General features: G+C 38.8%; 2 protein-coding genes across 2 annotated transcripts; both read right to left on the bottom strand.

Annotated features, from left to right (window-relative positions):
- Window positions 1-26057: 26057 nt before the first annotated feature.
- On the bottom strand, window positions 26058-40959 carry CA2 (carbonic anhydrase 2). The gene is made up of 7 exons (XM_059994845.1): window positions 40563-40959; window positions 39256-39453; window positions 32505-32623; window positions 31984-32076; window positions 30919-30981; window positions 28193-28348; window positions 26058-26835 (listed from the first exon to the last, which is right to left on the bottom strand). The coding sequence occupies exons 1-7, from the start codon at window positions 40594-40596 to the stop codon at window positions 26716-26718; spliced, it is 783 nt and encodes a 260-aa protein (XP_059850828.1). The 5' UTR covers window positions 40597-40959; the 3' UTR covers window positions 26058-26715.
- A 14760-nt stretch (window positions 40960-55719) lies between these two features.
- Window positions 55720-64800, bottom strand: CA3 (carbonic anhydrase 3). Its single transcript, XM_060035198.1, has 7 exons — window positions 64512-64800; window positions 63577-63774; window positions 61265-61383; window positions 59468-59560; window positions 58327-58389; window positions 57312-57467; window positions 55720-56357 (listed from the first exon to the last, which is right to left on the bottom strand). Exons 1-7 carry the CDS (start codon window positions 64543-64545, stop codon window positions 56238-56240), a joined length of 783 nt encoding a protein of 260 aa, XP_059891181.1. The 5' UTR covers window positions 64546-64800; the 3' UTR covers window positions 55720-56237.
- Window positions 64801-72089: the final 7289 nt, after the last annotated feature.

Below are 72089 nucleotides of genomic sequence, written 5' to 3'. Positions count from 1 at the left end.
AGTTATGGTCTCAATTACTACATACAGTAGTTCTGTAGTTTATTGAATTCCCTCCCTCATGCACTGAGGCTCTACTATTGTGATTAGTCTAGGTGATGGGAGGCACTGACGAGCAAGGTCTCTCTTACGGAGCTTACATATTAGCAGGGCACATACGTAATGTACAAAGAAGTTAACAAGAAGGTATAAGGTGGTAGATTTTTTTTTTGAGCTATGCAAAGGATTAAAACAGGATAACATAATAGAATAATTAGGTGGCTACTTTGCACTGTGTGTCAGAGAAGATCTAATAGTTAAGTTGAGTCTACTAGGCAGCTGTACCCAGGGCCATTTTTCTGAATGGCTGAAGGACAAGAAGGAGCCAGCCTTGCTAAAATCAGAGAGGATAGCATCGAAGTGAGAAAACAGGTAGTGCCAATGTCCTAAGATGACAACAAATCTGACTTTTTCAAGAATCTCAAGGAAGACCAGTGTGACTGGAGCACAGAGGGTGAGGGGAAAGTGGTGTGAAATGGGGTTTGAGAGGGAGCAGCACGAAAGGCATTGTGGGAAACTCCTAGGCTTTGAGGAAGTCATTGAGTTAGAGAACTCTGGCATTATCAATAGTATCAGCTGCCAACCTTATCAGTACATATTGCAAATCTATTACATTTTAAAGAAATTTGTGGACTTTTCTGGGGTCGGTCCAAATCATGATAAGAAAGATTATTTCCATGAGAAAATGCTTTCTGAATTCCAGACAAGACACTCACACAGTCTCTTCAGACTTGATTCATTTGCAACCTGGGTGGGGAATCTTCCTCTAAAATGGCTTGGATATTGTCCCAATATTGCATCACTGTTTACCTTTCTCTTGAGGTCAGATTTGGAAAATGGATAACTGCAGATTATCTGAATGTTGTAGGCTTCGAGGAGAACCTGGCTTAACATTTCTCTCTTTACCAATGTATATGGAGCCTTACCACTAGAGAGTCATCTGTCTGGGGCCGGGTCTATAATTCTTGTTTTGTTTAATTTGTTTGAAAATGTCTTCTGACAAAAAAGGAAACAATTAATTCACACCATCTTCTCCTTCTCAGTTTTAAGTAAGACAACTTTCGCTTTGAATTTTTTCATAAACCTTTTTGACCTTAAAAAGCAATAGTAATAAATCATCACCACTTTGAAAATTGCATTAGTAAACAAAACATGAAATACGATTATATATTAAGTTATTTGTGAAAATTATTCTCTGAGGTTCAATGATTTTATTTTGAGAAATATATCCCATTTTCTAGGATCAGAGATCACTCTAGTATATGCATAGGCCACATCAAGTAATTTGAAACATGTTGGGACATAAATAAATGTAAAAATGTGTTCTTCAAAAAATTAATGGCTATCTGATGCACAAAAGATTTATTTTTCATTCGGTTAAGTTACTCAGATATAAAATGATAATATTTTTATCACTATCTTTAAATGGCTGAATCCTTATTGTAAATTATCTTCTAGGGGAAGGTATTTGGGGCACTATTTTCTCAAGACATTAGAGCAATGTAATGTAAACTTACCATGAGTTCAACAGACCCACAAATTCAGAGGCTAAATAAATTGATAAAGTAATTTAATAAAATTGTTATATGATTTTCCAGTTTGGGATATTCGTCACACATAATATTGCCATAACACTTACAAAAAACTTTATATTATGGAAAACTTCAGACATACCCAAAAGTAGAGAAAATAGTATATTGAATTCTCATATACACACCACCCAGATTCAATAATTTTCAGTATTTTGTCCATTTTGTTTTATTATTCCACTCAATTTCTGATAAGAAATTTAAGAACTGAAAAAATATATGCAATAAACTCATAGTTATTTTGAAATTAACTGCAAGGTCACTATCTTTCCTAACACTATATATCTTTTTATAATTTTCTAACTTTTAATCACAAGTATTTAGATCTATGTTTCCTAAGTAAAAATGTAAGATATAGTGACTCCTTATCATATTTTTTTCACAGCATCACACCTCTCAGTAACTTGTGGGAATTCAAAAAGAGGTAAGTACTAATTGTTTTGATGTTTCCAGCTTTTCTGTTTCAGAACCATAGTTGTAAGAGGGGAGGTTGGCAAGAGAGCAAAGGAGTGAGATAATAGCTGAAAAGGACAAAATGGGAACCATCTTATTGCTTGATGATACTCGATGAGTTTAGATGGAATGATGTTAATGATAGGAGAGCAATCTCAGGGTGTGGGAATCTCTGTGAAAGATCATAAACTTCTTTGTGTGCTTGTGCCTAATGAATAATCTTAGACTTGTTTCCCTGCTCGTAGAAGCCAGTCTTAAAACCTCCATCCCTATAGCCATTATATTACTAAGGTTTCTGTTACCTCTCCCATGTATTTCTGTGATGGCCTCCTCCTGACTCTCCCAACCCCAGTACATTTTCCACACTATCTACCTTCAGTCAGGACAATGTCTCTAAAACTCAATGATGAACAGGTTTGACATTCTCCAGTGGTTCCTCATTGACTTCAGGGTGAGGCTGTCTCTTTAGTGTGACTTGGGTGAAAACTTTAAACCTGACTCCAGCTTAACTCTTTGCCACGACAGTATGTTGAATTTGTTGCATGAACTGGGAAGACTGTCCAAGGTGTCCCTTCTGGGTGAAAACTAACGTCACACCATCTATTTATTCTTCAGATTATCCTCTCACTCAGCGTCCTGACGCCTCATTGCTGTGAAGTGCTCTTCCACTGCTCCCATAGCACCAATGAGGCTATGGTGTAAAGCCTGTTGACATTCTCATTCCCCAGTAAGACAAGAACTCTCTGAGGCAGGGGCCATGCTGTACTCATCACTGCATCCTCAGCCCATGTCCATTGCTCAGCACATATTAAGTGTTCAATAAAGGTTTGTTGTAGAAATGGCTGAGTGAGTGAATGAAAAATACGATTCTGCTTTTTTCAGTAAAATAATTCCCACCAAAATGGAAATAAATAAATTTTAAACATTAAAAATTTTTAAAAAGGAAAGAATCATCATTAGGAGTATCATTTACTATAATAGAAGTTATGGTAGAAAGTTCCTTCTAGTCAAGTATAAAGTTCTAGAGCTATTTTCTTAATATATACTAATATTTTTAATATTATGTCTTCTTATCTACTTTTTAAAATAGATATATTCCAGATCTATAATCTTAACATATTATTATTCATTGTATCAAGTCCATAGCAACAATATACCTCAGTGGGGTTTCACTAGCACATTATTGTTGTAAGCTGAATAGAAGTCTTCCACCTTCCCAGCCCACATGACTTAGTGTATAAGAGCAACCAGAATAGCTCTAGCTTCCCTAAGAGACTCCTAAGAGAATGGATAAGAGGAAGTCGAGTCTATTTTTTTCCTCAAGAAACCAAGCACACTTTCCCCAGAAACTGGAAAGCACAGGTTATTTAGGTTTTTGATGGAATTTATTGATTTGTTAGTGTTATGTTTCAGTGTCTCTTGAAACTTTAAACCATTTGTATTCTATACACTCACTTACATTCTTTCAGAAATAGATGGGACATAACTTTAAAATAAATAAAGGTACAGTTTAATCTATATAAACTACAGCGTTGTCAACACTTAATCACATAATATGTTGGTGTATTTGTTTCATGGTTATGAGATTCAGTTGATCAATTTTTTTCTTACAGGATGAATCCATTGCTTTACTTTGTTTATATGATATTTATACTTTCTTACCCTAAGTAGAGAATGTGACTGACTGCTTCATTTAAGTAGCCCTGATCTTAAAGAAATGCATAATAGAGAAAAGATATGAAAAAATATGCCACTTCTTTAAGTTCCTGGGGGAATATACAGCCCTTTCAAATACATTTAAGAATAATTTGTCTACAATGTTATAATTCAGCCTATAATTTATTTTTATTTTCAGACCTTTGTTATCATTTTCTTTATTATATTTGCTCTTCTGCCAAAAATAAAGCTTGCATATATCTGACAATATGTATTTTTAATAAAGTTATGGAAGAGCTTTCAGCTTTGAAGCACATAGGATTTGATAAAGTTCTTCCAGTCTTATTTTAAGAATAATAGTGAAGATTCTATGATTCAGACTGAACAAACATTTATTGAAAAGCTACATGTTCCGAGTGCTTTCTCGTGATATCTCATGTGATCTTTATAACAATGTGGTGAGGAAGGTATTATTAGCATCTCTGTTTTACAGATGGGCAATGAGACTCATGGGAACTAAGTTGCTTACTGTTACACAACAGAATGGAAAATACCTATGAAGCAGCCTGACACATGGTAGGCATTCAGTAAATACTTGCCAAGCTGGAAAATACACTGCATTTTGAGACAAATACTGTTTCTTTTCATCATTCTCAAATCCCACCACACTAAATGAGCAAACATGAGGCTTAGCAAGCATTCTGACTCATTTATGTATGTAATTTTGTAAGTAATCTGTTATTTTATCTGAACAGGATATTAAACTGTCTGCCATTTTAAAAAAAACTCTTTAAGCATGTTTGAGGCCAATCTTCTCAAATTATATTGTATTTTTAGCCCAACATATCTCTTTCCTTTATTGTTTTATTGAGGTATCTAAGAGAAATTGTTTCAGCCAGAGTAGTTTGAGATTCTTTTAGTCAATCTAGAAAACCATCTCCTATGTTTAATCAATGCTTACCTGTCCTAACAGTGAAGTTTGGGATTTGCAAATGGCAAATTGCTTTAAGGTCAGTCTTCATGTTTTACTAATTTTTCCCCCCAAGCTCCTAACACGGTGCCTAGCATATCATAGATATTCAATAAATATCAGATAAATGAAATGATGGATGAACAGTTTCCATATTGAATGTCACACACATATTGAACAAGTAATTCCGCCCTGAAATGTTTCTTTGGGTTGGATTCAATAAGGCTAGTCAGGACAATGTTCAAACTCTACTACTTGCTTACTGTGGGAATTTGATGTATTCGTATAACAGCTGTAAGCCTCAGTTTTCTCCTTTTTAAAATGGTAACAATGAATTCTATTCACTGTAGTGACAAATGTTTCGTAAATGTCTGGGAATGCTATGGGGGAAAACAGATATTGGAAGCAACTTAGAATAAATAAACTGGTTGTCAAAAAGTACAGATTTCAATCTCTTAATAAACAAGCTCTTCTATGATTTGGATTTTGCCTGCTCTTTGGCTTCAATTTCAACCTCCAACCCCCTATTCCTTCCCCACCACTCCCACTACCCACATATTACACATACACACACTCACACACACACTCACAGGCTATGCTTGAATCACACCCACTTGCATTTTCCACAGACTCCTATATTCTCCTTTATTTGATGACTTTACATATGCCATTCTCTCTGCGTGAAAGTCTCCTACTCCCCTTTATTTACCTAGTAGGCTCCCAGGTTTTCCTGGAATCTAAACTCAAGCATTATCTTCACATTTTAAAGCCTTTCCTGACCACAGTTGAAGTTAGAAGTGCCTCCTCTGCTCCCACAGAACCAGATAGTCATTACCACACTGGATTGTGATTGGCTGTGGACTTGCTTGAGAGCAGAGACTCTGTCTTTCATCTCTCTCCCTCATGCTGAGCACAGTTCTTAGAATACAGTAGATGGACAATACATGTTTCTCAGGTCAAGTGCATAATTAATTAACATAGAGAAATGTCATATGCGAAGATATTCAGCAACCCATACACACATGGCAAAATGGCCCCGGGGCTGATTTTTGGTATCACATGCATCTGTTGCCTGGACATGTGTCACTCTGTCCTCCAGGACAATGGCTTCCACCTCCACCCTTCACATCCTCATCCACCATGAAGGTATCACCCTCTACCAGCCAGCTTAACATCAGATGCTAAGTATGTCTCCACCCTTCTCCACTCAGTAGGAAAGTCTTTGGAATGTTGGCTTTATCTTTTGAAAAGTTGTCAAGAACAATCCTAAAGCTGTGTAGTATTTTTCACCTGCATATCTTTTATTTTAACCATGTCTTAAAATGTGTTACATGGAAGCCCTGAGTCCCTCAACAGTGATAAATCAGTCTGTTTGGAAATAAATATGTAAAAATAAAAGGAAAATTAAAGTAGTTGAAAAGTTTCGATTTTTATGAACCCATATATCTCCAATGAATAAATATAGATGAACAAGTACTACTTAAAACAGTCTTATAAGAATTAATAATCATAAATCCCAATTTTTACTCTGTCTTTGAATTGGTTGTGACTTGGTTTTAGTCTCTCATACATGTACATTTCTCCTGTTTATAAAATGGAAATGATTTAGGTGTATCTATTATAAGGCATGTTCACTTTCTGCAAAATCGCACACTAAAAATAAGAGAGTTTATGGGAAGAGTAGGATCAGGGAAGATAGTTCAAAAGCTATGGAACTTTTGCAAACAAAGCACTAATAAGGGCAGTTAACAATCCTAATAGACATATGAACACAGTTACATGTCCATTGGTACTTATGCCCTATCAATTGATCTTTGCAGCCTTAACCCCTGGTGCTTATGCTTCCCTTGTGAGGTAGAGATCCTGGAGGTAGACCATTCTGTCAGACCTTGTAATGAAAATTAAAAATCTAATTCAGAGTGTAACCTTTTACATTTTTCCATTGTTTTAATGCAAGGGAAATGTCTTTGCATCTTCTTCATCTAAACTCAGTTTCTCCAGGAAGCTTAATGTAGAAGAAAGCTTAGGAGTTCTTGAAGCCACTAAACCAACCTCTACTTGCAGTTCTGTAGATTTCCAGTTCTTCCTAAGGTCTCCACAGATAGCTCCAGCTTTCTCTTTAATTGAGAGAAAAACTGCTCCTGATGGCTTCAAAACATTAACCTGATGAGAAAAATCATATAAGAGCCATTCCATGACTGACATGTTATATAGACGTTATTTTCCTATTTACCAAGAGTTAATGGAGTAATTAGTACAAAGCAGCACACTTTGACGTAGAACAGATTGTAGTTCTAAAACCTTATTTAATTGATGAACAAAATAATCAGTGGGTGCTTCATGAGATCATGTCAGGAAACTTCGCAAATTCCATGGTACAACTGTATTATGCAGCAATATGCAGTATCTCTTTGTAGCCACACAAATAACAATCCTTGCAATCACTTCCACTTTTACATGGAAAGGAAATGTATTGTTAGTTATGGTAATTCTACCCTGGTACCTTCCCAGAAAGTTGTGTGCTAAATATATTCAGACAAAAACAATGAAGACTTGCTCAAATGTTGCCGCTGGTGTTCTCTTGGGCTTTTCAATGAATACCTTACTGACCAAGGAGGACACAGTTCTAAACTCTGCAGCTGAAAATGCTTCCATAGTGGTCTATCAATTTATTTCCCTCTGGGATGAGGACATTTAGATACCATTGGAAATGAACTTTGCTGAATCGTGCACAAATAAAAATCACCTCTCTCTAAGGCTACCAACTAGACTCAAAAACGGTTGGAAAATAAAGTGTGATACTGGGGTGCATTGGTAAAAATAAAAGAGTGTTCTGTTACAGCCAGCATATTTTTAATTTTATTTTTTTATATCTGAAACTATGTTACACTTCTGGAAACTATGTGGCAACTAAGTAGTATTCTTATGTAAGGCTCCTGTTTCAGAATAGGTATTTAGAATTCATATCCTTCCGGATTAGGTAAATATCTATTGTATTAGGTGCTATGTGCTCTTAATCCAGCCACTCACAGAGTGAGTTACAGATTTGCTGACTGTTAAAACAGATTGAACTTTAGGAATCAATTAGATCATCTGAAGGTCCTTCTCATAGGTCACAAAACTGGTAGAGGAAATAATGGTGGGACATCACAGTATTTCTTGCGGAACATAACTTATTTCATAACTTGCGAGAACAGGAAGCAATTATGATTACACTGGCAAAGTGAGAGGGTAATAATGTGTCCTTTCTAGTTTGTATATCAAAGCTGGGAACAAAACTACTAGGTATTTGAATTTACCCATAGCACAGTTAGTGAACTTCAAAGAAGATGGCTGTTCATCTTATTTCAATCCATTTAAATTGGGAGTTACGTAAGCTATGTGAGTCACCCAGAAAGACATACTGAATGAGAAGAGCAGTGGGCAAGGACAGAAACTGGAGAAGCAATAGTTTGAGAGGCAGGAAAAAAAATCTCATGCATGAGAGTAAGAGGGAATGAGAAAAGGAGGAGTATGACCAGGAGAGATGATTTTCATGACAGTTAAGAGTTTTTATAAGAAATATTTGGGCAACATTGTCAAACACTACAAAGTGGTCAGGAAAGATTACAGCTGAAGTTAACACCCATATTTTGATGAAAGAACTGGAATATGGAGATTATGGTCAGGGTGGGTTACCGGGGTTGAAGATTTCTTATAGGAATTAGTCTGGGTTAGTGACAAAGTCCAGAGTGTGAGTCTGACTAGGTGCAACTGAGGTGGAGGGAAGGCCAGGATCTTTGGAGATAAGGAAATCAAGGGACTGACCGCACGACCAGGTTTCACGTGGGTCATTCACATGACCATGGCAGTCACTGTTATGTTGGCAGGACAGGAGGTACCTAAAAAAGTAAGTTTCAAAATCTTTTATTATTGGGAAGTGAGCAGTGTACCAGTAGGAGGACAGATACTGAAGACAGTGAAGTTTTACATAAGGAATGAAAAGCAGTTGGGTTTAAATACAACAACTGGGATTTAGGAGAATATTGACTCTTCTTTTTAATCACAAAGTTCATGAGGCCTCCAGAGTATATAGCTTTGGGATTGGCCTGAAATGGAACAGATAAATGTGGGTCATAAGTAGGAAGTACGGAGCAGTATGGGTTGAGATGAGAGAGAAATCAAATGACTCCAGGCTTACATGTTGGGAGATTGATCAAGGACTAATTAAGAGCATACCACTTCTAAGGCACTAAGGATTACTGAGGGCAAACAAAATCTCGTCCCTGCCTTCATGGAGTCTATAGTATAATGAAGACATACTTTACGAAAGACTCAAATAAATGTAAAATTATAGCTTGATAAGAGCTAGGAAGGAGCAGTGCAGTGCAAGGAGCTGGGAGAGCAGGATTTGTCTACTCCGGGAGGACAGGTTTTCCTGAGAAAGGAAAGACTGTGCTGAGCTCAGAAGCTCTGGGGAGAGGATAGGGAAAGGGCAGTGGTGCTCAAGGGGACAGAGAGGATAGGGGATGCAAAGACCCAGTGGCATGCGGGTTGCAGTGCAGAACACAGGGCGCATGTGCCACAGAGAGACCCAACCCTGCCAGGCCTTAGAGGTCACATGGAAGAATTTGTTCTTTATTTAAGGGCATGTTTTGTTCCTGTGACAAGAAACCTCAAACTATCCTCATGAAGTGGATGGCGACGTCTAAACACACCCTTATTTTTCTGTTGACGGATCTGTTGGCAAGCAGGGAAGGAATTAATCCTCTGCTCAGTCAAGGCTATTGTGGTTTTCATAGTTGATAGTTACTTCTTCAAAAGGATTACTATAACATCCTGTGTGGTAACCTTATGTCTGTGAGCAAATCATGCAAGTTAAGTCATCATGTTAACAGTTTTTGGAGTGACCCTCCGCCCCCTCCCACACGCAAACACTGTGCATCCTCTCTCCTTCCCTCTGTGGTAAGACAGCCTTTCCTGCTCTGCATTACAGTGGAAAATGAATTAGCAGATGACAGATATAAACCACTTTTTTTTTTTTTTTGCGGTACGCGGGCCTCTACCGTTGCGGAGCACAGACTCCGCACGCGCAGGCTCAGCGGCCATGGCTCACGGGTCTAGCTGCTCCGCGGCACATGGGATCTTCCTGGACCGGGGCACGAACCCGTGTCCCCTGCATCGGCAGGCAGACTCTTAACCACTGCGCCACTAGGCAAGTCCTAAACCACTTTCTGATAGAGCAGTTTCAAGAAGATTGTGTGTGTAAAAATCAAATTGCTGTAGATAAATAAGGAAGTGGAGGTGGTTAGTCAAACAGCTATTTCTAGAAATAACAAGAGAAAAAAAAAGAGAGAGAAGAGAATGAACCTTGAAGGGAAATGAGGTTAAAGGAGACTTTTTTGTTCATATAGCTTTTTAAAACAACTTTTTGAAGAAAAACTTTGAAACATACACAAAAGTACAAAGAAGTAAAATGAGCCATCACAATTCAGACTAAACAATTATCAATAATTATATTGCTATATTTACTACATTTTTCCTTTCTCTTGTTCTCTTTTCTGAATTATTTTATGGCAAGTCCCAGACATCATGTTATTTAATCGCCGGATCCTTCACCATGTTTCACTAAAAATCTGTATTTTTCCTTTATAAATATAATGCCATGTTTATATCCAACAAAATTAATGGTAACTCTATTATACCTAATTCCCAGTTTATATTCAAATTTTTCCTATTGTCTCAAAAAAAGTCGTCTACAGTTAGTTTCTTGGAATCAGGGAATTTGGTTGTTGCGCCTCCTTTTAAGTTTCTTGCAGTCTAAAACAGGCCTTACCCCCACTTTTTTTTTCTTTCATGTTTAAGATTTCTAGATAAAATCAGTCAGATCCTCTACTCTCGCATTTTTATAAATGAAAATTACGTCTAAAATCTTCATGGATTTTTTTTTTAATACTGAGGAAGGTTTGAGTAAGTCACACATGGAGAAAAAGGAGTTGGTGAATAGGAAGAGGTTGAAGATCAAAGGGAAGGCAAAATAATTATTGGTGAAAAATTATGAAGAAGTGAAATACAGAAGTTAGCTGTTGCCTGAAAGTGAAATTTTCTTCTTCTGAGACAGACAGAAGTAAGAATAAAATATTGGTAAATTTTGAAGTCGCGACAGACGCGATATTCAAAACAGTGATTAACCTGTTTGACCTGGGGTATCAATGATACGGAACAGATTGATTCAAACAACCCATGTGTATATCAGGGGCATATTAGTCCTGAGCGATGGAGAGGAAAGTTGATGTTTGTGCTTAGTGACCTGACCTTTATTTTCACATTGAAGTAGAAGGTAAGGTTGTCTGATGAAAAGAAGGGATAAGTGCATGGTTGCGATTGAGAATTAAATATTCAGAATAACTATGGTAACGAATGAGAAAGAATGTCAGCCTCGGATGAGGTAAAGAGTTCCTGTCAAAATCAAACACCTAGAAAGAGTAGTTCAATTTGGGGTCCTGAAAGTACTTGGCTGACTGGTTATAGAGACACAAAGGGAGAAGAATTATTAATACTCTTGAAAAGGTGCCTAATAATCAACAAAGAAATATGACTTGCATATTTGCAAATCTTAGTGATGTAATTTTTTAAATTAATAACCGAGGAGAAAAGACAAAGCCAAAACAAGGAAAGGTTAATAGTTGATAGATGATGATGAGAATATGAGTATTTATTATAATACTTTGGTACTTTTCTATATTTTTTCACTATTTAAAAAGTAATTGACAAATGAAACCTAGATTACTGGATATATAAGGTTGTGTTAAAAAAGCTGCTTTAATCAAAATTTATGAATATGTACTTCTGTTTACTTATCATATACTCATAATAAAAGTAGAAATAATTTTAAAAAGTTGGAAATTAGAGAAAAATCACTGTTTATGTATTTCTATTCCCATTTTTCAATGGATTTTTTTTTGAAGGGGAGACACTTACCATAGTACAAGTTTGTGTTTTTAATTTAAGAATATGTACTTAAATTTTCCATATTATTGTATAAATTTTATAACCATATTATAGTTAAGTATTACCCTATTGAGGTTGCTTCTGCATTCATACTATTACAGATAATGATGGATGAATGTTCTTAAAATTAAGTTTACTTTATGAAAATATAGATATAATTTTCTCATATCTTCATATATTTATGAATCAAAGAGTATGAAAATTACCAAGGTCTTTCATAACAGTTGGTGGTCTTGCTGCATAAGTCCCATAGCTCTCTAAGAGGATTCAGTTTCTACCAGCAATGTCTGAGAATGTCTGTTTCATCACACCTATTCAGCATTACTAATAGCTAATAGATAGCAAATTTTCTAGACCAAAAATTATATTTTAGGAAATTCCCTGGTGGTCTAGTGGTTAGGACTCTGTGCTTTTACTACCAAGAGCCTGGGTTCAATCCCTGGTCGGGGAACTAAGATCCCACAAGCCGTGTGGCATATATATATATATATATATATATATAACTTTATAAACAGTCCTAAGATAGAAGTCTTGTTTCTGTCTCAACCTTACAGAGAAACTAAAGCATCTAGTAAGACAGCTGACAGCTATTAATGGAAGAAGCCCCTGCTGTGTGCCGGCCACTGTTCTAGGTGCTGTTGATACAAAAAGTTCTTACATTCTAGAGGCCAGAGAAATACAATAAACCAAGGCATATAAATAAATAAGATCTTTTCAAATAGTGGTAGGTGCCTTGCAGAAAATAAAATAGAATGATACTCTGGAGAGTGACAGAGATAGAGAACTGGGGGAGCTATTTTAACTAGGATAGTAAGGTAAGGGCTTCATAAAATGGCATCATTTCAGCTGAAACCTCAAATGAGAGGAAAGGGCCATTTGAAAACCTCAGAGAAAAGCATTCCAAGGAGGAAGAATAGCATGTGTAAAAGCCCTGAGGCACACAAAAAAATGGAAGTATACTGGAATGCAGTGAAACAGGAAAAGAGGACAGCAAGTTCAAAGCGGAAGACTCAAGTCAGATCGCATAGGGCCTTGAAGACAGGTTTAGATTTTCTTGTCAATTCCATGGGAAGTCATTGGAGGGTTTCACGGAGGAGAGTAATAAGATTTAATTTATGCTTTAGATCGGCAAGGCTGGTGTCTGTGTGGACAATAAACAGCAGAGTAACCAGAATAGAGGCAGAAGACATGTTGAGATGTTATTGCAGTACTTCAGGGAAGATACAGTGATGGCTTGGACAGGATTGCATGGAAAGAGTTAGGGAAAGAGAAATCAGATGTGATTTCTAAGTCTATGGCATGAGCAATTGGGTGAGAGGTGATGCCATTTGCTGAACTAGAAAAGACCGTGAGAATAGAGAAGATTGCAGAGCTCAATTGGTCTTTTTGGTCATACTGAAGTTGAAGGTGCCTGTTAGACATCCAAGTAGCAAAGTCAAACAGACAAATGGAAAGGAAAGGCTGTGGTTCTGGGAAGAGGTCTCAAGTGGAGATTAAAGATTGGAAGTCTTCAACATGTAGGTAGCCTTTAAAGTTGAAATCCTGGATGAGATAAACTAGGTACAAAGTGTACCTAGAGGGAAAATGGGCAAAGAATAGGTTTGTGTGAGGCTAACATGGGACAGGCAGTAGTACACTGTCAGGAAAACTGTGAGTGTGGCATCACTGAAGTTAACTGAAGTGAGTGTTAAAAAAATAAGGGTGATGCACTGTATCAAACGCATCAAGATGACAAGTAAGGTGAGGAGAGAGAAGGGTGTCTTTGTAGTCTTCCCTAGTGCCACGTCAGTGGTCCACTGGAGACAAAATGCTGATTGGAGTGAGCCAAGGAGAGAAGGGAAGGAGGAAGTGGAGACAGCAGGTATAGACAACTCTTAGAGATTTGCTGTGAACAAGGACATGGATTTGTAGCTGAATTGGTTGACATAACTTGCCCAGGTGTGCACAGATAGTAAGTGAGTAGTCCCTTGCTTTGAACCTCAGAGTTTCTGATCCTGAATATAGGACAAGCTTTTAATCAAATATACTATGTTTTAATTTGTATCTAAAGAGTTTTGTGTATTTGCTTAACATCGTCTCTTTAATTTTCATCTTTAACTAAATATTACTACAGTCAATCAGACAGGTTAGTCAATTAGCCTAATATTGAGACCTATCAGAGTCAATGCTTAGATAAGAGGTCTGGGAATACTAGATGGCTGGGAGGGGTCCAAAGAAAGAAGAAGTGTGGCACAGATTTAATCACTGAAAAGATCCATGTCTGTCACTAGGAAGAATTAACTGTATCTTGTGTACTTTTGGAGTCCCATTTTCAAAAGAGAATACTTCCCATTTCCCAAGCACATGCCTTGTTGTAGAAAGAGTAGAGTTACAAGTGATTTCACTATGCTTCCTCTGAAAGCTTATATAGGACATGGGGAGAAAACTACTTTTCTTTGGTCTGCATTTAAGGTCAGCCAGTATATATGAAATAAATGAATGTCACACGAAGTAGAGTTGACTCAGAATAATAAAATATACTGCCACTTAGGTTTGAGGATGTGGTTCTTGAGGTAAAACTTAAACGTAGACTTTTAAAGATTGCATGTGATTTTATTGATAACAAGCATTGGAAAGGATGAAGTGAAGGAGGAAAGGAAAGGCACTAACAATTATTGTTCAGTCATGTGCCAAGCACTATGCTAAGTACCCTAAAATGTGTTCTTTTTTGATTCTCACCAAAGAATCAAAAAATAACATTTTTTGATAAATACTAACCCTTTTAGGGTTATTATTTACCTACACTTTTCAAGATGGAAACGTTGAAACTCAGGAAAGTTAATTCCCTAACGTACCGTATCAGGGAGCCAATGCATGGTCTATCCAAATTCCAACTGCAACAATTAACTATAATGTCATCATCCACATTAGCAAAAACTTTGTCACATAACTATGACAAATGGCTTTATTTCTTATTTACATTTATTTTGAAGAACAAAAATAATGACATTATGTAGGAATTCTTAGAGTTCTACTCAACACCATTTCATTCCATCTGACTGTGACCACAAGTGTTGGGCTACACCCCACAGGCCTACAAGCCTTGTAGTTGTCCAGCCTCAAGACTGAGGAAAGAGCCCCGAGACAGAGACATAATGGTTTATTGGATAGGGGATCTTACACGCCTGAAGCAAAAGAGTCCTGGAGCAACACCACACTGTGGATGGCAGAAGGAAGGCAGGACAGGACAGCAGTCTTTGCCACCAAGAGGAAGGGAAGGTTACCAGTTATAGAGGGAACTGACATCAGGCTGGCTCATCTGTTACCAGGGAAGCCAGCAGAGGAATATGCCCCTCACTGCCCCTTTGATAAACTGTCATAGTGGTGATGTTCTCATCTAAAGATTTGAACAATCACTAGCTGGGGCCGGGGATGAATATGTAGGCATTTGCTGATTCAGCCCTATGATTAAGAGGGAAGGTCAGTGGGGGAAGAGGGTGTAGGTGAGGCAGGGACTTGTCTAGAAGGGGATGTACAGAGATCAAGAGAGCAGCCATCTTGAGTGGCCTGATCATGCAAATCACATGTTATTCATGTAAGTGTGACACATGAGGGAAGAAATTCCTGCACCCCTGACTCAAAATGGGTTTGTGATCCATTTACAAGATCTTTCAGGAAGAGAGAAATGAAAATTAAATATAGTTCTGCTAGTATATTAATGAAAGAGACACATTTAAGTGGTCCTTTATTTAGATAAAAAAAAACAATCCATAGAGGATTTCTCTGTGCATTCCTGGAAGACTGGAAGTCTTTAGCTCAGAGCTCAGCACCTAATAGGAGGAGCTCAAAAATATTCATGGAAATAAAGTGATCTCTGATTATGTGTGTACTAGGCACTTTGGATAATACAAAGGAAAAATAGCTCAGGCTACCTTAAGAACAGGGAGGCTAGGAATTCACGTAAATAGAAACAGAGAGCTGGCAGAGACCCAGGCAGACCTGGGGACCAGCTTCTCCCTCCTGTCTTTTGGGCTTCCAGATCTTTGCCTGTGGGCTCCCTGTGCTGTTTTCTTCCCCTCTTTCTATTAGGCAATCCTCTTTGTAATCTCGACTCTGATTTGTAAAGGTCTGCCTGATAGGCTCACCTACTCACTGTTATCTCTTTGAGCAGAAATCTTTATTCCAGACCATTTCTTGGTCCAGATTTGAGCTGGGTCCCCAGTTCAGTCCAATAGGTGGTCAACAGTGCTCAAAGAACAACCAAGCCCTGCTTTTCTGAATGGAAAACAGCAGAAAGACAACTTCAGCTGGAAGGTGACTTGGCAAGGTGATCATGACCGACGCATTAGTTCCTGTGATCTTTCACCTAATGATCTGATTTAATTTGTGAGAACGGCACAGAGTTTGGCTAACTCTCCGCCCGGGTCATTTCAGTACAAGTCTAATGCTTTGCTTCCTGTCCTTGAAGAGCAAAGGAAAATTATATGAAGTATCGATTCAGAATTCTTTTTAAAAAGGAACTTACCTGAAATCCAGATGTGCCAGAATTTTAGACACCTAAGGAAGAAGTTTGAAAGTGAATTGTTTCTCCTTAAAGATTCAATGAGTTGACACAAAACCAAATTCATGCACTACTTATTTTATACAAAAAGCAGTTTTTCAACTAACAGAGCTATTAGAGCATTAATTTATAAAATGTAGAAATTTGATACACTGGTAGCAGTAGGTCATATTCTAATGTATATAGAAATAGTTTTGCCCCAACTGTAAAAGAACGTGCCTTGTAACTGAAACTCTAGAATAACAAACATGCTGATGAAACACACAACATGAGTAAGAGACTCACTGCTTCCTGAGAAAATGAAGGTTTCTAACAAAATGCATTTGAAGATATTAGGGATGTGAGTGTAGCTTGATAAGTTTATTTTTTTCAGTTTGGCACATACACAAATACTCTGTAAAAATTTCTGCCTCTTGGGAAAGTTTACATACAGTATGAACACATGGGAACTCTAAATTGTGCTTTCCTTTTTCCCTTCTTCTTTTTAAAAATTTCTGGACTTCCCTGGCGGTCCAGTGGTTAAGACTCCCCACTTCCACTGCAAGGGGCACTGGTTTAATCCCTGGTTAGGGAACTAAGACTCTGTATGCCGGCCAAGAAACAAAAATAAAATAAAATTTAAAAATTTCTGTTGCAGTGATTAAACCTTGCCATGTATATTCCATTAAATTCTTTATAAGGAACTAATCATAATTAAGTGAAGTATATGTCCAAATAAGGAATATTTAGGAATTTCTGAAGAATACAATTTCACTTTGTCATTGAACAAAAATATTATGTAAAAGGACATTTAATTAGTGTTATGGGTTAAATTGTGTCTCTCCTCCCTCAAAAAGGAATGTTGAAGTCTTAACCCCAGTACTTCAGAATGTGACCTTTTTTGGAAATCAGGTGATTGCAGACATAATTAGTTAAGATGAGCTTGTGCTGGAGTAGGGTGGGCCCCTAAGCCAATATGACTGATGTCCTTATAAAAAGGGGAAATTTGGACACAGACACACAGGAGAACACCAAGAGTGTTAGAGTTATGCTACCATGAGTCAAGGAACTATGAGAGGGACCTGGAACAGATCCTTCCCTAGTGCCTTCAGAGACCCTGACCTTGATCTTGGACTTCCAGCCTCTAGGACTGTGAGACAGTAAAGTGTTGCTTAAGCCACTCAGTTTATGGTACTGTGTTAACAGAAACCCTAGTAAACTAACATAGATGGTCAGCTGCTGCTGGTGGGTGGCTTTAGGAATCTCCTTCATTCAAGGAATCCATAAGAACGTTGAGCTTGCAGCTGTGGAGGAGCAGAGCTGGACAATACCCCACCCGTCTATTAGGATGAGTTAATGTATGTAAGAGCTGAAAATCTGCCTTTGAAAAGACACAGGAACACTGACCTCTTTGGGATCCAAGTTTATAGAAACATGCACACTGTGTAGCACATGATTAAAATCAGAATGAACCATGGAAGAGATAATACTACTGGGGCAGATGAAATCTGGCCCCTGAGCTGCCTGCAGCATGAAGGCCAAACAGTCCTGGTGCTATGGGAGCATCCTGGAGGTAATGACGTGTGTGTGTGTGTGTGTGTGTGTGTGTGTGTGTGTGTGAGAGAGAGAGAGAGAGAGAGAGAGAGAGAGAGAGAGAGAGAATGCACAGACAGTTCTGTAGTGGGTGGGACAGCCTCAGGCAAGTTTAATGCCCTTCTTTTTCCAAGAACATCACAACCTGTGTAGGCAGAAAGAGATCTGCACTAAGGCCGTGGGACTAACAAGGCTCAAGCTGAAAGCCCTGGCCAGGGTGACAGTACCACCAGTGATGTGGTGACTTCCCAGTCCCGACTGCAATAGCAGATCTCCCATTCCCTCACTGGGATTAGGAACGATGGAAACACAGAATCAGAAACCTTCAGGGGTGCATCACCTACGGAATTTGCCCACAAGGAATGTCTGAATTTTTCTGCTTCCTCAGCAGGCAATAATAGTATATTATGCCCAAGGGATAATTTTGGAATAATTGTAGGCACCCATCAGACCTGCACAAATATCTGGAGAGAAAGAATCTATCAGCACAGATCAAAGTTTCTGCAAGCCTATCAGATAAGACTGAAGGATCAAAACTTTAAACATTAATATAAATGTTTCCTGACTTGTATGCAAATCTGTAGATAGCAATCTTACTAGTATACATTTAAAGTCAATTTATTGTCTTTAATATGTATATAAAATGAATTATTTCAAGGACAATGGCATTTTTAAAAAGCCATATATTGTAACTTCATGGCTGTAACAACTATTTTGTAGTTAGTAAATTTACCTGAGAAGCAGGTAAATGAAAACTAAGCAAAAACAGTGAAGGTTTGCTTACTGGCACAGTGGAAAACCTTAGGGATTTCCACTGTGAAAACTTGGGGGTGGCCCGAAAGAGGTTTCTTGAACACTACAAGATCAGCTGAAAAAATAAACGGAAGAGCCTGTCAGGGCTGACAGCTCTATCTCTACACCAAAGAAGGCGTCAGATACTGTGTCTTCACACACTCATTCCATTCCACAGTTAATGAGCCATTTATCTGCTCTATGGCCTCCACTGTTGGAGATGTCATGGTGAGTGTTCCACAGCTATACCCAGAAGACTCAGACATTGCACTGGGCTTGCAGCATGATCAGTGTATGTTCTGAAGTGAAAAACCCCAATACAATTGTTGGAGGCAGCATATGAAAGCCACCCCTTTGGTGATGCATTTCCAGAAGTCTGAAAAAAATCCAGTGGCTTTCTGCGTGGTTGAGTCAATGAATTTTTAATAACCATAGCTAGCACTTATGGAGCACTTGCCATGAGCAAAGTGTGGTGATTAAGAGTTTTACCTAGATTATCACTTTTAATCCCCAAAACAGCCCTCACAAGTAGGTACCCTTATTATCTCCATGGAACGGATGAGGAAACTGAAGCTCTGGGGGGTTAAGTACCTTACCTATCATCTCTCAGTGAGTGATAGCTGAGCCTGTGTTCAAATGTCAGCAGCCAGACCCTCACACTCTTACCCTCTGCCTAACCATACCTCAGGCAGCAGATGGAGGCTGATGTGATCCTCAATAAAGAGGATTTTGTCTGACAGGAAAATAGATCTTATTCTGAGCATGCATACAAGAGCGACTATCTCTTGAGCACTTACCATGTGCCAGACTACAATGGTGCTCTTCGTACAAACCGCATTTACTTCTGACATCAACCCTCTGATATATATTATCACCATTTTACACGTGAAAGAACAGGTTTGAGTCACGAAGCAACTTGTTCAAGGTCACACAGTCTGAAAAACATCTCTCAGTTGGACGCTAAAGGCTATATACTTCCTGTTCTAAACTTCTTTCTTGATGTTTCTTTTTGGTTTGTTTCTGATACCGTACCTATAAAACTCTATGGATAACAATGATGCGTATAAAACACCTTTTTCCTCGAAGCTGATATTTGTATTTTCATGCCCCAGCCAGCTAAGATAAGCTAAGAAAGTGCTCTCTATAGTAGTTAATCTCCCCCTTTTACTTGTTTACATTTAAAACAAGTAAAAATGTCAATCTGAAACGGATTCATTATCTCCTTTTCTGGTTGCATAAGGGCTCTGTAGACTTTGAAGCAAAGGGGAAAAAAGCTTGTTCTTCATTCATCTAGTATGTACTTCACAGAACAATCAGGGCACACATGAATTCTTGGGCGCATTGTCCAAGAATGCAGCACAGGTGGCATCCTGATCCCTAGGAGAAAGAGAGGAAAGATGACATACGGAGTCATTCACAGCTGTTTGCAAGCAGCAGCCTGGTCTGAGTTGGACTAATACTGAAGACTTTTCATCTTTAGTCACTTTTGGGGTCTATAACTTCTTACTTGTCATAGCTGATATATATTTTTTTTTTTCTTTTTTTTTTTTTTTTTCTTTCGGTATGCAGGGCTCTCACTGTTGTGGCCTCTCCTGTTGCGGAGCACAGGCTCCGGACGTGCAGGCTCAGCGGCCATGGCCCACGGGCCCAACCGCTCCGCGGCATGTGGGATCTTCCCGGACTGGGGCACGAACTCGTGTCCCCTGCATCGGCAGGCGGACTCTCAACAACTGCGCCACCAGGGAAGCCCCTAGCTGATATTTTTTATTGTTTTCTAAGCATGATAGTATTCCTTTTACATGGATTATCTTCCAAAAACCTTATGTGACAGCTAGTATTATAATCCTCAATTTACAGATGAGGAAAAGGAGATTTAAAGAGATTAAATAACTTGCCCCACTTTATGCTCTAAGAGACAAAAAGCCAGGCATTGAATCTAGACAATCCATTATGATTAACCACAACATTTGCTGCCTTTCAATCCTGCTCATGTTGGTGCCACAATCTTGTTTAAGGACTCATCCATCTTTCAAGTGAGATTGTAAATGTCTCTTCTCTTTTGAGCCTGTTTTCAACTGACAGGGGAGAAGTGAATAATGAAACAGTGGATATTGTAGAAGGAATTTATATTTGACTTTTTAAAAAACTGTGATAAAATCCACATAAAATTTATCATTTTAATCTTTGTTAAGTTGCCAGTCACTCTGTGTGTGGGTGTATGTTTAACAAAAATTGTTTTGAAATTCTATATATATGCACAGGTCTCAGAGCTGAAAGGCATCATACCTCCTGCCAGAACTTTCTGAGAATAAACTTCAGACAACAAAGCACACAGACTTGAAAACTTTTACAAAGGAGAAACTCAGGTGGAGTGAAGGGAGGGAGAGAAAGACAGACTAGTGACTGAGTGTTGGAGAGCCCTGCTTGGGAGGGTGTGCTGGCCTCTGCCACACAAGCCAGAATCATTCTTCTAAGAGGAAGTCCAGGAACAATGTCTTCTCTAAAAACACTGGGGAATCTTTCAAAAACACTGGGGACATCCGGTAGAAGACGGCAGTTCCAGTCCCCGTGGAGGAAAGTGTTCAGGGGGCGGGGACTGCACTGGGCCTACTCTCTCCACAAGCAATTGCAGGCCCCTGGGGCTGAGGGCTGAGCCTCCTTCCAAGCATAATAGACCATGTAAACTTGTAAGGCAAGTCCTCAATAGCAGAGCCACCATGCTGCTCTGCAGAATATAACTCCATCAGGTATCCTGGTGATGTGATTCTCCCCCAAATCCCACAGAAAGACCATCCGACCCTAGGGTGTCACACATATAAAGGAAGTTGTGTGATTCTCTACTTGTTAAACATAAACCTTTCAGTACCAGAGACTACAGGGTTTTCTCTTGTTTCATTCCATCAAATTGTTAGAAATATTAGAAGAAAAGTAATGATGCTACGTGTCGTTGACTTATTTAAGCACTATTTACTTCATAATGAAGGTAGGGTTTCAGGACAGAGAGAGAATGGAGAGAAAAGGGGAAGAAACACAAATTAAATATCGTCTAGATTTTTACCAATTAGGCTAAAGAGAGCTCTTGAAGTCTCCATAACAACATATTGCTAGGTATAACAACGATAGTAATTTTGAAATATTTTCTGATAGACCTTCCTCTACTGGTGAAACCAATTTTCTTTATGTGCATTTTATCTGCTGTTATGACTGTGGGGAAGGGTCCTGGTGAATATTGCTTCCAGAAGAAAACAGTATAAGGGCAGCCCCATCATATATGAAGAAGAGACAGACTACCTTTCTGACCAGTGTAAAGAGGGGAATGGGAGGGGAAGCTAGAAAAGAGGTCAGGTACCAATGTCCTCATCCTCACTGCCACCTTCTTTCAGGGTCAAATCTGGGTGATGAGGGGAAAGCAAGGCCCCCAGTACCTGGGTCAGAAGAGGGAGGCTGTCTCTGTTTGATTCTTCCTGTGTGAAAGGGGCTTCCCTTATACTCTGTTCCCTTTTGGAAACAGCATTCACCTGGACACTCTCCTAGGGCTATAATGGGAGAGTACAGGACTTTGCAATCAGGGCAGCGGTGGGGATAAATTCAGCTATAGACACCTCCAAAGACCAGATGAAACAAGTGTCAGCAGACACAGACTGAGGTCAGGGCCAGCCTAGGCAGGGCACCCCACGGCAGAGGCCATCTAGCACCTAGGGGACCTGTTACGGATCCAGGCCTGCTCCAGTCATCCAGGCATGCCATTTGTGCGGCCTGGTGAGGAATTAAGAGATAGAAAACCTTTAAAAATCTGCTTCAAACCAGAAGAGATTGAGATGCTCTTTGGTGGCAGGTTTGAGTTTTCAACCACCCCACCACCACTACACAGAGCATTGTGGATGAGGGTGGGCCTGGGGAAGATGAGATGAGCCTTAGTAAATAAAGAGCTACATTTTCTTTGCACACAAAGTGCAGAGTGCACGTCTGAGAGCAGGGCACCTTCCACCACCCACCCACTTGACTCATTTCAGATCTAGGACAAAGTTCACTCCCCTCAGAAGGCTTTTCCTGATTAATTCCATCCCACACATGTTTGCCAAACACCAGCCATGTACACAGAGCTCAGCAGTGAAACAAAAGCTGCCCTCCAGGGGCTTTCAAAGCTGGAAGGGAGACAGATGTGTCACGATTGTAGTCCCAGGTGGAGAAGGTACTGGTGTTAGAAGCCATAGAATCACAAACTCTTCTGAATGAGAGATTGGGGGTTGATGTTAAGAGTTGATGTTAGAGTTTGGCATCCAAGGACAGGTAAGATTTCACAGTTAGGGATGGAGAGGAGGAACATTCTAGGCCAAGGAATGATTTCTACCAGGGCTCCAAGGCTGCACAGGTAAACTTTTGGCTATTCACAGTTTATTTTCATATGGATTTTCCATATAATTGCTGCATCTGTATTATGTTCCCATTGCTGCTATAACAAATCACCACAAACTTATGGCATAAAACAACAGATTTATTATTTCACCTTTCTAGAGGTCAGAAGTCCAAAGTGAGCCTTACAGGGCTAAAATCCAGGTGTCAGCAGGGCTGGTTCTGGAGGCTCCAGAGGAGAGTCTGTTCCTTGCCTCTTCCAGATTCCGGAGGCTGCCAGCTTCCCTTGCTTGTGGCTGCAACAACCCAGTCTCTGCTTCTGTTGCCCCATCTCCTTCCTCTGCTTCTGACCTTCTTGACTCCCTCTGATAATAACCCTAGTGATTACAATGGGCCCATGAGGATAGTTCAGGATAATCACCTCATTTCAAAATCCTTAATATAATCAATCAAATCTGTAAAGTCTCTTTTACAATGTAAGGTAGCATATTCACAATTTTGGGATGTAGGCATCTTTGGAGGGCCCCTGTATGCCTACTACAGTATCATTTATGTTACTTGCCTTCTTTTTATTCAGTGAGAATAACTGAGTTAGAATCCTATTAGTGAAATGCAAAAGAAAAATTCAAATATACTTTAAAAAATGTAAACATACTTATACCAATTACAATAGCCATTAAGGCAGGGGTCCGCAAACCCTGGGCCATGGACAGGTACCAGTTGGTGGCCTGTTAGGCACCGGGCTGCACAGCAGGAGGTGAGCAGCGGGCAATCGAGCAAGTGAAGCTTCATCTGTATATACAGCCGCTCCCCATCGCTTGCATTACTCCCTGAGCTCCACCTCCTGTCAGCGTCATGGTGAGTTGTATAGTTATTTCATTATATATTACAATGTAATAATAATAGAAATAAAGTGTACAATAAATGTAGTGCACTTGAATCATCCCCAAACCATCCCCCCCCAGTGGTCTGTGGAAAAATTGTCTTCTGAGAAACCGGTGCCCGGTGCCAAAAAGGTTGGGGACTGCTGCATTAAGGTGTCAAGGTGAACACCATTTAAAACTAACAGTTGTCCTTGGAGAAATACATATTATATAATCAAAATCCTCAACAGTTAACATTAAATTATTTCCTGCCTCCCAACATTACTTTATTAGTACTGCTCAAACTGGAGCTACCTGGGTCCCAGCAGGTACACCTGATAACCAGAGGTGACAATAAGTTGCAGGATAAACACTGCTCCAGTGCCAATTTTATTAATTGTAATGAGCCAGTTAAAACATTTTATGTTAAAAATGAACATGGCTGGGCTTCCCTGATGGCACAGTGGTTGAGAGTCCGCCTGCCGATGCAGGGGACACGGGTTCGTGCCCCGGTCCGGGAAGGTCCCGTGTGCCGCGGAGCGGCTGGGCCCGTGAACCATGGCCACTGAGCCTGCGCGTCCGGAGCCTGTGCTCCGCAACGGGAGAGGCCACAACAGTGAGAGGCCCGTGTACCGCAAAAAAAAAAAAAAAATGAACATGGCTATAATACAGAGTAGAATGGAAATTTTGAGTAAATTTAGTAAAACATGAGACTTTAAAGAAGCAATGATCCGCTCCAAACTGTGCCTAAGGAATTTCTTCTCTGCTTTAAGGAATATCTTGATGGAACATCTGAAAAGCACTGGTATAAATTAGAATAATTTGTGAAAGTTTTTTGTTTCTCAAAAAAAATTCAAGAAAATGTCTCCTGATTACATTTAATCCCAGCTGAAAGTGATATAAAATGTTTTCATTGCAGAATATAGAGATCATTTATTAGGCACCAAGAACATCATAATTCATCTATATATAGAACTCAGTTGTTGACAAGTTTCTGCTTCCATATATAACTGAAAACCAATATGTAAAAATATACACAAATTAAACTCTTCGTATTTAGAAGAGGCCCTCTGCAGCTCACCTGGAGTATTTACTTTTTTTTTTTGATTTGAAAAATAAGAGATTTTTTTAACATCTTTATTAGAGTATAATTGCTTTACAATGGTGTGTTAATTTCTGCTGTATAACAAAGTGGATCAGCTATACGTATACATACATCCCCATATCTCCTCCCTCTTGCGTTAGCTCATACACGATTCTGTTTAAGGTTGGCTTTGTGGGTTCCATACTCAAAGCAATAAACAACAAATTAGAGGAGAAACCTTGTTCCAGGAAACTAAGTTGACAGACTCATACACACACACACACACACACACACACACATACACACAACACATTTAAAATGTGTTATTTTCGACCACCTCTTATACACCAGACATTACCCCATATAATTATGAACATCCTGCGTGTTATTCTCTTTTTACACTCAGGATCAGAGAGGTTGAGAAGAGCTGGGATTCAAAACAAATCATCGAACTCCAAAGCTTGTGATCTTTCTTCTGCAGAAAACTCAGCTTAGTTCCTTAGGAAAGCAGGTGAGAGTGAGTTTAGAGAGTTTGCTACCTCTGTTAACAAAGAGTTTTTGTTCCTCGAAGTGTGGAACCTGAGTTATGTGTTAAATTTGGCTTCCCATAATAACTCATTAGCCAAACATCCCATGGTCCTGGCACGGAGCTAGATCCAAAACAGCCATAGTAGTAGGAGATTGGCATTTCATCTATCCACTCTTCTTCCTACCTGTAATAGGGTAATTTACCTTCCTAAGATTCAAATGACTCTTTTACTTCTGAATACCACTTGGTTTCCCTTTTTGAATAAAATGGATTTGTATTTATTGTATTTCCAGGGAGCACGTGTTGATTCAGGATATCCCCCCACCCCCCTTCTGCTGTTCATATCACCACTTCCTCTCTCCTTTGCAGGATCAGTCCTCATGGAGATCACATGAGTGAGTGCTCACAAGTCACTTAAAACAGTGCTTGGCAAATAATAAATGACCTTCAGGGGTTTTCCTTTTATGGAGACTCCATCAATTATGAGAAAGTCAATTATGATGGCTTATTATTAACAGTGAATGAATATGAATTATAAAAGTACACATCTGCTCCTCCACTATTACCCACTGCCCAGCATAAAATAAAATAACCCAAAATAGAATTCCAGATTTTATTAGAGAATATATCTAAAATACAATATTTATTAAGTTATGATATATTATTTGAATGGAAATATACTCTGTATCACAACTATAACAATCTTTACAGATAATACTTCATTTACATCCCTATATTTCAAAAGTCACTAAATTACAACATAATTCATATTTAACATAACATTGCTACAAATATATAAGAATTAAAAAAATTTTCTTTAATTTACCATATTGGAACCACAAACATTTATTTTATCTGATTTACATTACATAGGATCATGACTATTTTACCTGATTTATATTACACAGCTCAATTTATCTCATTATATGGCTTTGCATTCAATCATCCTACTTTCTTATGTTTTAAAAATAGCATTTTAGTGAACAATTGTGAATGCTCATTAGCCCACGTGCTACTAACAAAGTCAAGGTACTTTTCTCCTACTCCTTACATTATTCTCTGTTACAAAAAGGCTACTACCATAAGCAAAGCACCAGTCACAGCAATTCTGTCAAGCCTGACAATTGGTCTAGGTTTTCACATTTTAGTAGTAAGCACGTCAGGTCGAGAAGGGTCTAGAAAACCAAATAGATACAAAGCAGCCAGGGTCCAATTCACCAAGGTAGACTTGTGCTTAGCTAAAGGGAAACCCAAAGACTCTTCACTGGACATGGGCTCTGGGACCATTTTATTTGAAGGAAGCTTTGATTTGTCTGTTTTTCAGTGGCTGAGTCGGACGCCAGTTGTTCACCATCAGGTGTTCAGGTTCGCCCTCTGCGTTGAAGTTAAGGGTACAGAATTTCGATAACTAAAAGACAAAATCAAAGATGAAAAAATTAAAAATAAAAGTTTCACAGGAGTATTCAATTATGTGTTTGTGTTAAATCTTGAAATACATTCCCCAATATTCACATGTTGCAATGTTCAAAATTTAATTTGATTCCCAATAGATATATAATCACATATAGATCACATATATATGCTTTTATACAACAAATCAATTTCTATAAAATACACACAAAATCTTGCTGTCATTTGAAAGGAAATTTTTGGTGAGCTTGTTTTTTTTCCTCTTTTAATTCTATAATCAAACATCAAAAGCCTATAAAATAATTCTGAGATGTAAAGTAACAATAACAATTCTAGATCCCAATTAAGGTTTGGTTTTCTACCCCAGGGAAGATAAACGACAGCATCTGTACAATTAGATGAAGTGATCCAGGATCTGCAAATTCCGGGGCCGAATGATGGGCTGACATCTCTTCTTAAATTTATAGAAACACAGGAATGAATCTGCCCAAGCTGGGATTTCAAATCCTTATCATTGGTTAATTTTGATTCCCTATTAAATTTGCGTCAGTTCCTGGCACAGTGATGTGACATAGGCAGCCCTCAACCGGTTTCTTTCTTCTTTGAGGTTGTTTTTGCAAATTGGCACTTCCCTTTCCTTAAGCATGACTTGATCTAAATGAAGAAGGGTGGTTGGGGAAGTAATGTAGCTGCCCATGAATCAATAGCCTTGAACCTGATTTCTTTGGTCCACTAATATTCCCTCGATCACCCCCCAGGAAGTCAACTTCATGTAAGCCAACTATTGTAACAGGCACAGCCATGGTCACTGCATGCACTGATCACTCGAACAGCACAAACTACACTGTATAGGAAATATGTATCTGGTCTAAGCTGCTAAAGCAACCTGGAATGACTTTTAATAGACATATTTTCTCTAAGGGATGACTCTTGCCTTTGTCAGGATCCAGAAATGTATTCTGACATAAATAAACTGCAGTAAGCTCTTAGGTGAGTGAGCAGTAGGCTGGGAATTATCACCCATACCTATGCATCCTTGAATATAAAATCTCTTTGTTCCCAGCCTCACTTTCTTCATAGCTTACAAAAAAAGCATTTATTAGGTGACAGACACCTTTCTCATGTAATCTTCAATTTTATCCAACTTTAGAGTAAAAAAGAAAAAACTGCCTAAGTTTATAGTTAACAACAACAAATACTTATTGAGTGCTGATTATATCTGCTAAGCACTGTTGTTGGCACTAGTTGCACAGCTAGAAGCATCAGGAGGAGGAATAAAGCCTAGGTCTGTCTGACTCCAAAGGCCAAGTCCTTCTGCCTGGACTAAATGCTCCACCTGACTTTAGCAAACAGACCTGCTCACTGCTAACAGAGATGGGTTCTTTGAGCACGAGCCAGGTCACGCTTTCCAGGAGAGGAGGGGTGGTCAGTGAACCAGGGTAGGTCCAGTAGTCCAAGCTTTCAGGAAGGAGGCCACGAGGATCAAAGTTAGTGAACTCGGCACTCTTACCCTGGAACAAGGAAATACACGTGTTAAAAATGTCACATGATCAGAGTGGGGGGAGGCAGGAGAATAGGAAACAGAAATATTCCCCTCTGGTACCCAGAAAACTTCCAATTTTTTTAAAGAGAAGTTCCATGTTCACCAGAAAACAGAATAAAACAAATTAACAGAAGACATTTGACATGGAAATTTAGACTGGCAGATATGAGCAAGAGAACCTGACTATTAATTTCACCTATCCATTTTCTCACCTTGTCCTCTAAAACAGAGGTACCCAACCATTTTTGCTGGTTTCATGGAAGACAATTTTTCCATGGACCAGGGGAGGGGGTGGAATGGTTTGGGAACGATTCAAGCACATTACATTTACTGTGCACTTTATTTCTTTATTACATTGTAATATATAGTGAAATAATTATACAACTCACCATAATGCAGAATCAGTGGGAGCCCTGAGCTTGTTTTCACTTGACACCCACTGATAGGATTTTGATATGAGTCTGCAAGCAATTGATTTATCATGGTCTCTGTGCAGTCAAACCTCTCTGCTAATAATAATCTGTATTTGCAGCCACTCCCCAGTGCTAGCATCACTGCCTCAGCTCCACCTCAGATCATCAGGCATTAGATTCTCATAAAGAGTGTGCAACCTAGATCCCTCGCATGTGCAGTTCACAGTAGGGTTCGCACTCCTATGAGAATCTAATGCCACCACTGATCTGTAAGGAGGCGGAGCTCAGGCGGTAATGTGAGCTATGGGGAGCGGCTGTAAATACAGATGAAGCTTTGCTTACTTGCCCACCACTCACCTCCTGCTGTGTGGCCCAGGTCCTAACAGGCCACGGACTTGTCTGTGGCCGGGAGTTGGGGACCCCTGCTCTAAAATAATCCCTTATATTTTTCTTTAAGTCATTCATGATCATAGCCAGTATTTAAAGTGAAATTGCTGCCACTGAAATGAGGCAATTTTAGGTTGCTGTAACAGAAAATATATAGTATCCTTGATGAGGAGGTAATTGTCTTGCTGTCCTATTTGATGGCTGGGTTAGAACTGAAGAACTGTATTCAGTTCTGGACACCATGCTTTTAGAGCAACAGAAGCAACAGGAAAGAGTTACTGGAAGAGTGACAAGATTGCTACAAAGACACAACTGTCATGTAAGACTAGTTAAAGGGAACTAAAGATAATTAGCCTGGGGGTAGGTAAAAGGCTGATAGAGAATAGGGTCAAGTGGAAGGAAGATCAGGTTTTGCTTTGTTTCCGTTTTTTTTTTTTTTTTGAGATATAATTGACATGTTATATCAGTTTCAGGAATACAATGTAAAGATTCAATATTTGAATATGTTGTGAAATGATCACCCACAATAAGTCAACACCTGTCAACATATATAGTCACAGAATTTTCTTTTCTTGTGTTAAGAACTTTTAAATATACTCCTCGCAACTTTCAAGTAGGCAATACAGTATTATTAACTATAGACAATATAGTCCTTATTTTGACTTATTTATAAGTCATCCCCACGACTTATTTTATAACCGAAAATTTGTACCTTTTGACCCCTTTCACTCATTTTGGCCTCACCCCCACCTCTGGCAACCACCAATCTATTCTCTGTATTTTTGAGTTGGTTTTTTGTTTGTTTGCTTGTTTTGTTTTGCTTATTTATTTAGATTCCACATATGAGTTCATATGGTATTTGTCTTTCTTTCTTTGACTTATCTCACTTAGCCTAATGCCCTCAAGGTCCATCCATGTTGTCACAAATGGCATGATTTCATTCTTTTTTATGGCTGAATCCATTATATCTACCTATCTATATACCACATTTTCTTTATACATTTATTTGTTACTGGATGCTTAGGCTGTTTCTATCTTGGCAATTGTAAATAATGCTCCAGTGAATGAGGGGGTGCATATATCTTTTTGAATTAGTGTTGTAGGATCAGGTTTATTCTATGTGAATCAAGGGAGTCAAGCTCAGGGTAACAGGTAAGCATTTCAGAAGATAGATGCTGCTTCGATTTGAGGATGAGTTTTATAAAGCCAGGTTGCTACTGCTGATGGTAGTATTTATAAGCAGATGCTCCATGACCTCAGCACAACTGTGCTGTGCAGCGGATTTAAACATGAATTCAAAGAGGTCATAGAATATAAATCTCCACAAAGCATGACTTGACTTGTCATGTTCACCACTGTATTTCCTAGATTAACAAAGTGACCAGAATGTAGTAAGTACTCAGCAAATATCTACTGTATGAATGAGTGAATAATTTGACCAGATGATCTTTCAGCCTCCTTGCAATCATGATTTTCTCTGACTCTTGCATATGGATGTTCAAATGATGGGAAGCAAGATTAAATAAATACAAGTCTTAAAATTATACAAGTATTAGGATCAATTTTGGGTTGATGATAAGTTAAATAAACGCATAAGCAACATTTTACCTTTATTAACTGCTCATCTAAGCACCACACGTCAAACCGAGACTACTCAATTTGAGCAAAAGAATTTTCAAAAATGAGTGGGGTATGGAAAATAGGTACCTTATTCAGGTGGCAAAAAATTCAACTATACCTTTGCTTTAATGGAATCCAGCACATCAACGACTTTCTGGAGGCCTGGTTTAGCATCACCAATCTATAGAAAGAGACAAGGGACAAGATAGTGTATTCCAGTTGGCACTACACCAGCTTTTAATTAGGGCAGCTCTATGGTAAAATTTCTCCAAATAGCAAACCAAAACCCACCATTTGTTACACACCACCCATCAGTCTTAGTTTGATTTCCCTTCTTTCACTGACAACCTCCTTCTGCTTCTGCCCCTGTAGTTCCCCTGAAATTACCTTCTCAAATGTCACCAGTGATCTCCAACTGCCAAAGCAAAGAGCACTGTTCACGTGCTTACTTTAAGCTTCATGCAGGATTTTGTGCTATCATCTTCCCTCCTTTTAAAAATTCTCCCCTCTTTTGGCTTTCCTCCTGCTCTCCAGCCTCCCAAATCTCCCTTGACTCCTGTATTCGTTTTTAGTCATTTAATCAGCATCTTTCCTTACAGTGTGAAGTTTCTTAGGGTTGCTTGCTGAGCAGTTTTATCCTCCCTCTTCATGCTTTCCTCGGATGATTTCATATACACTTGTAGCTTCCACCTTGACACAGGATTTCCAGAATCATGAATCTGCAGCCCAGACCTTTCTCCACTGGGTTGACAACTATCCAGAGGGCAGCTCAACCTGTATGTCCTACTCTTGTTGCCTGGATTCTCCAATATGGAGTCACTGTCCTTCACTTCTCCAAAACTTGGTCTTAATTTAGCACTATCATAAAATAGTACTATCTAGCTTAAGGTTGAATGAAAAAAAAATACTAGTATTCATCCAAAATATGCCTCTTTCTCATTTCACATTTCACATGTATATACCCTTCACATTTACATCCAAATGGTACCTATGAAATATCTCTGCAATTTTGTCCCCCATCTCTACTGCTACTAGCAGATGCACGGGAAAATAAGCCTGAAAATACTTCAGAGCCAAAGGCATTTCCTAGGCTCTTTGTAGAATGTCCTATTTGTTATGAATGTTCTGTCCAGTTAATCTTTTTTGAAAACAGGGAATAAAAAGAATTGGGCCATCAACTAACCTTCAGAAAAATACCCAAAACAGCCAGTCCGTCAGGCTGTTGCGCTGCTTTTCCAAACTCCCCGTACTTGGTGTTCCAATGAACCAAGTGGAGCTAAAGTAGGAGACAAAACCACAAACAACAAATGATTTACATGATAAAAGCCTACACAGCTATCTAGCGATCTTTTCTTCACAGCTAGAGGTTACTAAAGAGAGTGAAAATGTGGATAATTTTAAATCTAAACTTGTATTTTAATTCTAATTGGCATAATATCAAGTGATTCCTTCAACAACTCTAAGAAAAAGAGTTGCATACTTTTGAGGAAAGACAGAAAGTTTATTTCTAGATTTCCATTAAAACAGGATCCTCCAATTTGAATTTATTAATTTTGTGCAAATGGAGGTCTTAGAGAAAGTTTTGCAGCATTAATCGTAATATCACAAATAAAAGTTATAAAAAGCAAATGTGAAGGTCCTCTGTAAAATAGGGGGTTTGAGTTTACCAAATTAAGCTTTTGAAAGAAAAAAAGTGTATCTTACCTCTGCAGCATATTTCTTTTTATCCACAGTATGCTCAGAACCTTGCTCATCAGATGAACCCCAGTGAAAGTGAAACTGAATCAACCTGTAGGTGCCAGTGAGGGGTCCTCCTTCTAGCACTAAAATTAAAAAATATATATATATATATACACACACACACACACACACACACACACACACATTTACATACACACACACTCATACACATGCACATGAAACACACACTACTGAATATTACAATCTTTAATCCCATTTTATAGTACTAAATTTATGCCTGAACCAACATTTTCACTCTGAAAATTCAATCTAGACTCAGGTTTAGTCTACAGAGCTGAAGAGGATCATTTCAACTGTTTTATTTTTTCCTCACTTGTGTTGACTGAAGGATGGATGCTTTTCCCATCTGTTTTCTGAGCACAGTGGCACTTCTCTTCCAGATTTTTTTGGGGCCTCCTCATAGGTTCAGGTTCAGGTTCAGAGAGAGGAAATTTTCAGGGGAACTATGAATTCCTCTGTGAATCAGTGAGGAAGTGCCCACAGCTACTCGTCAGTGCTGGTCTGCTGCACACCTGCAAGCTGAGGAATCTCTCCTCTGCCACGGCCCAGTGACTGACCTTCAGCCGGCCTTGCTAACCTCTGATACCAGTTCTTACCAGAATTTGTGAAACAATAAGCATTCCCTTGAGCTTAACAACATAAAATCAATTTTCCTTACACAGGCTTTTTCCTTACACAGGCTTACAATTTTCCTTACACAGCAGATTGTCACTGCTACTAATTAGCTTTATACCCTTAAAATGTTCTATTTGACTTTCTGATCTTAATTTGCTCATTTGTAGAATGGATACCTCCAATTATTTACTACTTCACTAAGAATTGACTGATTATCTGTGAGACGCAGTGCATAATGCTTTCTTGAAATTCTAACTTTAATAACCATCCCATGATTCTACTGTTCTGATATTAATGTAACTTTATTACACTTAAATCCATATTAGAAATCACATTCTTAGACTATAGTCTATCTGTAGATAATTAATGAGCTGTGTCTTAAGAGAGGATTAAAATAGTAAGAAATCACTGTTTCCCCCATTCCCTCCAAAAAGCCTTTTACCTAATTTATATGTATTAATGGGACTTAACTGATACAAGCTTTTAAAATTAGTTTAGTTCTACTACTTCAATTTTATTTCTCTAGAACTGGGATTAGAACACCTTTTGCTATAAGTGTATTTTATTAGCTTTGATTTATAATTCCACAGAGTAATGAGCCCAAACTAATTTTGGCTTTGTAAAACCAAGGGACAAAGTCTGTACAAAAAGTTTGTTCGCTCAACTTCACCTAAATATGCTTAGATGGCAGCAATACCCATTCATCTATTCAAAGAAAAGATAAAGCTGGCTGGAAGATACTTAAGCAGTCAGGCCTTTCTATGGCTCCTGATACAACCTCTGGCTGCCAGATCTGCCTTACAATAGGCCAGGAGAAGAAAAGAATAAAAAAAAGAAAGAGAACAAATTATAAATGGTATTATATTACAGATCTATTAAGAAACATGAATTTGGATGTATTCTGATAATATCACATCTCTTGAAACTTAACTTTTATTGTAAAAGTGTTTTTCTAAATCTGATAAGGAAAGAATTATCCTTATATCCCCAAAATAGACTTTTTCCAAAATGAAGGAATTCCCATTTTTCATAATTATATATACCCTTAAAACAAAATACATGTTTATAAGGTAAATTGATACCAAAATTAATTCCTTTATAGTAACTTTTTTAAACTACTAACTAACTGGCTGATCATAAAAACCATTTGTAACATCATTAATTCTACCAAATGGCAAAATTAGTTAAATAAAACCATAGTAAGCATCTGAGATAACTGATCATATTTCAGAAAAGATTTAGAATTAGGCAAGAGTATATGAGCTTTTATTAAATAAGGTTTTCTAATACTAAAAAAAAAAAAAAAAGAAACACTCTAAGTTCAAAGATTAAACACTTTCAGGGCTAATCTATTATTCCCAGATACCTGTTTGAACTCCTGTTAAAATAAAACTATGTTGCTATGTAGAGTAGAAGCCTACTGTAATTAGGAAAGGTATTAAATTCTTGAAGTTTAATTGCTACAAAAAGCAGCATTTCTGGTCCTCTTCAACTAATTGGTCATTCCTCAGCAAATTCTTAGCATGGAGTTTAGTCAATGAAATCCCTCAAAACATTGTTATAATAATAAATTGCCATAAACTCTAATATAGGTAGCATACATCTTTTTATTTGAGAAATAGGAAAGACAAGGTTAAAGATGGAGCTTACACAATATTCTGGATCTACTTATTTTTTTACTTAATTTGATTGCTCCAAGCCATTTTCTAAACTATCCCAGTTTAAAATAAAACCTGTTTTTCTAATGCAAAAATAATTTTAAAGAATATCAGAAATTGCTGATATTCTTTTTAAAAAATTGTTTCTTTTTTCCTCTGTAAAATCTGTTAGTGGGGCTCTGAAGAGTCAATCATCTCTTGTACCACAGAAATGTTTTTTCCACAAGTGATAGAGATACATAAATGGGGTTTTCTACTCAAAGACTCAATGTCTTGTTCAAGACTTCTCCAAACTTAATTTAAATCCAAATCTCAAAACCAAGAGCCCCAGAAGAGTTTAACTTTTATGGTCTTCCATCAATTATACATACTATATATAAAACACAAAATAAGCACTAAATGTAATATTATAATCTGTCTTCTTATACATATTACTTATGTAAATTATACATTACTTGTGAAAAGTAAGAGATTCATTCCAGTAATATTGAAACAAATTAGATACTTATATAAATTAAAAATTTAATGTTAAAATTTTTTTCCTTCTTAATCACTTTATTATTACTTAATATAAGATGCATCCAAATAACAAACTAAAGACCTTAGTGAATGTCAATAATCTCTCCTAAATCCAAAATATAAATAAACTACTCCCAATAATCCTTAGTTTAAAACTAAAATTTAAGGGATTTCCTATTAATGAAGTAAATGAATAAGTCTACTAAAAACACATTTCTAGCAGGTGAATAATTTGAAATTTATTAAATCGGTTTTGGTTTTTCGGCAGTGGTCAATAATCCTAGGGCTACCTACTAAGGTTAAAAAAACAAATGTCAGTGTAGACAAATCTGAGAAATAGACACCCACATTCCATTTCTTTTTATGTAGTGAAATGTTTAGCTGTCACTTTCACTAGTGTAAGCACAATTAAGATTCAAGAGAACAGAAATTTTCAGTTTCAGGTTTATGGTAATTGTACCAGAGTAAAAAAAAAAGTAACTCTTTGACATGAACATTATTAAATACAGTGTCTAGGATGCTTTTGTCAGTTTTATAGAAGCTTAGGGTTCTGTTCACACCATTAGCAGTAGGCAGGACAAGCCCTTCCATTTTTTGTTGTTCTGTTTCCTTTTAACTTATAATTGTTTGTAAAAGGAAAATGTTCAAGCTTCAAAAGCAAGTCTCTGAAAATCAAGCAGGAATCTTGTATGACGATCCATTATATCATACAAACAATGATCTGCTTGAAATGAGCACAGGTGAACTCAGCTTCCTTCCTTCTCTTTCTTGAAATAATAAAAACAGATAAAAATATTCCAATTTCTAAAAGCAGAAATGATGTGAGAGTTGTATATGGGTTGGCCCAATAATTCGAACATTGGTTTTTCAAAGATATTTGCCTCTAACTTTGCTATAAAGCAGGAGAGTTTCAAACTCATTAATAAAAGTTAATAAGTTAGCAGGAGTTAACAATTTGACTACTATTCTTTTATCCCAGATGAAGCATGTAATAAAAGATCTCAAGCAGGAAGATTTATTTTTTAATAATTAAAAAAAAAAAACCTAACAGGATTAACAATTTTTCATTAATTTAAGGTGGTTTATTTTTAAAGGAATTTAGAAGATTGATGAGAGCTTTAACCCAAGCTTCTAGCTAAAGCCTATTAACTCCGCATTTTAAAAGATTTCTCTCAAGCTTAAACATAGCAATAAATTCTACCAATTCAGGTCCTTATACCCAAGTATTTAAGTTTGGGTATAAGATAACATTTAGGATACATCTGAAAATCTGAGTCTATGAGAAGTTCTAGAAGACTGAAATCTCACTGGGGGTGGAGGGGGGAAGTAAATGAACTGAAGCATTTAACTACAGAAAATAAAGGATATCTAAAAATGTTAACACCATGAAAATAATTCCTAACAAAAAGCTATGATAAACTGTCCATTTTAAAAAACTGAGTGACCAAAATGAAAAATTATTTTTTGACTTAAGTGAACATAAAAGTATATCAGTTTTTAAAAACATGGTACAAGTACAAACACACTAAATATTAACTATGATGGTCCTTCAAAGATTCTTATTCAATTTCTATTTTTAAGTGGTTGCCATTTAGTCTCATTCCAACAAACTAGGAAGGAGATGATTAGCAAGTAACTTAAACTCTTGAGCGTTCTGTTTCTTCATGTTTATTTTAAGTGGGTTTGACTAGAGTATCTCTACCATTTGTTCTAACTTGAGAGTCTAGGATCTTAAAAAAAAAGTCTAAAGGGTGTTTCTCTGCATGGTATGATTGGTTTTGTTTCACTTTTTTTTCTTTTTTCTATCCTGTAGGTGTGTTTTCCCTTAACATCAGCATTTAATATATTCTGTATTCTAGAAAAAAAAATGCTTCCTGTTTAATCAAAACAACTGCAAATGTTGAAGAGATATGGGCAAAAGTACAAAGGAGTCTTCCGTATTTAAAGGAGAACAAGTCTTTCTAACATTCACTCCTCTTGTTTTTACTGTACCTCTTGCCTAGCTCTCTCAAGTCCCCCATGTTTCCTACTTCCTTTTGTCTGGAGTCTCCTCCAAGAAACTGAAATCCTTCAAGCCTCATCCTTCAACCACAAACTTTATTCACCCTGAAAAGTCTTTTCTGACTTGCTCAGGCCAACTCCAAACCTGCTTTCCATATTTCCTTGGGATACTTCCTTGTTGCACTTATCAAAGTGACTGTCAGCGTCTATTATTTCTATGTCTTTCTACCTGAGGTATCGCCATCATGGCCTCTGGGGATGCAGGAGAGGGACCAGGACTCCATCCTGCCCTCAAGATGCCTAGCTTGTCTTAACATATAAGTGGTATTTGTAAGAATTTTGTTTTTTTGCATAAAACTAGGTGAATAATACCTCTGTCTCTAAAGACATGGGTTTGAGCCTCTATCTGAACCACTTGATTTTCATGTTTCACAATCTAAACATGGCCAGTTGCTGTAGTAATGTATGTGTTAGTCACCAGAAGTAGTTAGACAAAGGCGGCTAGCTCTCATCATTTCCTGCTTATGTAGAAATCCATCAGAACTTGACATATTCATGGTAAGACATATTACTATGTAATAATGTCATATATAAAATCAGTACATAGTTTAATATAATAAATGGCATGTTTGGGACAATATAAAAGTAAGATTTTAAAATGCCATCAAGTGATGGGAAGTAATTTTAAAGCTAATTAAAAACTTAATTCAAAAAACTTATCAGAGGTGCAATAGCTACAGCAATTGCCTAATAAAGGCAGTCAAATGGTGTGTAGACCCGACAAGAGCAATGGTCATTTATTGAGGAATTGTTAGGTGACAGGCACTAGGTTTTATATGTCTGTCCCATTCAATCCTTCCTCTGTAATAGACACTGCTACTCCAATTTTACAGTTAAGAAAACAAAAACTTAGGTTAAGTTACTATCACTCCCAAGAGGGGAGGAAGGAAGAATTTTTTCAAAACTGTACTGAATACTTTGGATAGCTACTGAAAGAGAATAGTCAACTCTATTATAATGACGATAATTACATTTATATACCATGTGAGTACTATAGGTCATTACTCCAACATTCTGACAGCATTATTGAATGTTGTCTCTATCTTCCCTCATTTTGCCCCAATGCTCCCTGCCCCCCACCCCCAGACTCCCACACCACCACACATAATGTGTTTGTAGCTCCATTCACTCAGTGCCCTTCAGAGGAAAGCACTCAGGAAAATAGGACACTGGCAACAAAATCAAGGGGATTGTTCTCCTATTTCTAAGCAAGAAGAAAAGAACAATTCAAAGGGCGCTCTGTAAACAGCCTCACTACAAATAAATTATGGTAATTGGTTTTGTCAGTAATGGACCAGGTATGTCCAACCAACTCTAAAACATTTTCCTTTGTGGAATGAATTTCTGGGTGGATACCAAGATACACGACCACCCTTATTACACTAGCCTAATGCTGAGAAAGTATTTGTAAATACAATGTTTCCAAGAATTTCAGGATTTTAAAGTATTAGGTTTCCATCACTCTTCTCACTGCTACCTTGCAGATCACCCTAGGATGTGCTTTTTCTTGGATAGGCATCAATTCTGGGAAACAAATATTTTAGAGTCTTAAAAGTTCAAGTTTTGCAAATCTCATCTTTGCTGATCTCTGTTGCCAGGGCACCTTGCCTTTTGTGACTTTTCCCAGGCATATCACAGTTATTCAATGCCCTACATAGAAACCAGGAATTTTACAGGGAGAGACAGCCCCTGCCACTTCAAAGTAATTAGCCTACTCCTCAGAGACTGCAACCTAATGAAGATTATCAGAGTGTAGTATTACAGGGGTCCTGCTGCTGCTCCTGTTAAGCTGGGAAAACAGCTACTGGCTGAACTGCACAAGTTATTTTTTAAACACTGACCTGCTTTGTCCTGGGAGTCATCAAACTCCACGTTGAAAGAGTGACCGTTGTTGATAATTCTGCGGGAAGTTGCTTGCTCATAGCGAAGAGACAGAGGCTTCAGGGTAGGGTCATGAACGGCTGCTTGGGTGTGGATGTCAACAGGGGACTGGCGCTCTCCGTTGGCGATGGGGAAGTCCTTATGCCATTGCTCGGGTCCTGGGTTTGAGAACAGACGTGTGAACTCCCCAGTGTGGGGAAGGGCACATGCAGACCCCTAGAAAAGGGCAATGACTCTGGAGCCAAACTGCTCAGCTCCAGTTTTGGCGGCACCACTGAACAGCTGAATAACCTTTGGGAAAATATTTAATCTGTGCCTTAGTTTTCTCATTTGTATTAGGGGGTAATAATAACATCTAGCTTATAGAGGTTGGTGTGAGAATTAGAATCAATACATGTAAAGCTTTAGAACAAGTAGTGAGCGCCATATAAATATTAGCCATTTTTATGCTCCTTTTACTGAAATTGAGCAACTGACACTGGGTTTGTGATTAGGATTTGGGATATGCAAGCTCACTTAGGACACTCCAGCAGATCGGAATTCCTTCCTCTAGTCCTCGGACTAGATGTAAGGACAGAGTCAACTGCTCAGGCCCGGGCACCCCTCCTTTAATGGTCAGGATCCCCATGACCTGGGGATCCCCAAACCCCTAAAGATGTTCAAAGATGCGCCAGACACATCTTTCCCTTGCGTTTGCTGGCCCGGGAGAACCCAGATCTGCGGCCCTGATAAAACCGGGTTCCTGGTGACCTCCTAACATAAGAAGTCGAGAGCTGAAGGGAAAACTCAGAAATCAACGCAAAGGATTCAGACCAGCCCAAGAAAATGCCCCGGAACAGTTCGTGCTGAGAGTCTTAGCCACAGGTGGTGCTGAGGATGAAGTTGCGGGTGGGTGGGTGAAGGGGGTTCCCTAATTCCTCTGCGATCAACAACTAAAATGTTTCCTTACAACCCTTCCTAGTTTATTCCTGGGTCGGGATAGGATGGTCTCCGGCTCGTGACCCTGGAGTGGCTGTCCGTGGGTCCCGCGGCTGCGGCTGCGCACCCCTTTCCCCGGGCCCTGCGCGCCACAGCGGGACTCAGGGATTCCTCGACGGTGGTCTAGGGATCCGTGCTGGGGGCATCCTGTGCCTGGGAGCGGCGGGCGGGGCGGGCGCCGGAGGCGCACCTGAGCCTCGGGTGCTCCGGACGGCAGCGGTAAACAGTAGGTGCGGGCGCTGCGGGTACCGGGGCCCCGGGCGCCGCGCCGCCCGCCGGCCGCACTCACCGTTGTGCTTGCCGTATCCCCAGTGATGGGACATGGTCGCGCCGTAGGTCCGGGCAGAGGAGTTGGCGCGGGTCTAAACGGCGGCTGCTCTGGCGCCTGCAACGTGTGTCCGCGGGTCGCGCTGTAGCCGGCTTTTATAAGGCTCCCGCCAACTTCGTGCTTGGGGGCGGCCCGGGGGAGGGGGCCCCGGGTGGACCTGGGCGACGCGGGGAGGAGGTGACAGGCGGAGGTGATCTCCCCGCGCTCGGGGCGGGCCGGGCTGGAGAGGCTCCGGGGGCGGGGAGAACGCCCTCCCGGCGGGCGCTCGGCCAGGTTCAAGAGCTCCTCTCCCAACGCCCGGCTCCCTCGGCCCGCGGCCCGGGTCCCCGGTCCCTGGGCAGCCAAGAGGCTCCGAGCTCTCTGCGCGCGTGGCGGCGGCGGCGGCGGCGGCGGCAGCAGCTGTTCCTGGGCTCCTGGGTTGGACTGGGCTGCGGAGCGTCTACGTGCACCCCATCCCCCTCCGGGGCGCTGAGGCTGGCGGCAGAGCTGACAGCTCGGGACCCGGGCCCGGTGCCTTTCATCCCCTGTCCCCTTTGTGACCGCATCCTTGGCCTCGGAGCCCTTCCGCCCAGCCCCATCGGCCCCACCCGCGCCGAGGTCTCCAGCCCGGAGGGTTGCTGACCGGTATCCCCGGCCCTGGGCCGGCAAGCTCGGTTAGGAGCTATGACCTTGGGGCAAATAGGGATACGGTCCCTTGAGGCGCTGGGGAGCGAGCCGCTTAGGGCTGAGAACCACGCTCCCCCTGCTGGAAGGCCGTGGAATAAATCAAGAAAGAGGAGAGAGTCTCTTTTGCGTAAGTCCAAACTGAGGCGAGCAAGGGAGAATGCATTTCCTTGAGAGCTGTCAAGGTCTCATATAAAGTGCTCATCACCTCCCATCTTCTTTTTTCTCTTTAAAAAATTAACTTTGCGGGAGAGACTTCCTAGTTGAGTACATATTAATTTAAAGCAATCAAAACTTCTAAAGAATCACTTTTCTAACAGGAATTGGGTAAAAGAAAGAATTTCTTGCAAAAAGATGAGAATTTCCTCGGCTGACAAAGGAAACTTGGCATCTGGCATACCTAAAAACCAATTGAAAGAAATTTAAGACAGGATATTTTTGAGACAAGGCAGCATTATAGCTTTCCTGGGCCCTAGGCATTTTGCCTTTATGGGTCCCTTATTCATAAACATACACACACGCACAAGCTCACACACACATACAGGTATTTATGGCTGTATTGATATAAAGATTAATACCTTAATATTATATATTTAAATTTTTTCTTTGATCTAAATGTTCAATTTTTTCTTCTGATTTTAAAAGAAAATATTTTCATGGATATTGAAAAGTGTTGTGAGCCTGAGTCACTGTTTTTCCTGTACCTAATGGGTAAGTCAGGACTGTTTTGAGGTGGGGACAGAATTCATTTCCCTCAGGGGACTTTGCCACAAAAAGTGGAGAAGGATTTTCTTTCCTGTGGATCTCTGTGATCTTTGAGAGCATAGTATTAGAGTTAAAATTGGGGCAGCAAGACACAGTTTTACACAGTTCTATCAGCCTTAACATCATATTACTCTTATAGACAAATAAAAGGATAAATTATAATATTAGTGTAAATTTTTGTAATGTTGATCTCAAAATCATTATTTACTATTTATTTCAGTCAATTCCACACAAACAAATATGATTCATATTTAGATTTACTTGTTTTTGTCCTAAGTCTCCAGAAAAGTGTATACCCTCCTTGTGTTGGGGTCTTCTGGTTGATGTCACCATGATTTCTTAGGCAATGAGCTATTTTTGATTTCTAGTAACATCAGAAAATGTAGTTTGTAGTTACAAAGAACCTTTTATTTATGCCTCTGTAGCTGCCTAGTCTCTTGTGGAGCCCGTAAAATAATTTTGATTCTTTGCATAATTTTGAAATATTTACTTAATTCAAAAGGAGAGGGCCTTGCAGTTTCTACGAGACTCTTCACTAGGCCCTGGGGATGAAAAGTTGGTAAGTGCTAAGAGTTGAATACTAAGTCTATGAATGTAAAGTGGGTTCTAAAGAGTCTGTGAAGCTAGCTAGGCTTTCAGAATCCTTGGAATCCTTGTGTCTCTCTCATTTTCTGTGGAGCTGGATTGTGGCTTTACTAACATGGAAGTAATAAGAGTATATTTTGATTATTAAATATCTTTAAAACTTCAAACACCACCAAACTGCAGTTCAGAAAATAGATTCTTATTATTCAAGTGAGTTTCTCCCTTCTCTCTCACTTCTAGAAAATGAACTCATTTTCAGTGGAGCAGGCCCTCCCCACAGAGCTGTGCTTGGGGAGAATGTCACATGCTCACTGCAGGGCAGAAATTATATCTTACCTTTGGATATTCAGCAGAGATCTACATTTTTTATTAACTTTTTTTATTACAGTGATTGTCAATACTTTTTTCTGTCCATTTTTTTTCAGTGCTGGAGATGGCTTTGTGCCTTCATGTAGATACATTCAGAATGTAACTTTATTTTACTGAGGGCATTCTTAGCAGGCAGTCATAATTCAGTTATGTTCAAAAGACTACTCTAAGATTGGATTTTTAAATATAAAAAATATTAATTTTCCTGTCCCCATGTTTCTACTAGAGGGAAAGGCTTGTTCATTTCAGAATAATTCTAAATAAAGAAACTGTACAGTATCTGAAGAAAGGCACTTTTTTCCTGCCCCAGGAGGAAGAAATGGCAGGCTATAGACTAGGGAAACATAATATAAAAATCTTGAAGTCCATACTCTAATTGTCATAATAAAAAGGCTTCTAACATATTAATCTTGCTAAAAATATAAAATAAAATGGAAAAGTATTTGCTTTTTCCCCCTCAAAGTAAAGATATTTTTAATATATTTTACAAGGTGAAATATACATAGTTTATTAAACATTTAACTACAGAACTAATAAGATAATAAAAAGTTAACTAGTCTCATGTTTGTTACAATCATAGTTTTCAAGTAAATATCTATGCAGGCTAAGAGCCAATCCCTTCTTGGGGCTCCTGTAGGTCTTTGCACACATATTCATCCATCCAAGTATTTTCGATAGCACATTCTAATCAGACACTATTATGATCATCAAGTTGTAATTCACCATCCCAAGAAGCTGCTGGCTGCTCATTTTTGAAGTAGGAATAATGACACCCACCTCAGGGTTATTATAAGGATTCAATTAGAGACTATGTATAAATCATCTGCTACATCAAGGCACTCAGTAAATGGCTATTCAGTTCACCCCAGACAGTGCTAAACCGTTAGAATATAATGTAATGAATGCAAAATTAAATACCTGGGCAAGGTTCAGGGAAACAAGAAGAATGAGCTTTCCGCAGCATGCAGTTTTTTGTGGGGGGAGGGAGGAGTGTTTGGGCTATGGAGAAGTCCATTCTAGCACACTTGCATATTTGTTTTTCTTATTAAACTGAGCCACCTGAAGCTGGGAACTGTATCACATTATTCACCTCCGAATCCTAGGTATCTATGACTTTTATCTGGCATGAGCTCCCGGACGCAACTAGTAACTACCCAAGTAATGCTGTTTGAAATTATGAAGTCACTAATCCAAATGGAGGCAATAGCAGTTGCTCTGTACAGAAGCCAGTCGGTTAACAAATAACATTGTGCTGAAATTAGACTTGGTTTTGAATCTGGGCTAATTTACTAGCACTCTGACCTTGGGCAAATTGCTTGGTCTTGCAAAGATTCAATTTCCTCATTTGAAAAACTAGGACAATAAAATTACCCACCTGCTAGAGTAGGCAAGGACTAATGTACATAATTTGTACAAAAGATTTAGCACAGTGCCAATATTTAGAACTTGATAAATCCTAGTTATCATTACTACTATTATATGTTTTTTGAACTCCTGTTATGTGTTTACTATTTTTTAGGTACTATGTGGGCTGTAAAAACTGTAGTCATCTATCCATTCATTCATTCAATAAATCAGTCAAGTACTGTTATGTGCCAGGCTGCAGCACACGAGCTGCAGCCATGCACCAGATCCACAGAGTCCCTGCCTTCGTGGAGCTTACATGGGGATGGATGGGGGTAGAATACAATAAATGAATAAGCAACAAGAAAAGTGAATTTCCAGTGAGGTAATGAGTAACGGGGTGGATGTTATTGTAGGTGCAGTGGTTATGGTAGACCTATTGAAAGCAGTGACATTTCTGGAACCATTAAGGAAAGACCTGGGGAAGGACATTTCAAGCAGAGGAAAAAGTAAATGTAAAGGCCCTGAACAAGGACATTTCTAGAACAGAAAAACTTGTGATGGAAGCACTGTGATCGAGGAAAAGAAGGCAAGGAGGTGAAGTCAGAGGCAGGCAGGGGCAGCTACTTGCAGAGCCTTTCAGACCCTGCTCCCCGGGAAGGATTTTATACTAACTGTGCAGGGAAGCCACCAGGAGGTTGGAAGGAAGGGAATGATACAAACTGCAATAATATAGTGTGCTTCAGAACTAAAAGGAGTTTAGCGATTATCTAGTCTGATTATTTATTTTATGGATGAGGAAATTTGTAGAGGTTCCCAGAATGCACTTGCTGTTCCCTCACTCCCTTGCCTTTGACCATCTGACGATGACTTTTCACAAAAAGATTCAAACTCCTTTTCCTGACCCATCAAGCCATTTTAATCCTGGTTCTGGCTTCCTTCTTAGCCTCTGAGTCTCTTGACATTCTTCTACTGTAGGATGGGAGGCAGTATCACATAGTGGCCAAGAGCCCAGGCTTCCTGAGTTTGGATTCAGCTTCTACGACTTACCTTCTACTCAGCCTTGGATGATTTATTTCACCTACTCAAGCCTCAGTTTCTACATCCAAATGTAATAAGAGTACCTAGGGTTGTTGTGAGTGTTAGATGGGCTAATTCGTGTGATTTAGTCATGTAAGCTAGCATGATGCCTGATGTTGTTAGCTGCTCCGTTAGGATTCTTGTTAGTGTAGCAGAGAGGCACAGAACTGTGCAGTGGGAATGAACTTTCTGAGAAGATGGACCTGAGTCCAGATTCTGGCTCTAACACTCACGTGCTGTTTTACTATCACCTTGAGTGAGCTACATGATCCTTCTGAACTTTGCTTACTTTATTTGTTAATTAGGGGGAAATTCTAGGTCTGAAGCATTATGATGAGAACTAACATCTGGAAGATAGCAGATATGGTTCTGGAACATTTTCTTTATTGAATAAATGGTATAATTATTATTATAGTACTTCCCATTGTAAAATCATGAATTGGCTTTTCTGTTTCTCTAACTTGGACGAAAAAAATCACATTTACTTAAGGAATATGTTTGGAGTTCCTACTCTTATAAAAAAATAACATTTTTGGAAATCTGATTATGCTGCAAGCATGATTCTGAAGGTTTTACACAGCCCTGAGGCATAGATGTAGGTCATTTTGCCCTAGGTTGTCCCACTCTACAGTTTGAGCACTTAGCAATCTGCTGTGTAGCCTCAAGGTGATATAGTAACAGTGCATTCGGATTATGCATGCATTACTATTCTGTAAAACAAAGTTATATCGACATACTTGTCATTTTTCGGGTTTCCTACCAATCACTAAAGTGGCAGGAGCTGGCATTAAGTATACATCTAATAAACAGATGAGTTCAACTTCCCTTAGTAAACTGCTTTTCAGACGTTTAAAAAATTAGTTCCTAAATGTGTCTTTTTCTTTCATGGAAGCTAGTAACATTTCAACTTTTCTGTAGTAATTAAATCTATTTAATTTTTAAGAGTAGTTGGTGAATTCAAACATTGTTTCAATCAACCAGAACTGGAATGAAAATATCAAGTGAGACAATTACACTAAAAATGCAAATTATATATTTAAAATATTTTATGTTCCATGGAAGCTACCACACGTGGCACCATGCAGTATTCAATTTAATAAAGTCCACCTCTTCTTAGACCGTTGGTTCTCACCTGGAGGCAAATCTGACAGTGTCTGGAGACATTTTGCTTGTGATGGGGGGGTAGTGTGATACTGGCATCCAGGAATGTTGCTAAACACCCTATAATGCACAGAGCAGCCCCCTGTAACAAAGAATTACTCAGTCCAAAATGTTAATAGTACCATGATCATGAAACCCTGTCTGAAGAGTATCTGTATGGTAATGCTTTTGTAAAAGTTATGTATGTATCCAGCAACACATGAGCCCTAGGAGAGTGCTTTGCCCATAATATGCTCTCACTCATTTTTGTTGGTTGGATTGGATAGAAAAGCATACAATCTCATGTCTGCACCTTACGATGATTGTTTATTCACTTTGCTTCAGCATGTATTCAATAATGGCTTTTCTACCAAATCATGAGAGCTGGTTATGTTAGTAGTAACTTTATCACATGATTAAACTTCTCATTTGCTTATAAATCACCACCTTGAATGGGGAATTTTTGACTTCCTTTTAGTAACAAGAACAATTTAACTTTTCCATGCAAGGGGAATTATAAGCATGACAAGCAGATTTTTCCCCCTTATCAAGGGCAGGAGTCAGGATTCACTGGTGTCATAAACTAGAGGCAAAACATAGTTTCCCACCCCAAATTTTAAATTTGAATATATACTTTTAATGAGTTGTTGTTGTTGTTTTAGGCTGTTGCTTAGGGTGCCCTCAAGTGTCTCCATGTAGTTATGTCTTTTCCCCCAGTGAGAACCTTAGCCTTTAGACGTCATTTTACTTTACAGGAGTAAAGTAAATTACTTTATGCTTCTAGAGCATCACTCATGCCAGAATAGCCCATGGAAGGCTTAGATCCAGATAAATTTGGTTTTCTGGAAACTGTCTTAAGAGTATAGAAATGGGAAACCAGCACTTTTATAATCTTAAAATATATATGGATAGGCCACAGGAAACAGAGATGGTTACATTTTATAATTCTGTAGTTTGCTCATTTTGTACTTATCCAGGTTAATCCTAAACAGAAAGTAAGTTTATTTTATGCAAGAAAAGATATCTTGAAAAAATAAAAGATATCTTGAAAGTTTTGGACGGCTAAATGAGGATTTGGGGCTAAAAGAGAAGTAGTCCATAACCTAAAAATATTGTTCCTGATGTTGAAACTCCATAGCATTTCTGTTATACTTCTTTGCTTCATATTACTTATGTGCATTTGTTTTACCACTTCACAAAAATTTTCTTTGTTTTACAAGCTGCAACATTTTCAAAGTTATTCCACACAAATTTTCTCCATATTTCTGAGTGCCTCTGTCTCTCTTTCCCTTCCTCCCCCTCCTCCTCCCCTTCTTCTTCTTCTCCTTCTCCTTCTCCTTCTCCTTCTCCTCCTTCTCCTTCTCCTTCTCCTTCTCCTTCTCCTTCTCCTTCTCCTTCTCCTTCTCCTTCTCCTTCTTCTTCTTCTTCTTCTTCATCTTCTGCTTCTGCTTCTGTTTCTGCTTCTGCTTCCCCTTTTCTTTCTTTTCTTCTTCTTCTTCTTCTTCTTCTTCTTCTTCTTCTTCTTCTTCTTCTTCTTCTTCTTCTTCTTCTTCTTCTTCTTCTTCTTCTTCTTCTTCTTCTTCTTCTTCTTCTTCTTCTTCTTCTTCTTCTTCTTCTTCTTCTTCTTCTTCTTCTTCTTCTTCTTCTTCTTCTTCTTCTTCTTCTTCTCCTTCTCCTTCTTCTTCTTCTTCTTCTTCTTCTTCTTCTTCTTCTTCTTCTTCTTCTTCTTCTTCCTCTTCTCCTTCTCCTTCTCCTTCTCCTTCTCCTTCTTCCTCTTCCTCTTCCTCTTCTTCTTCTTCTTCTTCTTCTTCTTCTTCTTCTTCTTCTTCTTCTTCTTTCTTCTTCTTCCTCTTCTTCCTTCTCTTTCTCTTCCTCTAGAGCATAGTGCCTTGTACAGAATACACACTTGAATGAATAAATTTCCATATTTTAAGGGACAGAAGGAATAGTATAGTAAATATCCCTTGAGTTATCTTTGATAAGATGGGATGCCCTTTTCTTTTTCTTGTCTTTCTCTTTGGCCATCTTTGACTGAGCTAAAAGAGTTTATAACCAGTTCAAAAAACCACCTAACCCAAGGTCAAAACTGGTCAGTCGAAGCTGTGTGCTAGACTTCTCACAATTCACAGCAGGGCCTATTTGCCCTATTTTTCTTACACGTATGATAGAGTTATCCTCTCTACTTCTACACTCAGCTAATCCCCACTGGGTGAGACAGTGAATGCAACAGTGGCCCAGTGAGATGAGGAATCATAGAACAGAGTGAAGTTGATTGGCTGGCAGGAGACTGTCTAAGCTGGTCTTGTTAGTGGATGGCTCCAAACCAGCCGCCTCCACATGCAATGCACACACCTTGGGGTGCACATGAAGGACCATTCCATGGCAGGAAAAAAAACCATGAGAATGTTTCTCTTAATAGCTATTTTTTCACTCCCTGAAAATTTCTACTTTATTTATATTTTATAACATATATAGCAGTATAATGCTGTAAGTATATAATTTATTTTTAAAAATTCTATATTGGGGGTTCATGTTCTAAAACTGAGCCCTAGTGGCTATATCATCCAAAAAGAGTCTGGAGTCCACTATTGGCCTAGAGGCCTAGGTGACCCAGGGCCAGGTTTTGCAGGTCGCCTGTGCCCTTGGTTCTGCTATCTTTTCCTTCTTTCCAATGACACTGATATCACTATTTACCATGTATTTCATGCCCAGTGTGCTGGGCACCATGGCCATGCCCGATAAGGCCTTCCCCTCAGCAGTCACAGCCACATTTAGTACAATTTCCCTTGAGTAATGTTTGAAGGTGGACTCTTTCTTTTCATTTTTTTTTTCTCTTCCTTGATGCTTCCAGGTAGATCCTTGACCTACTTTTATTTCTTTTATACTCGACACATAATTGCTTTTGAAAAGCATGAAATCCTTTAAAGAAAAGGGTTTCTTTAGTCATGTGCAAATACTTTTAAAATTATATATCAAATATTGAATGCTTCTGCCCAGCTAAAACCACGACATTCTTAGCAAGCTGCAAACTTTCTTCTTTGCTCCTTGTGCTTATTTTATAATTCCTCTGAAACTCCCCACCCCTACAAGGGCCTAATCAATGTTCCATATCAAGCTGCTAAGAACAAGAGGCTTAGTGCACCTCACAATCTTGACAACAGGCCCTTTGTCAGAGAAAACAAACTAATAGAAAGAAATTAGACCTCTGATGAAATATCATTAAAATACTTCTTTAAATTAAAAAAAGTTATAGAGGCAACCAGAGATTTACACTTCTAGTTATGAATTGAGCTGCCAACTGGCATTTCCTACCCCGCTCCCCACCTGTCAAAACAGAACTTGAGTTTGATTTCTGGTAAATTCACTGCCTGAGTAAATGTTTTTCCTCAAAGAGTCATCCACTATATTGTAAAGCTCCAGGTAGTAATTACAAGTGTGTGAGGATGTATGTGGTGTATATGTCTGTGTTGTTTGTGGAGGGCAGGACATTTACCTGAATTGACCATCATTTGCTTGGGTGGGGTGGAACCTGTCAGTTGAAACTCTTTACTGAATCTTCAAAAGTATCATACTTTGCCCATAACACAAGCATTTGAGTTAAAGAGTTATCTTTATTATGTATGTGGAATTGCTATGAGCACAAAGGTGAATGAAATGGAGAACTAAAATGACAAATGAGAAAATAAAGGCAAATTTATAAAAGTTCAAGCACTAGCATGAATCGTGCCAGTTAGTATCACCAGAGCCCAATGTCACAGGCTCATTGCCAACTACCTTCAGTTTGCATATTAGAAGCATGGGTGCTAAGAGATAAATACTCTGGTAGAGAATCTCCTTTTATATCTCCTAAAATATGTCTCTTCTATACTCAGTTAAATTTGCAAATGATAAAGTTTGGATACATGTAAAACTGTTTCTCTTCTGGCACCCACACTCTCTGTACAGACAAGCCTGGGTGGCTGCAATGGTAACCCCTGTTTTTCTCCAAGAACCCTTCCAGATATTAGTCACTGACCTTCCTAGGATGAGGACATAGCTCCCACCAGCTTAGGAACTTAGACTGGCATTCATTATTTTAGGACTCTCACTGCCTCTTCCATCTGTCCATCTGTCCATCCACCCGTCCATTCCTCCCTTCATTCAACAAGTACTTTTCCAGCACTGACTATGTTCCAGATAATTGTGTTAGGTACTGGGGCCTCTGTAGTATAACAAGACAGAGAAAGTCCTTACCCACCTAAAATCTCCCTGCCCCCACTACTCATCACACTTACATACACACATGTACACACCGACTTACATTACAGATACATTGATAAATAATCTTGTTACTCTTAAAATTAATTAATTCCTGGTACAAGAACCTGAGCCCTAGGTCTTCACTGGACTAAAGTTTCCGTATTGCCGACTGTCGAAATGCACCTTTTCCTGCTTAGCTCTCAGTTCTTCCCTGGCCTGGGCCTCACCCTTCCATCTTCTCTGCTTGGCTTGCACAGTCTCCCTACCCATGTCAGGCCTCTTCTCTGGGGTCCTGTGTTCCATTAAACCAATCACACACACAGGAGGGAGAAGTGTGAAATCTTTGAACCCAAGTTGCACTGTATTTTCAGACACTTCCATTTGTCATATACTTTCATGGGACTCAATTGTCCTTGGGGGAATGACTTCCCTTGAACAAATGTGTTTGTAACCATCCAAATTTCAAATGAGCTGAGTGAGTAGGATAGAAATGTACGGGCATGCTGAAACAGAATATGTACATTTAATGGCCAAAATATTTTTCCTGAGCTTCCAGGCTCCTCTACCTGGGAATAATTTAAATACAAGGGAGAATCTGATTCCTCGTTTACTGCACAGAGTCGATTCTCACCTGGCTAAAATTAGTTTTTAAATCACTGGGTTTTATGCTTTTGTAGTGCACTTGGTCCCCTGTGACCGCACCGTTACACTCACTCTTACTCCTGCTGATTATCTGTGATTATCCACCTGGTCAAGTTGTCAAGTGATTGCCATTAAGTGCCTTCAAATCTGAAGTAGTTAATTAGTTCTCTAGTCATTCCCTGGATCCTGGATTTTAAGCCTCGACTGTTTTATTTCCTTTTGTACAATTGAAGTTGAGTTGCCCCCAAATGGATAAACTCATCCCCCAGGATGACTTGTGCATCTCATTCAGGATTCTGATTTTATGACATGCCTAGACAAGTCCCAAATTAATTTCAAGGCAAGAGACTTCCTGTACTTACGGTGAGGATAGATTTTCCACTTCACACAGCACTCCGAGCTACTCTATCCTGCCAACATTCCAAAGTCAGCCAAACAGAGTGAACACCATAGTTCTCTCACCTCTCTATTTTGGTTTAGTTTTTGGATGTTTTGCTAATCATACATTTCCTCAGAAGGTCAGGTGCAAAGCTCTGGAATAGAAACTTCCTCCAGAAAATTTTCTGATCCCCCCCAAATCACCCCTTCTAGCTTTGTGCTGGTTTCTAATGGAGCCACAACTTGTTTTTGCTGCTCAAAAGTATCAGACAAGAGTTATCGCCATTGTTTTTAGAAACCATTTCCCCAATGCCAAGCACAGAGGGAACTCATTAGGGGAGCCCATTATGGTAACTAACTCCTTAGTCTTATCTAAATTGATAAGACATGGATTCATGACCTTACTCATAGAAACATCAAGAAAGAAACATGACTTTAAGTATTAAATAAGCCACTGGAATTTTTCTTGGTCACGTAAAATTAACTTACAGAAGATAATAGTTAACTGCTGTTAAGAGTTTTATTATGTCTGGAATAAATACTCTAAGAGGTTTACATATATTAACTCATTTAATACTTAACACTCTGAGCAGGTACTTTTATCACTCAGATGAGGACAGCGAAGCATAGAGAAGTTAACCTGCCTGAGGCCACGTATTGGGGGAGTGCTGTGTACCTTATACCCAGGCCTCCAGAAGACTGAACAGGATTGTAATGTTCATTTCTCATTTGTCTCAGTTTTAGTGTACCAACTACTAACACACAGGCCTCACTTTTGGCTATTAAAATTCTCGGAAAGGGGCTTCTCTGGTGGCACAGTGGTTAAGAATCTGCCTGCCAATGCAGGGGACATGGGTTCAAGCCCTGGTGCAGGAAGATCGCATATGCGGTGGAGCAACTAAGCCCGTGCACCACAACTACCGAGCCTGCGCTCTAGAGCCTGCAAGCCACAACTACTGAAGCCCATGCACCTAGAGCCTGTGCTCCGCAACAAGAGAAGCCACCACAATGTGAAGCCGGTGCACCGCAACGAAGAGTAGCCTCTGCTCTCTGCAACTAGAGAAAGCTTGCGTGCAGCAACGAAGACCGAATGCAGCCAAAAATTAATTAATTAATTAATTAAAAAAAAACAGATTGACCATGTGTTTTAAAAATATATATATCAGAAATATGTAAGACTCTCTCACCATCTTTTCTGTTGTGGATAGATATTGATGGTTAATACTGAACATTTGGGAAAAGGAAATAGGGTATTTAGGATTTAAAAATAAAAACCCTCATTGCTCTATGAATGACATTTCATTTGTCATTTTTGTAATTATTTTGCTGTCATCTAGGGACCCAAGTGAAATTTTTTAAATGTGTTGCTGCCATCCAGTGATCTAAATGAAAATAACATGCAAACTTGATTTTGTCTTATTTGCATTTTAAGTCTTTAAGTGCTACCTTAGGGGTCATTTTAAAAAAATCATTAAATCTTCATATACTAAACTTGAAATTTTTAGAATTTCTAAAAATATGACATTTGCAGTTTTTTTTACTTCTCACTTATTCTTTGTCTGCTAAAATAGTGTATTTTGTTCATGTCCACAGTTCCTTTTTAATATCAAATAAGAGGGTATTAGAGGAGAAACTAAAATCTCATTAACTTTATTTATACATGGTATCTGATGTGGTTTTGGACCATATGTATTTCTTTTAGAACAATTTTATTTGTGCCAATTCTTATTTGAGTAACTGACATACTAATTTTTCACATCTATCCAAGCTTGTTTATAGTTGATCAATCTCACCCATATTTATTTAATTATGTAAATGATTATAGTTAGACACCAAAATCTTCAGTTTTACATGTTCTATGTAGAATACTTCCCATTCATCTACACAAGTATTCACTGATTGCACGTAAAGAATTTTGGATCAGTGGTTCTGAATAGTTATTTACCTCTTCATAAATATATTCTGTCTCCCCATTAAAGGGGTAGGAATTATGTACACCCTCTCAAAATGTAGTAATGCCCTATATTCAGTAAATTCTTATTGTTGATGCCCTATTCATAGACTTTTAGGGATATAATCATCTATTATAACACACGTCATTCAAATTAGTTTCTGCCCTTTGCTGAAGTTTTAAAATATCTGAAATGATTATATCTGAAGAACAAAAGTTGGCAGATGTGGAAACATTTTTCACCACAGCAGTTCCTAGCCATGTCCCCTCTGTAGGCTGTGTATGCCTAAAATGTAATTGTTTGGAAGACTGTGCACGATCAGGAAAATTGTCCCCCCACTGAATAAGGACACAAGTGTGGTTTCAATATTCTAATGGACATTTATAATAATTCAGCACTTTGAGTTGCAGGGAGAAGTTGAGAGGAAGTTTTAAGTTGGGTGATAATTGTGATCATTGGCAATGACTTGGATGGGGCGGGCAGGGAATATATGTTCTACTGGAAGGCTACCACCTGAAGCTAAAGAGATCATTTTCCAAGGAGACCCAAACTGAATGAGATGAGCAAAAAACAGTATTAGTTTTAATCCTGTGTTGTTAAAGAAGATGAGTATTTGTCCTGGGTTCATCTATGTTCATGAAATCAAATGTTTATTGAGTGCTTATCCAGTGCCAGATACCATACTAGGCAAAAAGGGGGATGTTAGTGTACAAGAGTTATGTCTGTGCCCTAATGGAGCTCATGGTCTAGGGAGATACCTTCTCTTGATTAGACATTTTTCCTTAAAACTGTTCCAGCCTGTGTAAGCTTGTGTAAGCACCATTGTAGCTAGAATTAAGTCATATGTTCCTCCACCACATAAGAGTGTACATTGGGTACATTTTTAGAGTGTTCCCAGCATTACCAAGTACCCTGAGAGAATCATTTTGTGTACTACCACTAACTGATGAAAGCTCCACACCTCCTAATTTCAAGGAGTTTAATTAATACAACCAGTTTGCACTGACCAACCTGGTTTTACTTGACCCAAGTGGTAAACCATTAAGTAACATTAGCCTCCTAGGACTCTGTCACATGACTTGACTTCCAGCATTGCAGGACTCTCCTGACCCAAGACCATTTTCATTCCTTAGGGTAATTCAATTATTGCTGCCATTTTTGAAAGTAAGTTAACATATTAGCCAGTGATGTGATAAAAGATTTATCAAAGCCACTAACTGCAAAATTAGACTTTATGTCTAAAGATATTTTTGAAGGTCCCAATGTATGGATTTTTGCATTGTTAGACTGGTGTTACCTTGATGCACATTTAAAAAAAAAATGACATAAAGGCTACAGTCTGACTTGATTCCATGCCCCTAAGTTAGCAACCATGGTACTGGTATGGACCCCAGAATCCTAAACCAACTTTGAGGCCTCTGGAAACTAGTCCACACTGTCAAATGTATGGCTACACATTCATCTTCCGGACTGCAATTTCCTTGGAAGGCCCCCAGTAATTGCTTCAGCTGCTCTACAAGGAATGTAGCTTCCAATCCAACTCAGAATTTGAGTCACTTCAGTTATAAAAACAAACTTACAATGTTCTCCCTCCTTAAAAAATACAACACTCAACTGTTTACATTCATGTCTTTATTAGTTTTGATGATCAGTACAACTGCTTTTACTTCAAGTGCAGGCATTCACTCCTGCATGTTCTAGGAATCATTAATCCCACACTCAAATTAGAAAGATATCAGAGGCAGTTTTTATTTTAATAAGCATGCAAAGATAAAAGTAGTAAAATGAAAAATAAATGGCCCTCCTTCAGGTACAGAAAAATATTAGGATAAAGTCAACATCTTTATGAAGAAAGTGTTCAAATAATGGGTCAAATATTTTTAAAAACTCCTAGTCCGTGTATTTTACTTTCATTGATAATCAAAACCAGGCAATCTTTACAGTAGTTGAAATGTTAATAAGTGATGGACCTCTTATTGGTTTTATTTAAAGGTTAAAACACATCATCATCTCAATTCTTGGTATCCACAGTCATTTTAATTTCTGGCTTATGCTGAATTGCTATACGATCTTCAGACACCTCTACCCCCACGTATATAATTACTCATTATTTCTTTAAGATGGATAACTCATAACATGAAAAGAGTAAACTGAAGTTCTGTGAAATTTAAGATGACACAAAAATGGTGCCCAACAGCCATTTTTCTCTACCTTTCCTCTTCCAACTCTGTTTCTTCTTCTTTGAAATCTTACTAGAAATGTTGTTTTTACAGGAAAGGTGATTATTAAAAAGGCCAAATGCTTTCATATTAGATCTTGTCAATAGTTAATTCCGGTTTCTTGGTGATCACATCTCTCATCTTCATTGCTTGGTATGGAAAAGTGAAATATACTTGGAGTAAGAAGCACCAAAAGGAGACAAGGAACCAAACTCTGCAGTGTAGGTTTCCTTTCCTGAAGAGGGCAAGCTCCAGCAGCCTCATTTGAAGGAGGCCTTCACTACCCTGCCTTTGACAGGCTGTGGAGGGCGCCAGTTCCTCACCAGGGGCACCGGGGGCTCATTTTCCGCGCTGGAGTAGAGGCTCCGCAGCTTGGCCATCTGCAAGGGGCGAGGGAAGGCTGTCAGCGTGACATTCGGACAAAGTGGACACATTAAGCGTGTGACAAAGAGTTAGAAATCGTCAGCTTTCTAAACAAGCAAACTACAAAACTTGTCTCCAATGTGCAGTGAGAGTTATTTGGTTCTGAGTAACAAAAACCTTTTTTTTTTTCTTTTAAATTTGTAAAAACACTTTTCTTCCTTTTATACAGGATCACCATACCCTCTGGTCAAAACCTTTTCCTCCTGAATTCTGAAACAATTATTTTAATTCGACAGATCAGTATGAAATCTATCCCTTATGTAGGAATGGAAGACAGTGCAAACAATAAGCTCAACTGGCCCTTCATTGCATAAGTTAATGAAGTCAATTTACATGAACACTTAGAAGGGAGGCCTGAGGAGAGAGGTCCAAGGTGTTGAAAGCAGACAGACTGGAGGTGCAATCTCAGATCCTGCCCTTGGCTGTGTGATCATGAGCAAACTGCTTAACCTATCTGAGCCTCAACCTACTTAGCTGTAAAACTGGGGAACCAGTATACACCTCACAAGGATGTTCAATCCCTTCCACCAGCATCTTCTCCCCAGACCTGTATTTACCATTCCATCTCCTAAACAGGGCTCAGTATTTGGGAGTTCTCCAAATTAGCAAAGTCTAACTCATATGGATCTGTACCCTTCAGTGTTTCTAGAGCACAAACTTGGGCATTGTTCAGCATCACCACCACCTTTAAATGTTTTTGCATTTAGCCTGGTACCCTTTGGAAGTTGAGTTTTAGAAAGTTAAACAGGCTGATCGTAATTAACCGGGGCAAACTATGAAGTCTCCAGTCGCAGAGCTGTTTGGTAAGCATCTACTGCTTTATATTTTCAGTTTAGCGTCTGTATCTCACAGAGCCCGCCGGCGACGGTAAGTCAGCGTGCTCTCAAAGCCGGCCCGCGGCCGCCGCTCACCTGTTCGTGGCTCACGGTGATCGGCTCCTTCAGCAGGAGCCACACGATGCACTCCTCGCAGGGCGGCGTGGTGAAGGAGCCGTGGTAGGTCCAGTAGTCTCGGCAGGCGGGGAACAGGCAGGACGGGTCGAAGTTCGGGAAGGGCGCCTCCTTGCCCTGGGAGACAGCGGGACCCAGCGCGGTGAGCGGGCGCATGCGCATCGCCTGCCGCAGCGTCTCACCGTTTGGGGAGAATGGATTTCAAATGCAATAGAGAAAACGGAGCTTGTGAACAAGTATGTGCCTTTCAGAAATAAAGGGCAGATAGGGGAGGCCGGTTTGCATGGTATGACTTTGCCACACCCGATTTTATTCCTTATTCACTCTAGGTAGCACTATAAATCTATCATTTCTCAAGAAAAACGACAAACTCATTCTAAACTGTAACAGAGATATTTCATACAAGTTAATGCTGTGGTTCTCGATGATACAAAACAGGCTTGCATTTTTATTGAATATCATACTCAGAATACTTACTTTCTCTGGTGGTAAAACTATAAAGCGTTTGATTAGAACAGAAAGAATTAAAGTGAGTCTGCTAAGTAGAAGAATCTACTGTTAAGATTTAAAATATACAGGTGCCACCCAGGAGAGAAAGGGAAACACTAGGACCCAAACATTTGGTACCTCTGCATGTGTGTGTGTGTATGTGTGTGTGTGTGTGTGTGTGTGTGTGTGTGTGTTGGGAAGGGGAACACCACTCAACTTCTCTCTCAAACACTTCGTTAAAAATATAGTTATCTGACAGGTTGACTATGAAGATTAAATAAACTTATGTATGTGAAACTGCTCTAAAAACTATAAACCATAAAAATATACATACAAATATAATAGCATTTGCTTTCATATGTATGCTTAGCGTATTCATCAAACTTACTAACAGATTTTAGGTGAAAGAAATACACTTGAAAATGTAAAAAGAAAAAATTGACATACCCTGCTTTTATGTTCTGGGAGGGAAAATGATTTTTTTTACCTTCGTCTTAATTTTGTCCAGCGCATCAAGTAGCAGCTGGAACTCGTGTTTCTCATGTCCTATCTGTAAAAAAAAAGAAAAAGAAAAAGAAAACCAACAACTATATTTTTCTCTTCTCCATAATTTAAGATTGTCTTAAAAACTAATTTTAATCCATCCACCACTAGTGTTTATAAATCTGTCAGAATATCTTGTACTAAGCAAAAACATAAGTTTATTCCCCCCCCCCAAGATTTTAGAGTATATATTTTCTGAACTAAACTTAGACTCCAGGCCTCTGTAGTACAAAACCACAAATTACATGTTGATTTACATCTATGTCCTTGACCTTCTCTGTGAAGTCAGTCTACTTTTCTTTTTAATAGAATTAGAGCTAGGATGGACTCAATGTATCTAAAACTAAACTCATTGTCTTTCTGCTCAGACCCACTCCACTTCCTGTAGTACTGTGTTCAAGCACTGAAAATGACCCAGTGAATTCAGAACATAAAACAAATTAGGTCATTCAAAAAGAAAGAAGCTAGATTTTCACCTCTGGCTTAAAATCTAGATTATGTTAGCACTAAATTCATGTGTTAATGACACTAAGTCCTCTCTAAACCAAGGCTGGCTCAACAACACACACATTCCATGTGCTATCTTAGCCTGGGATCATGTGAGTGGTGGCCACCCTAAGCCGAGTGGATGTCCAGCCAGGGACTCGGCATCACAGATGTTCCCAACATTGGCTTTTCTGGTTTCCCCTGCAATTGACGTGGAGTAGCAGGAAAGGGTAATGAACAATGCTGCCCTTGCCCTCACTGCCACTGAAATAAGCTCCTTCAAAGGCTCCATCTCCACTGCCCCTACACACACACCACACACATACACACACATACACACACGCACACACACACACACACACACACATCCTGCATCTTGAGAAAATTTAGAAGTGCTAAGGGTACTGAAGTATGGCAAAAGTTACTCTTCTAAGGGAGAGCAAAAAATTTTGATCTGATCTTAACAGAAATATCTTGACTAGTTGAATGAATACTGAAATTCATTCCTCTCTCCCCTTTAAATAAAAGGAGGGAGTAAAACTTCAGCATTGATAAGGAACTAAACTTTGTAAAAAATATATGGTCAATTTTTACCTTACCTTCAGAAAAATGCCAACCACAGCTACTCCATCAGGTTGCTTCAGAGCACTTCCAAAACTGTTATACTTTGAATTCCAGTGAACCAAATGAAGCTGAAACCATAGAACAGAGGTTATGAGGTAAATTCCCAAAATAAGGAAATAAGTATAAAATTATTCACAATAAACCCGATAATTATACAGTCTTAAGGTTGCTGAACACTCTCACAGAAGTTGACAGAATTCTAAAAATTAACATGCAATATTTTGGTAAGACTTTTAATGGTTCAAATTAAAAGTTATGATAGGTAGAATCAGTGAAAACTGAACTTTCGTTAAACCAATTCAAAATATTATTTTAGTTGTGTATAACATTAGTCCTTTTTCTGACCAAATCAAACAGTGAAACACAGAGTTATAAACAGGAATCTGCTAGCATTCTAAAGTCACAATTAACTGGGAAGTAGGAGAGGAAAAATAAGGGGACAAATTCTTACGTGTCTTCATGCCTCTCTCCTTTCAGCAACAAATGGTCTAGAACCGGGTGGTAACCTTACCTTAATAATGTTAAGGTGATAACATAGACACTAGTTAAATTAGTCAAAATTTTCACATTGCATTATATAGAATGGCAAGAGAATACAATAGTTCATGACAATTTAGAAGTATTTTATTCAAGACCAAAAGTGTGAGATAATCCCACATGTAAAGACCAAACTGCAAGCCTTGCCCACATTTGTAAGGAATATACTAAACTTTCCCCATTTGTGGGGGAAGATGTCTGGAAGGCATTCTCAATTAACTTATCCTGTCACTGGCTGTCTAGATGGGCTGTAGAGAAATGATCACAGGGAAGTACTTCGGGTCTCCTATAGTTTAGTTTAACTGTTTAGTCAAATTTAGTTAGGCTGCCTAATGATGCTGCCTAAATGAGTGTCCACAAGTGGCTCCAAGGTTTCTGTCTCAGCTCCTATGGTTGACCAGAGTCTGCCTCTGGAAAAGTTTGGCAGTACAAATGGAATTATCCTCACCTCCAGGGCATTTGTCACCCCTTATAGGCTTGGCTTTATACAGAGAACATGCAGGAGGCTTGTCTTATTTCCTTGTAATTTGATGCCTTCCTTTAATGGGTTAACTGGAACAGAGAGTAGTATTTGTTCATATTAAATTGTGTGTATCTGTATCTAGCTATCTCTGTATAAGTACATATGTACATATAAAAACATACACACACATATGCACACCCTTCATTAAGAGACTAGAGCATGAGCATTAGCCAGAATTACTAAGTGCTATTTTTAAAGCACCACAGTCTTGTAAAAGAGGCAGCTTAGAGCACTGGGCAGGATGATGAACTAAGAAGCCAATCGGCATAAGGTAGAGCACAGGTCTAGCACTCATGCGCTGTGTGACTTTGTTATGTAACCTTCCTGTGCCTCAGTTTCCTTGTCTGTAGCCCATCTCATAGTGTGCTGAGAGGATCAAATGAATTAGTACTTGTAGGCACTTAATAAGTATTAGCTACCATTATCTTTTCAGTTCCAGTCAGGTCCCTGGCTTTTTAAACATTATTATTATTAAGCCGCTATCCAATTTCTAAATACAACCTTGAAATTATTCACGCATGACACTAACTCACCTACACTCTCTTAACTGTCTAACCTAGAATGTTTGGCAGCTTCAGTTTATGCTAAACTATTGCGGCTCTTTTCATAACCACAGGCTTGAAGCAAACGCATTGGATGCTATTCTGTCATTATTGTTGTTTTCAGTTTTCACTGGGTGAGATCCAGAGTAGGTAACGGCAATTCCTCCTACCTCCGCTGCGTACTTGACTCCATCCACGCTGTGCTCAGAGCCGTGATCATCCGAGGAGCCCCAGTGAAGATGAAACTGGCGAAGCCGGTAGGGTGCAGTGAGAGGACCACCTCTCAGCACTGTGATTCAGAGAAGCTAGGTCAGCAGTGAACTCACACTTCTTTTACAGAGCCCTGCTTTAAACAGCCCTTATAGCCTAAGCTTTATGGGCTGGGCTGATGGTGCCATTCCCAAGCACACTGGTCTCTTTCTCACAAAGTCAAGTCTTGGAATATATCAAAATAAATGCTTTCTCTTCTCTGTCCTTCTGATTTTGTTTGCTTGTTTGATTATTTTTTAAATGTCAATTTAACATGTATGAAAATAAAATTAAAACAGGAGATGGGCAATGAAAACAAGCAAAGCACAGGTCTGTTGTGTGGGTGCATTGGAGAGAACAGGATAGCTGAGAGCCAGGCAGACTTAGGTTCCAATCCCGGCCCCACCCCTTGCTAGTTGTGTGATCTCAGGCAAATTGCTAAACTCCTCTGAACCCATTTCTGCATCTCTCTGAAGGTGATAATAATACTGACCTTTCAGAGCTGCTGTGAGGATTAAATGAGATTAAGGGCTTTAAACTGCTCATCACAGTGCCCAGCACAGTCATCACTGAACAAATGTGAATTCCTTCTCCATGTCTTGCCTCACTACACTTTTCTTTAGTACTACAGGCAAGAGCTCTCATCCATGTCTAATTCAGACTGTGTTTACTCAAATGAGATGAAATGGAAAATTCAGAAGTTTCCCAGGGAATCAATCAATGTGGGCCCCTAAACAAGATGATTCTCCATAGCATGAATGTGAGTTTGCTGTCCAAATACCCCAACCTGGCACTTAACTTGGTTCCACTTCATTCAGCCTGGGGAGTGATTTAGAAGTTCAAATATTTTCTAAAGGATATTGGAAACTATACAGAAACCCTAAAATCAAAATTTAGCAACATAAGCTAGATCAAAATAAAATTCAGAGCGTAGCTATTCTAGAAAAGATTGACCAACTGCTGGTGCTGAAATGGCACACTGAAAGCCATAGTATAGGTCTAAAACAATAGAACAAGGCTTGTATAAGCTTGGTCATGTAGGAATGAGTGGTTTGATTAACTGCATTTTTTTCTATCCAACCACTAGGAACAGTTATTATTTGGTCATATGAGTCCAATTTATTAGGATGAATTATATGAAATTGTCAATAATCAATCATTTTTGCTTACAAAAAGTCATTTTCATGTGATCCAACCTAACAGATGCTGTTTAATTTTGTTACTAATCCTTCAGAATGGAACTTGATTTAAATGGAGAAGAGAAAAAAAGTAGCAGATACAAACGAGATTATTGTTTAAGAAAATATATTTTTATGATATTCCTTACCTGGAACCTGCTAGTAGGTAGAAATTATAACTATTACTCTTTAGCTACAACATCATTGAGAATATTCATTCCTATACATCAGTAAGGATAATTTTAATTTTTTTACAAATGTGGTTATAGGAAAATGTATTACTGTATATCAAGCACCAAAATGCTAAAGGTAGATTCTTACTTCATTCACAGTGAAATAAAGCATTTCTAATTAGCCTTCTTTTATTTCATTGATTTGCTTAATAGTGTAGGTGAAATGAAGAGATTTTTTTTTAAACATGAGATTTTTCATTTTCACACAAATACAAATCACAACTCAAGGAGAAATTGTCAGATTCTTCAAAAACACTCACCAAAATGATTAGTCAGATGAACCCCACTGAAGCATTGAAGGCAAGTCTTCTTGATTCATACAGTGGGTCTACTCTCTCCCCTGGATTGGCCCCTACCCACACAGCAGAGGAAGAGAGTACCTACTTGGTTTCTTTGCTATGTTCCTTGCTCTGTAGAATGGAATCTGTGCCACTTTGGGGACTGGGAGCCTTGCTCTCCAGGCCTTGGTTAGGAAACAGAAAACCCCTCAGGTGCAGATCATCAGAGCCTGAAGAACACTCATTTGGACTCATTACCATCACCTCCCTATCAAGCTTCATTTCAGGAATGCATTGCCAACTTTTAGCTTGGGCATGGGGCCATTTTGTAGCAGCCTGGGTGACCAGCATTAGAGAGTGAGACATCCCTCTTCTATGTATAAATATAATTCTTCAAGACTAGAGCAAAGTTAAATGTCATCTCCTTTTTCAGAGAAGAAGTGCACCCCACTTCCCACCAATTCTGTTGCTGTGTCATAAATCACATTTTGCCAATATGGACGTTGAAAATGGTCACGTGTCTCTACCTAAGTGTGATACTTACTTGACCTGTCATAAGTATCATCAAACACAACCCTGCAGGTCTTCCCATTGTTCAGGATGGTCTTGGCAGAGCCGGGGTCATAAGATGCTGACCATGGCTTCAGGGAAGGGTCGTGCTTGATGTCTTTAGTGTGCAATTCAATGGGCGACTGGTTGTCTCCCTTGGCAATCGGGTAAAGTTCATGCCAGTGGTCAGGACCTGGGAAATCAAATTGAAGGGATTTATTTATTTGGTGGCACAATCCAAGCCCTCTAAGTGACTAAACCAGCAAAATACACAGAGGCTAGCCGGTGATTATGAAAAGGTCTTGTATATCAGATTGGGCAATACAAGGCTTAGTGTTTAAGACCTGTTCATAGTTTTGTTAATAGTGTACCTGGAGACTGTATTTAACTCTGTGTATTTCCTCAAATTTTCCATGTATTTGCTCAAATATAGCCTCAGAGCCTTATTTTTGAAGTGGACTTCATCACGTTTTACCAATGCCATCTTCTGTCATATAGCTGGAATAAAATAACACTGACCCTAAGTAGATTTCAGAGCATATCCATATTCCTTTTCCCATGGGTAGGCAAGAGCTGCAGGCAGAGCAGCTTAGACCAATACCAGGCTCAGAGAGGTTAAGTGCTTGCCCAGTACATGGAGAAGGGGACAGTGAGAACTGGCCCTCGGTGGTCTGACTTCTCCGTCAGAGGCACTGTGATCTGGGCTAGTTACCGAACCTCTCTGCGCTTGAGTTTCCTCCAATGGGAGTAATAACAGCTCCACACCACGGAGAACTAAATCAGATATAAAGTAAAAGGGTCAGCAGTGTTTGGCACTCAGGAAGTGCTCGGTAAATGTTAGTTTCCATCGACTCCACCGCACTTGCTGGAGTTGCGCACTTTCTGAGCAGCACCATCCCGGACTGACCGGGAGCCGCTGCCCACACTCACCGTTGTGGTCGGCGTAGCCCCACTCCTTGGCCATGGTGGTTTTCTTGGGCACTGGACGGCTGCTGCCTTCTCTCCTCCGCGGTGCACAGTCCCTGCGAGCCCTCACCTTTTATATAGGTCCCCCCACACTTGCATGGCCTTATTAGGTCAGCGACGGTGTGGTGGGGGGCTAAACAGGATTGGGGTGGTATTTGGGAGGCGGAGTGGGAAAGCCAATGAATTCCAAGAGCTGGACAGCTGTCGGGGTGGGGGGAGATGGGCGGAGGGCATCCTTCCCCTTCCTCCCCTCCCCCTCCCCTCCCCTCCCCCCTCCCCTCCCCTCCCCTCTCCGGGGAAGCGCTTCTCCTGGCCCTTCTATTCCTCCCTCCCCGCTCCTAAAGCTGCACGGCTCTCTAACCCCGCGCGCCGCTGTGCAGAAATACCGGCGACTTTCGCCTCCTCCTCTCCTCCCTCCCTCCCTCCCTCCCTCCTCCAAGCTTTTTTTTTTTTTTTTTTTTTTGGTAAGGGGGGATGGGGCGTGGTAGTTGTGCTTAGCCTCCAACTAAAATCTGCACCCCGCCGGCACTTGCAGCCTCTCTTAGAAGTTGCTTTTAGCGCAGGCTGCCCGTCTGGCTGCGGTCTCCAGATGCTTCTGCGGGTTGATTTCGCTCCAGCGATCCGGTTTCGGTGGCTGGAAAGAACACGTTTGTTTGCCTGACCCATGTTTGACTCCCTTGCAGGCAACTTGTAAAATCCTAGCAGCAAAGGATGGGAAGAAAGAGGCCGGAGGGCAGGCTCTCTAACTCTGTTATTCTTGAGAGATTGACGATGCCAGATCCCTGGAACCACACCAGACAGCATTTCTTAACCTCATGGGTCCCTTTGGTCCTCAGGACTCCGAGGGCTGGGTCTCGGGAATCGGGGAGAGATCTGGATGCAGGTTACCGCAGAGCAGGAGCCTGATTTACCGACTGCGTGAGCTGTAAGTCTGCTCACGAAAAGTCGAGAACCTTCTGGGTTGTTGGAAGGCCACGAACATAAAGTGAGCAATATTGTGTAAAACGTATGACCTCATTTTCCAAGACATAATGAAAGACTGGAAGAAAAGAGAGAGGAAAAGTTTTCCAGAATTGCTTTGTATTTTTTTTCTCCCCCTCCCAAGTTGTTTTATAGTACGATAACCCACACAAAAGGAGAATAGAACTGGAATATCCAGTGTGCACATGTCGAAGATATCTTTTTAAATGTCTGGTTGTAGTTCACACTGCAGAACCAGTGTAGTAGATATTTACAGTTTTAAGAATATATAAAAAATTTTTCTTTGTTCCAGGTCAGTATTAATTTTATTTCTAAAAAAGACAGCAAGAAGAGATAAGCCTAATTCCAGTGCTGTCTTGAACAAGGTTGTAATATACATTTTCTTAATTACTTTGACTTTTATTGATGTTAGGTTTTTGCATTTGGGGATTACAAAACTTGAAAAGGAAATCTCTCATCATGGTAAAGATAGCTCATCCCCAAGGCATGTGGAATGACTAACCACACTCATAACCTGGACGCCAGGGGAGTCACTCCCCAGCGTATTTTTGTGACCAGGGATTATTTGATCCACACAATAGCGATGTGGAATCAAGAACTGAGATGGTTTGGAAAATCCAAGCAAACAGCAATGCAAATACCCTTAGACTCTGAGCTCAAATATGTCAGTGTTGGATTAGAAAGGCTACTGAGTTGGCATATCTGGGCCATTTTTCTGCTTCACTGTGATAGTGTGCTGCTGTAGTTTGTGATTAATAGAGGTTATATTCTGCATAATTATTTGTATTAGTAAACTACGATCCTGTGCCAATTCACGAAATTGTTTCCATCTCTCTTTTTCTGCTATATGTGTTTAGAAGATTGGTAACTAAATTTCATGTTATTTGATACAGTAATGATACAGATAAAGTTTTTAAATAAAGTCTTTATACCAAGCAAGGCCAACAATCCAGGAATTCATCATATTGTTACTATTTATGCATAGAGTTTTAAAATGAGTTGTCATTAATTAAAATTTTAAAAAGACTGCAAAATAATAAATTAAACACTTGCACAGTAGCACATAATTTCACATAAACACTAGTTAGAATTTGCAAAGTGAAATGTATAATAGGTTTGGGCTTGTGGTCTTGAAAACTAATGTTGGTTTTTTCATTGTACTTTCTCGTGAGAGTTAATCAAAATTGGAATTTCAAGACAGTTTATATCATGTCATTTTAGACCATAATATATTTTTCAGAAACCCCAAATTAATCATCTGCATCTTAATTGATTTACTCCAGCATGTTTGTCTATAAATTTCAAAATTCCCTGTTAACAGAGCAAAGAGAAAAATCTAAATTTTGTCCAAGACACTGAGATTTCTGGAGTTGAAAACTGTTAGGTATACACTGAGAAAAATAATGCCAGAAAAAGAGCTACAAATTATCCCTTAGCATGTACATAGTATTTCTCTTAGTACTATTATTGGAAAGTTGATGTATTGGGCAATTTGTAAGATTTATCCCCCAAATGAGTGTGTTCATACAGAGAAAGGAAGAGAGAGAGAGAGAGAGAACAGAGTAATCAAGGAAGATAATTTGGATAAATAAAATTATTGGGAGGAGGGAGTGTCTGAATGTAGAAGTTTGAGGTGGTATGTTAAAATTATAAACTCGAAAGATCTAAGTTGATAAAATTTAGACATATTTTTACTCTCGATTTGGCATTTTATTTTGCAAGATGCTAGGTAATATAACCAAGTCAAATCTTCTGCAAGTTGATACATTTCGTGTTTATAGTGCATCAGAAACAAACAAAAGAAGTGAGAAATTGCCTATTTATTCACCTCTGCGATCAAAGCATAAATTAGGATTTGAAGTAATTACATAATTATGCTTAAATATCTTATATGTTATAGGGATATGTATTTTCTACCACATTTTTATTTTCAGAGAACAAATTCTGGGATACAAATGTAAATATGGCTAATAAAAAATCAAAAAAAATAATTTTTGGCCTTCAGTTTATCTCTTTTTTAATTTATTTTTTATTGAGGTAACATTGGTTTATAACATTATGTAAGTTTCATGTGTACATCCTTACATTTCTAATCCTTTTTTAAAATTGAAGTATAGTTGATTTACAATATTATATTAGTTTCAGGTGTACAACTCAATATTTTCAGATGTATAATATTTTTATAGATTATACTCCATTTAAAATCATTATAAAATATCAGCTATATTCTCTCTGTTGTACAATATATCCTTGTAGCTTATTTATTTTAGACATAGTAGTTTATACCTCTTAATGCCCTATCCCTATCTTGCTCCTCACCCATTCCTTTTCCCCAATGGTAACCACTCGTTTGATCTCTATATCTGTGAATCTGTTTCTGTTTTGTAAATTCGTTTCCTTTATTTTTTAGATCTCACATATAAGTGATAACACACAGTGTTTGTCTTTGTCTGATTTACTTTACTAAGCATAATACCCTTTAGGTCCATCCATGTTGTTGCAAATGGCAGAATTTCATTCTTTATTATGGCTGAGCAGCATTCCATTGTGTGTGTGTGTGTGTGTGACACATCTTCTTTATCCATTCATCTGTTGATGGACACTTAGATTGCTTTCATATCTTGGCTATTGTAAGTAACGCTGCTATGAATATTGGGCTGCGTGCATCTTTTCAAAGTAATGCTTTAATTTTCCTCGTATATGTACCCAGGAGTGGAATTGCTGGATCATATGGTAGTTCTATTTTTAGTTTTTTGAGGAAATTCCATACTGTTTCCCACAGTGGCTGCACCAGTTTACATTCCAACCAGCAGTGTACTTGGGTTCGCTCTTCTCTATATCCTTGCCAAACATTTGTTATTTGTACTTTTCGATGCTAGCCATTCTGACAGGAGTGAAGTGATATGTTCTTATGATTTTGATTTCCATTTCTCTAATGATTAGTAATGTTGAGCACCTTTTTGTGTGCCTGCTGCACATCTATATACCTTCTTTGGAAAAATTCAGTTCTTCTGCCCATTTTTTAATCAGGTTGTTTGGTTTTTTGATATTGAGTTGTATGAGCTGTTCATATATTTTGGATATTAACCCTTTATTGGACATATCATTTGCAAATATTTTCTCCCATTCAGTAGGTTGTCTTTTTGTTTTGTTGAAGTTTCCTTTTCTGCGCAAAGATTTCAAGTTTGATGAGGTCCCATTTGCTTATTTTTGCTTTTTGTTTTCATTGCCTTAGGAGATAGAGCCAAAAATATTGCTATGATTTTTGTCAAAGAGTGTTCTACCTATGTTTTCTTCTAGGAGTTTTGTAGTTTCTGGTCCTCCGTTTAGGTCTTTAATCCATTTTGAGGTTTTCGGTTTTGTGAGCGTTTTTTTGTATATGTTATGAGAAAAATTTCTAATTTCATTCTTTTATTGTAGCTGTCCAATTTTCCCAGCACCACTTATTGAAGAGACTGTCTTTTCTCCATTGTATATTCTTGTCTCTTTTGTCATAGATTAATTGACAATAGGTGTGTGGGTTTATTTCTGGGCACTCTCTACTGTTCCATTGATCTATGTATCTGTTTTTGTGTCAGTACCATACTGTTTTGACAACTTTGTAATATAGTCTAAAGTCAGGGAGCATGATACCTCCAGCTCAGTTTTTCTTTCTCAAGATTGCTTTGGCTATTTGGAGTCTTTTGTGGTTCCCTGTAAATTTTAGGATTATTGTTCTAGTCTGTGAAAATGTCATGGGTATTCTGATAGGGATTGCATTAAATCTGTTGATTGCTTTGGGTAGTAATGACAGTTTAACAATATTAATTCTTCTAATCCATAAACATGGGATACCTTTCCATTTATTTGTGTCATCTTCAATTTCCTTCATCAGTGTCTTATAGTTTTCAGAGTAGAAGACTTTCACCTCCTTGGTTAAGTTTATTCCTAGGTATTTTATTCTATTGATACAATTTCAAACAGAATTATTTTCTTGTTTTCTCTTTCTGAGAGTTCACTTTTAGTGTATAGAAAAGCAACTGATTTCTGTATATTAATCTTGTATCCTGCAACTTTGCTGAATTCATTGATTAGTTCTTATAGTTTTTGGGTGGAGACTTTAGGGTTTTCTATATACAGTATTGTGTCTTCTGCAAATAGTGACAATTTCATTCCTACCCTTCCCATTTGAATGCCTTTTATTTCTTTTTCTTACCTGATTGCTGTAACTAGGACATCCAATACTATATTAAACAGAAGTGACAAGAGTGGGCATCCTTGTCTTATTCCTGTTTTTAGAGGAAAATCTGTCTGCTTTTCACCATTGAGTATGGTGTTAGCTGCGGGTTTGTCATAAATAGCCTTTATTACATTGAAATATGTTCCCTCTATACCAACTTTGATGAGAGTTTTTGTCATGAATGGGTGTTGAGTTTTGTCAAATGCTTTTTTTGCATTTATTGAGATGATCATGTGATTTTTATTCTTCCTTTTCTTAATGTAGTGTATCACTTTGGTCAATTCATGGATATTGAACTATCCTTGCATCCCAGGAATAAATCCCATTGATCATGGTGTATGATCTTTTTTATATATTGTTTAATTCAGTTTGCTAATATTTTGTTGAGGATGTTGGCATCTATATTCACCAGAGATATTAGCCTGCAATTTCTTTTTTTGTAGTGTTTTTGTCTGGTTTTGGTATGAGGTAATGGTGGTCTTGTAGAATGAATTTGGGAATGTTCCCTCCTCTTCATTTTTTTTTTTCTTGGCTGTGCTGTGTGGAATGCAGGATCTTAGTTCCCTGACCAGGGATTGAACCTGTGCCCCCTGCAATGGAAGTGCAGAATTTTAACCACTGGACCTCCAGGGAAGTCCCCTCCTCTTCAATTTTTTGAATAGCTTGAGGAGGATAGGTATTAACTGTTCTTTATATGTCAGGTAGAATTCCCCTGTGAAGCCATCCAGTCTTGGATTTTTGTTTGCTGGGAGGTTTTTTTGGGTTTTTTAAAATTATAAATTCAATTTCACTACTAATGTTTTTTCAGATTTTCTATTTCTTCCTGATTCAGGTTTGGAAGTTTTCATATGCCTAGAAATTTATCCATTTCTTTTAGGTTGTCCAATTTGTTGACATAGAACTGCTCATAGTATTCTCTTATGATTTTTTGTGTCTCTGTGGTATCTGTTGCTATTTCTCTTCTTTCATTTCTTATTTTGTTCATTTGAGTCCTCTCTTTTTCTTGATGAGCTAGCTAAAGACATCAATTTTGTTCATCTTAAAAAAAATCTCTTGGTTTCATGATATTCTTTAATGTTTTTTGTCTCTATTTTATTTGTTTCCACTCTGATCTTTATTATTTCCTTCCTTCTCCTCACTTTGGGCTTTGTTTGTTCTTTTTCTTATTTATTTAGATGGTAGGTTAAGTTGTTTATTTGAGATTTTTCTTGTTTCATTAGGTAGGTCTATACTGCTATAAACTTCCCTCTTAGCACTGCTTTTCTGTGTCCCATAGATTTTGGAAATTTGTGTTGTTATTTTCATTTGTCTTGAGGTATTTTCTGATTTGCTCTTTGATTTCTTCATTGACCCATTGTTGTTTTTTTTAAATTTATTTATTTAATTTATTTTTGGCTGTGTTGTGTCTTTGTTGCTTCACTCAGGCTTTGTCTAGTCGCGGCGAGCGGAGGCTACTCTTCATTGCGATGTGCAGGCTTCTCATTGCGGTGGCTTCTCTTATTGTGGAGCATGGGCTCTAGGCACATGGGCTTTGGTAGTTGTGGCACATGGGCTCAGTAGTTGTGGCTCACAGGCTCTAGAGCACAGGTTAATTAGTTGTGGTGCATGGGCTTAGTTGCTTCACAGCATGTGGGATCTTCCTGGACCAGAGCTTGAACCTGTGTCCCCTGCATTGGCAGGCAGATTCTTTAACCACTGCACCACCAGGGAAGTCCTGACCCATTGTTTTTAAATAAAATGTTGTTTAATTTCCATGTGTTTGTGTTTTTCCATTTTTCTTCCTGTAGTTGCTTTCTAGTTTCATACCATTGTGGTCAGAAAAAAATGATTAATATAATTTATATCCTCTTGAATTTGTGGAGACTTGTTTTGTGACCTACATTGTGATCTATCCTGGAGAATGTTCCATGTGCACTGGAAAAGAATATGTATTCTGCTGCTTTTGGATGGATTTTCCTGTAGGCATCTATTAAATCCAACTGGTTTACTGTGTCATTTAAAGCTACTGTTTTCTTATTAATTTACTTTCTGGAAGATCTGTCCCTTGATGTAAGTGAGGTGTTAAAAAGTTCCCTACTATTATTGTATTATTTTCAATATCTCCACATATGTCTGTTAATACTTGCTTTATACGTTTAGGTGCTTCTATTCTATTCTTTATATATTAGGTGCATATATGTTAATGAGTGTCATATCTCTTCTTGTATTGATCCCTCTATTCTTATATAATTCCTTTCTTTGTCTTTTGTTATAGACTTTTTTTAAAGTCTATTTTGTCTTATATGAGTATTACTACCCCAGCTTTCTTGTCATTTCCATTTGTATGAAATATCTTTTCCTGT

Source organism: Delphinus delphis, chromosome 17, assembly GCF_949987515.2.
Source record: "Delphinus delphis chromosome 17, mDelDel1.2, whole genome shotgun sequence".
NCBI lineage: Eukaryota > Metazoa > Chordata > Mammalia > Artiodactyla > Delphinidae > Delphinus > Delphinus delphis.
The sequence above is the reverse complement of the archived record's forward strand: the minus strand, read 5'-3'. Positions and strand labels throughout refer to the sequence as shown.

Excerpts from the sequence above, each read along its gene's own strand:
- CA2 (XM_059994845.1), bottom strand. The coding sequence starts at position 40,596 with ATGTCCCATCACTGGGGATACGGCAAGCACAACG. Across the intron at positions 32,624-39,255 it reads TGACTCCCAGGACAAAGCAG|TGCTAGAAGGAGGACCCCTC; the intron begins GTCAGTGTTTAA and ends TTTTAATTTTAG. Across the intron at positions 26,836-28,192 it reads TCTCTGTTAGCAGTGAGCAG|TTATCGAAATTCTGTACCCT; the intron begins GTCTGTTTGCTA and ends TTTGTCTTTTAG.
- CA3 (XM_060035198.1), bottom strand. The coding sequence starts at position 64,545 with ATGGCCAAGGAGTGGGGCTACGCCGACCACAACG. Across the intron at positions 59,561-61,264 it reads GAGTCAAGTACGCAGCGGAG|CTTCATTTGGTTCACTGGAA; the intron begins GTAGGAGGAATT and ends CTATGGTTTCAG. Across the intron at positions 57,468-58,326 it reads TGGACAAAATTAAGACGAAG|GGCAAGGAGGCGCCCTTCCC; the intron begins GTAAAAAAAATC and ends GCTGTCTCCCAG.